The sequence below is a fragment of the Ananas comosus genome, linkage group 2 (genome assembly GCF_001540865.1).
Source record: "Ananas comosus cultivar F153 linkage group 2, ASM154086v1, whole genome shotgun sequence".
Taxonomy (NCBI): Eukaryota; Viridiplantae; Streptophyta; class Magnoliopsida; order Poales; family Bromeliaceae; genus Ananas; species Ananas comosus.
Genome location: NC_033622.1, coordinates 15,772,639 through 15,843,185, shown reverse-complemented (window position 1 = coordinate 15,843,185; position 70,547 = coordinate 15,772,639). Strand labels below are relative to the sequence as shown.

The following is a 70,547-nucleotide window of genomic DNA, read 5'->3' as shown; positions in this document are numbered from 1 at the left end:
CATTCACTTCATAAAAAGAGAGAGATAGACAGAGAAGAAAAGGAAGCCAATGCACGTATGCATTTCACTTCATAAACTGTAGTTGAGATGACGGAGTCGTAAAAAATATATCATAATCGGTTTATTGCGATATGTGAAACACGGTACTAATTAAATAAAGAAGCAAATAGAGTATGTTCTAATATTACTTTCTCCTCATGATATGTAAACGCAATCTTTTTATAATTCCAAACAAAGTCTTAATTAAGCAACATTACACAGTTCCTCCTTACAGTTAATAGTAGAAAATTCTTACTTAACTTTTAATGGGTTGAGAGTATAACATATCTATCAAAATATATTTAGCTTAAAAATTTAACATGTAGATATGACATTATAATTAGTTTAAACCAAGCCTCTCCATAACTAATTAACTTATCATTTTATGTGCATGGAATTATCTTACATGCAAATTCCTAGCACCAAACAGTAAGAACTATGGAGAGAGAGAGAGAGAGAGAGATGCATGCATGCTTGCATGCATGTAGGGGCAACTTGTCCACATGCAACGTACCCAAACTGCACTTTTAACGACCCAACGGTACAACCCAACTCCTCACTCAATTCTCTTCTCACTCATCAGTCGTAGCAGCAACTCCAACAGCGACGCCCCGAGATCGTTTTCCCTCTCTAAAGTGATAGCTGGAATAAATTTTCTCTCCCCCACGTTACAATTTTTTGTTATTTTTCTACTTAATGTTGTATCTAACAATCACCAAATATACATACACAGTGTAAGGACCTCGATTGTCTCTTTCAAGAACTTGACATACGTAGCAGTGTACAGCGTCCTCTCCCTCCCTCGTTTCTTTCATTATTTTTTGATCTATATAGCAATAATTGGTTCTTCTATTTGCTGTAACTAGGGTTCTTATAATAATTTTTCTTGAGTTATAAATTAAGTAGGGTTTCCTCCATTTAGTTCAGCAAAATGCTCTGTTAGGGTTGTAGTTCTTACCCTTTTGCGCCAATGTATATGTAATGCTGTTTAATATTTTCCAGCTTTGGGACACGACCTGTGTACTGCAGATAATCTCCTTAAGAAAGGATGGACTGGAAACACGACCTGTGTACTGTGCGGGATGGCAGAAGACACCGTGGATCACCTTTTTACTCAATGTGTGTTTACTGTTTACTAGATTTCTGCAGATAATCTCCTTAAGAGATGATGGACTTGAAACACGATCTGTGTACTGTGCGGAATGGCAGAAGACACCGTGGATCGCCTTTTTACTCAATGTGTGTTTACTGTTTACTAAATTTCTAATGGCTTTGGCCTTGGAGAATTTACAGCCAACAGATTTGGGACATATGTGATTTCGGTTTGGGATAAATGGGCGAGTAGAAAAAGCTCACTTCCCTCAAGCTCTGGGATAGTAGGCTTAATTGCCTGCTGGGTCACTTGGGAAATTGGAAATGATGTGATTTTCAGAATAACTAAGCCTGACCCTTTTCTTGGAATCTGATAAGATTAATCAGCTATTGTTTCAATGGGTGGAATTTCTCTCTGGACATCATCGGAAAGACTAATCAGCCTACGATGAGTCCTTTTTTTTTGTTTTTTTTGTTTTTTTTTTTCGCCCCTTTAGAGGCCTATGTTAACTCACCCATATAACTTAGTTCACTTTTCCAATGAATGAAGCGGGTAGCATGCTACCTTTTCCTCAAAAAAAAAAAAAAAAATTTTTCCAGCTTTGAACATTCCCGATTGAGTAGAACTAATTAATCCAAATGCTACGTTCAGTTTGTATTTCTTAAACTTAGGGACGAACACGTGACCTACATGATCGTGCATGTTTTGTCGGAGATAGCATGCAGTAACGGCTCTGAGAAGATCTTTGTACCTCGACAGTAGGATGCTCCCATCGTCTCTCTATCGGATCGTGCTGTCGTTCAGCTGCTTGCCATTCCACTAAGTCAGCAGCGTGCATGTCGTTCCATTCATCAATCCCATGCTGAACGACGTATGGTTTGTGTGGTTAACATAATCCAGCACATTAAAATCATCACTGGTTCTCAATGACATTCTAAGGTTCACTTGAAACCTTATTCTGGGCTTGCTATGCTCCAAACCAAATTTCGGTCAGTCTTATTAGAGCCTCACAAGGGGCCTAATATCCAAAGGAGTATATTGTACATTAAAATATGAAAACCCCAAGTCACAACTTTGTTTATTACCAGTATCAGAGAACTATATATTATCACAGGGCATAAAATTCAGAAGAATACCATCTAACCAAAAACCAACTAAATCTTATTAATAGGCACTAAAATTCCGCGGCATTCAGACTGTTCAATTGAAAAACAAACGTTTTATAAGATATATACATGCAGGTCTAATGACAAACAACTGAATCATTTTTCGTCTCGTCAGCGAGCTCACCACCTGACACGTTAAACATATCAGCAGTAAGTCGAATTACAAGCTCGGCAAGAATTACTCCGCAATCTTGAAAGAAAGGTAGCAAAAATTATGTAATATATATATATATAAATCTATGCATGACAAACTAAACAGCAATGTTCCCAAAATAAATTTCCATGTAAGAAGTAAAAGATCTTATAATGATTTAGCTTTGTTCTTCTTTACGCAACGAGATAATTAACTCGACCATTATAGTACGAACCTACGAGCGTCACGTTAATTAACAGAGCCTCCTTAAAATGTATTTCATCAGTTAAGATGAAGGATCAATGAAGAGTTAGACACGCGTTGGTTTACTGAATAATTCCAAATAAAATCCTCCCAGCAAAGATGAACTTAAACTCATCTACTTAGCTAAGGAAGCGACTCCACGTGCTTAATTACTGGTGTTACGAAGGAACATACAAGCACAACAAAGGATAAAAATCTGACAAGTTAAAAAAACCTACCTTCTCAATAAAGGGTTTGACCTGATTCTCCCACTCAGCATGCCATCTCACAGAGGATGCCTTCGCCAGGGCTCCCATTCGCATCAACTTCAAAGCATTACAGTTGTAGGGAAAGCCTCTAAAAAGAGTCTGAACACGATAAAATGCACTTGTTAGTTACATCAGCATAGATGAAATTTGAACAATCTTGCATCGTGAGGAAAGCCCACTTAGTAATAGAGCTTCGCCTTATGGATGAAACTGTGTAGACTAGAAGATAGATAGCCTCTTAAGCATACAAATAGGCTGGAATTACACAAAGGCGCAATAGCATTCAGCTAAGAAACTTGCTGATGGAGCCCAAATTTCACCTAACTTTGCATTAAAAAAGAAGCCACTACTTGACATAATCCAGCACATCAAATTCTTAAAAACCAATCAAAAGAATCCGAGACTCCAAACACACTAATGGTGAGAAATGAAGAAATCTTTACTGTATCTGCTTGGACAACCTGAAAATTTTCTATTTTGGCTCTTACTTTGACGTAATTGTTTTAATTTATGGATTCCTTCTGGCGTTACGTGGGTCGTCCACCAGCCCAACTAGTTTGAATTGTTCTTTAATGGATTGCCTGGTCTTTGCGCTTGCTTCTACAGTCGAAAAAAAAGGATTATACGCTCAATGCTAGAGTAATTCATGCGCGGATTAGAAGCATCGATCCTACATGAGCGTCAACAGGCCACAGTAAAAAATATATATATCAACTAAGTACCCTAAGAAGACCCACTGGACTGTCGGCTTTTCATTTTAAGGCTTGAAGGGCTAATATAAGATAAATAAAAGGTGTATATGATTGTTTCCTCGTTGTGTAAAGTCTTTTAGAAATATTGTATTAAATAAGAATCAAATAATACTATTCTTAGTTGTGGAGATCTCCACAGCAGCTTATATTTATTGACGCAGTTCATGATTATTATTTTACTCTCACTACCACTCATTAGTCCACCTGCATATTCTCATTCAAGGAAAAAAGTGTATCACGCTTGGCCAATTTTGAAGGTACACTATCAGAACAAAATAGAAAGCACTTGCTTCACAGAGTTAGATGCAAGACAAAGACAAACATACCAAGAATGAGTTAGCCAGATCAGAAGATGTCGAAAAGACGAGACCATCTCTCCAGTCATCTATGAGCTCCTCGATGCTTTCAATAATAAAAAGAGAGTATTAGCACCAGGATACAGCTTTTCTGTTTATATATATATATATATATATATATATATATATATATATATATATATATATATATAGATATATATATATGCACTTCATATATTTAAAGAAAAGAATATATCCTGCATGAAAGACTACCCAGGAAAAGAAGCACCACAAACAGGCAATCCACATCCAAACATATCTGCTACCTGAAGCCAGAGATTTTCAAGAGTATCATGACCATTAATTAGAAATTAAAAAAAAACTTGAGAACCAAAATGTTACTAACCGTAAAAGGAAGGTCCAAGCCAGAGGAAGAAGTATTCAGGCAAACGCCTAAGTCTGCTGATCCTACGAATAACGAGTTGCAGTAGAAGACATCGCATCAACAAGAGATAATGCCAACAAGATACAAAGTTAATCTCAAATTTTACCTAGCAATATTTGGTAGTCCACACTTGCCAAAGATAACGTGAAGAAGGCAACATGTTTCAGAAGCGACTTCCCAAAAATGTTTTCATACTTTTGTTGTTCCCCCTCTTTAGCTTCAGGTCAAAAGCGTAAATCAATCAACCACGTCGTCAACAAATTAACTTCAGAATATTCTTAGAAATCAAAGCAGGATAAAGCTCACCGATAATTATGAACAGAATTTTTGGATATAAGTGCTTCTTGTCGGTGCTAGTGTCTGCGCCAAGAGAAATCTGCTCAGCTCTCTCCACATTGAGCGTTGAATCAAGATGCTTGTCATATATGGCTGCTGCTTCTAGAAGCATGCTTATATTTTTTTCTCGATTCCTGGAAAAGGAAACAAAAGGACATTGTTTCAGTTAAGTATATCCAAAATCCAATCGGTTTTTCTTTTCTTCCTCACTAGGACGGCAATAAATAACTTTCATCTTCACCAAACATTTCAGATTTTTGCTTTGTTGATTGGAAACCTTTTGTTGGTCTCATCTCATAAAGATTTGACAAGAAGAAAAAAAATGCACGAATAAAAATTGAAGCCACGGTAACCACCTAAACACGACAGTGAAAGAAATAAGAATTATGAAGTTTTACCCAAACATTACTTATATTTCTAATCTCAAAAATTTCACTCGAAATTCATTGACTAGTTAGATCACTGCCGGAATCAAGTTGATCAGATATTGTATAATTGAGAACCCAGCTTCAGAAAAGGTAAGTCATGCATGTATTAAGCAGCAAGACTTACAGACGGAGAAAAAAAGGGGTGCTATGTATGACGCAGAGACTGGTATAAAGTGCAGACAACATTTAGAACTTATACAATAAGTTAGTTGGCACTAATAGAAACTTAAGTAACAATTATCTGGAGATGCAATCTGGAATGATTATTGTCAGGGGAGCAAATGTAAAGTTCAGCAAATAATCCTAATACATGAAGAAATGATATTCATGAGTTGAAGAGAACTACATAGAACAGCCTATTCTACAGCTAGATCTTTCATGTGCTTTGAAACACTCACCAGTTCATACAGGTTGCAATAACGGCAGGTCTATCTGATTTATCTCTGAACCCATCGTCGATCTGAGCTGTAAGAAGAGTATCTGTTGCATCATATTCCTTGCAGTTTTCAGCAGCACTAGTAATTCTTCTCACAGTTCCTGAAGAGAGCCTGGAAATTTCAGCTCCTCTAAAACAGCAGACAAGGAAAAGACTGGAACTATTTGCCTACCAGCATCACGATTGTTAACCCAACTTTCAATATCATACAAATAACTAAAGTCTTCCCTTAATCTGCAAAAGAGCTACACAAACCTAATCATGGTTAGCAGAATCCTCTTAAGCAATTGCCTCAGAAAAAAAAAGAAAAAAGAAAAAAAGAAAAATGTTAGGTGAAGAACCTCACCTCATGCTTCTCTTTAATTGTAGCTGGTTGAAAAGAATCATAGGTTTGATCATAAAAAACCTTAGCTCTAAGCATACAAAGATGAAAAAGATAAAAGTATATAAACTGTACTAGTTCAGAAGAAGGACCTCCAAGTTGCCAAGAAAAGAAGTTGCATTATAACTCTTAAACTTACTCAATTCCGTATTTCTGAGATAGATCATGCTGTATAGCCTGCGTAACGCACAAGGCCCCATCGGCCATCCTACCAAGAAACCTTTCGAACCTACAGCAGGATTTTGTTAATTGGTAACAGTAGATTATACACCGATCAAATACTCTATTTAGAGGGGAGAAAATATACTGCATACCAATGGTAAATCCTCACCGCCGTGGGAAATCTGTTGCTGGATAACCCAAACGGCGTATGCATATAATCGTGCCAATCAATTATCAAACTAGTCAGTCTAAACCAGCTGGTCAACTTGATGACGAGCAACGCAGGTAAGGAAGGAGGATGCTTGAACAAAAAAAGACGAGAATGCCGGAATTAATTCTAATACAGTGATTGTGTTTGAGATGCACTACTTGTTTGTAAGACACCGTGTTTCACCTGGACAATAAACACATCTGGAATCTGTATCTTGAACCAGATAAACCATATCAGAACAAAGAACTGGAAAATTGCTTTAACTAGAAGCCTCAAAACAAGCGGAATTCTTCGCGAATCCTGGTACGGCGCTTGTCTCTGTAAGAAGAGCAATACTATTTTTATACAACCCGCGTATCGTCGCAAACTAGGCGCGAAAATGCACAGCACAAGCACAAAACTGTTACCATTTTATGTATATAGATAGATGGATTCTCCATAAGAGCCACAGGAGGTTCCGCGCCTGCATATAATCGCCATTTAATACAGCAATTTTTGAGCAAGCAAAAAGGAATGCTCGCTACGACCGAGAGCATAATATACTTACTTGTTTATGTAGACCATCACTAGAAATAAGAAAAATTAGAAGTGTAAACAGAGTGAAAAGAAGATGTTAAAAGTAAATTTGAATTCAAATATATCATTCAAAAAGATAAAACTGTAAGCAGTTAAATTCGCTCCGAGAGATTCAGAAGGTTGATTCCTTGTGAAATACCCTGAGGAATGAAATACACATCGGCTATGATCCTATTGTTTTAAAGTCTAAAATTGCATATAAGTGAATCTTGCAAATTAATATATATATATATATATGTACAAAAGTTTAGGCACTGAAATGCATTCATAATATCACCATAGAAAAGAGACAATCCATATATTTTACCGTAAACATATTGAATATAAGAGCGTTGTTATATATACCTCCGTAACATATCACATCGACCTTCATATCGTCCTGTCCCAAAAGAATAGGAAAAGGTAGAAACATTATCATCGCTGAACATAAATATTTTTTTTTTTAAGTGACAGCCATGTACGAAGTGATAGAAATTAAAGTTGACATGACACTTGATTTTTTGTTTTTGATTATTATTAGAATATATTTAAATTTTCAGAGAAAATAGTTATTCCATGGACCTGACGAGAGAGGGAGAGGGCATGATACTGCATGCGAGGGGAAAGCACGATGTCGTCGAGGACGACGACGACAGCGCGGCGCTTCTGCCAACAGTTGCTGCTGCTGCTGCTGTTCTGATTCATGGAGAACCGGAACGAGAAAACGCCCCCCACGGCTACGATTTTGCCACGCTCCCTGGAAAAGTGGGGAAGGTATTTATAGCTGTGTCTTAGGCCCGACCGGGCTCCGTGGGTTTCGATTTATGATTTGGGCCCGAGCCAGTTAACCCACTGGGTCAAAAATAGGCTCGGTAGTTTTTTCTTTGCTTTTTGTGCTTTTTTTTTTTTTTTTGAGAGAGAGAGAGAGAGAGATAGATAGCACGCTATCCACTTCGTTTATTTCATTTAGAAATAAACTTAGTTGAAAATGTGAATCAACTAAGATTCGAACTTAGGTCTTGAGTACCAATCACCAAACCCTTTGCCACTTGTTTTAGAGACGGTCGATTGTGCTGTTGTTTTGTTGAGTGAAAGAAAAAGTAGGGAAAATTGTTATTCTTTCCTTTTCTATCCACGTTTAGAATAAAGTAAGAATAATAATAAAGTTCTCTGTATTTTTGGAAAGAAACGAGATTAATGGGAGATTTTTTTCTTCTTATATCTCTCTTTCCTTTTACTTTTTTCCTTTTCTTTCTCATGTTACTCTATTGGTTGGATAGAAAAATTTTCTCTCTTAACTTTTTTTTTTTCACACTCCTTCCAAACAAAGTGTCCTCGTGTCGTATTTCTTGCATTTTTAATCTAATATATTTTTTTAAAAAGAATGTAGTATGCCCCGCCTCAAAATACCCTCGTATTTCTTGCATTTTTAATCTAATATATTTTTTAAAAAAGAATGTAGTATGCCCTCCCCCCCCCCNTCCAAAAATAAAAATAAAATCTATAGGTTGTGAATTGTAATATATCAACTACCTTCAACTACTTTCAATTGACTTTATTTACAGTGATCTTTTCAAAGCTGTTTTAATTTACAGATTTCGCTTAGGGTGCGATAACTATATTGTTTTTCAATCTGAAACATTCTGTTATTTCTCGCCAACCATAAGAGCCATCGGACCACTGCGAGCGTCACAAGACTTTTCCTTTTATTTGAATTATCCATCTGCATTCGACGTACAGTTTAATCTAATATTTTGGTCGGTAAACTTGTAAGTGAAAATTCCGCATATAGTTTAATAAATGTGATCTACAGAAACTTAATAATTTGTACAAAATTATAATAATAACAATAATAATAATAATAATAATAATAATAATAAGAGGCAAACATGCAAAGAAAATGATCTCATTAATCAGGTGACCCCATCCAAATTACAGATCAAATCAAAAGATGTCTCAATCCAAACAAAGGAAAACGCGGCCGCGTCCCTCCCGTGGATGGAAAATTAATTTTTGATTCACCAAATGATTCACAATTTCAAGCCAAGCGCCGTTGGATTTAAAAAGCGGCGACGGCCACCAAAGCCGCGGCCACGACGCCACCGAAGGCGGCCCCGACTCTCGTCGCCGCGCCCTTGTCGCTCGCGTCCGGGCCGGGGGACACCGCGGGAGCGTCGGCCGTCAACCCCTCAGTTGGGCTGGGGGGGCTGGCCAGCTCCGGTCCGTCGGCGGCGGGCCCGTCGCTGGGGATGTCGCTCGACTCGGACCCGGGAGCAGGAGACACCGCAGGCGAGGAGGAGGCGGCGTCGGAGGGAGCGGCGGCGGGCGCCTTTTCGGATGCAGGAGCCTCCGCCGAGGCGGGGGCCGTGGCAGGGGCTGTGGCAGGGGCCGTGGCAGGCGCGTGCTTAGCCGGAGCCGCTGCGGCGGGGGCTTTGGCGGGGGCGGGGGTGGCGGCGGCGGCGGGCGCCTTGGCGGGCGATTTGGACGGCGCGTGGGACGGCTTCGGGGAGGCCGCGGGGGATTGGGCGGAGACGGCGGCGGCGAGGAGGAGGAAGACGAGGGCGACGGCGCGATGCATCTTCCTCGATTGGTAGGAATAAAAAGGGTGGGAGGAGATGAAGCAGAGGATGGTAACGATAATGGGGTTTGGTTTTATTTTTATTTGATTGATTTATTTTTGGTTGGGGCGATTGAAAGAAGGGCGAGGAGTGGAGTCTATATAGTCGGAAATGGCGCGAATGTTGCGGGGTTTGAAAGGCGGGAAAAGCGAGGGTGTGTTTGTGGTTCGTGGCGCACCGCACCGAGCGGCGCCAACGGTCGGTGCGGTTTGTTTACATGACTATGGGCCGTTGGATGGACAATTTGATATTATATTCAAGTCACTTCATAAACCTCTTTGTTTTGAACTTTATTATCTCCTCATTTTGCTAATTTCAAAAGCTAGTGTATTTTATTTTCACAATTGGGCCATAATTGAAGCCCAGATCGAGCCCAAATTGATCCAGAGTCAAATGGACACTGCGAAACAATATTATACAACATAAGCAATCAATGATCCTCTTCACAATTTTACTTCGCATTATTTTATTCGACCGAATAAATGCACTCGCGGACCCGCGGACTAATAAATGAGTAAATATATAAATGCGGTACATGTAATGCGAGTACGAATGTGAGTGAGATATCATTTCTGGGAGTGTGTGCTCGATTAATGATTTTCATATCCTTAGAACTGGTTGAATGCACAGTACCCATCATACGGAAAAAAGAAAAGAGCCTATCACATGTGCATTGAACATGTTGGTTCACAAGAATTCTACATCTTGTGTTATTATTATTGTTGTACCAGTGAAGGACCCGCGCGTTGCGACGGGCTGATTCCGTAAAAATAAATATATAAATAAAATAAATAATAATAAAAAAAGAGTGAAAAAATTATATAAAAAAATAACTAAAAAATAAACAACTATTGCTGTAATAAAAATATAAAAATAAATTATAAGAAAGATTAAAAAAAATAAAGGTAAAAATCATACAAATAAGAAATTATATATAATTATATTTATAATTATATATATTATAATTATTAGTATAATTATATATAATTTTTAGAAAAAATAATTTATTGTTCTTACATTTTTGCCTCTATTCTTCTTTTATCTATGCTATGCCTTTTATTTTTATTTCTTTTATTTTTTTAGTGTTTCAATTTTTAAATTTCCTTCGCTTTTTTTATATATTTTAATAATCTTCTTTTTATTCAGCTTAAAATATTTATATTTAATACAAATAATTTAACTAATTTAAAAATTATTTTATATATTTATATTTTTATAAAAATGAAATAAAAATTTTGATTGAATTAAAATTTTATAACATTTTTATTTAAATCAATATATTAAGACAACAAAATATATAAAAAATTAAAGACAAAAAATTAATAAAGAGACAAAAAAGAAGAGACAAAAAAAAAAAAAAATCCCTCGCTATCCCTTCCTGTCCGCGTCGGCTGGGCCCCACCCTCTCCTCCTCGCCGCTCCTCTCACTCGCGCACGCGGCGTCCTCCCCTGCGCGCCGCTGCCCGGTGCTCGCCGCCCGCACCAACTCGGCACCGCCACGCGCGCCCCGCCTCTTCGTTTCCTATCCTCTACCGCGCCAACGCGGCGCCCCGCGGCGCGCCCGCTCGCCCACCGCGCCCGCTGCTCAAGTCGCTCGACCGACACGGCGCCCGCTGGCCCGCCCAGAAACGGCGCCTGCCCGCGCCCCGCGCTCGTTCCCGCTTGTCCCCACCGCCGCCCGCTCGCCGCTACCTGTCGCCAAACTGAGGTCATATATACTACTAGATGATGTATATAGAGGCGGCCCTGTATACTCTGGAAGTCGGGCACTTTCGTTCTCCTAAATTATTTTTGATAAATTGGGACTTTCGAATTGACGATCAGCTCTTCAGACTTGATTTAGAGTATTCCTTATGGTATCTCAAGAAAATAAATTTTATGGAATTTTTCGATATCATTTGCCTAGTGATCGAAGTGGCTCAAAATCAACGGTTGAAAATAAAAATCTTGCAAAATATGATGATATGACATTAAAATTTTAGATAAAAAATATTGATCTTGTTTATATAGTATAAAAAGTTTTCTATCAAAATTTCACGTGATTTGAATATTTCTACACCGTTAAACTTGCAAACGGTTAACCGCGGCCATTAAAATTATTGATTTTGAGCCCCTTCGATCGCTAGGCAAATGATATCGAAAAATCATAAAATTTATTTTCTAGATACTTCAAATACTCTAGATCAAGTTTAATGGAGCCGATCGTCCATTCGAAAGTTCCAATATCGAAAACGACTTGAAAGTATAGAAGGTCCCGTGCTTTCAGAAGAATACCAGCTCACTCTATTATATATTATTATTATTTCAAAGTCTTAGCATATAGTATAGTTTCTATAAAAGAAGGTTCTTAACCTGCACCCACCTGTTTATTCGGTGGGGTGCCTATTCTCCTCACTAATTTTGTCCACCTGCTATCCGTTGTTGCTCCACCTTTTTTTTTCCTTAACCGAAAACAACATATACCGTTAAGATTAATCGATCATAATTTATTTTAGGTAAATATAGTACTAGAATTAGTTACAAGCTTTCTATACTGCATAACATAATATGATTCATCCAATATTCATCATATAAACAAGCGAAATTATTAAAAAGTCACTTGTTGTTTACGCTAATTTAATGCTACTAAGATAATATAAAATTGGAACGAAAGCATAAATAACTATAATTCAGTGTATAGAGTATTTTTTATCATATTATTTTATCGTATGTAATACAATCTTTTCGCTATCGCGAGCAGAGCCTAAAGACTAATTTAATTATAATATTTTAGATAGTATAATATTTTTGTGGGGGTCCGCAGCAATACAATTTTTTTTTGAGAAAAAGGTAGCACGCTACCTGCTTCATTCACTAAGAGCAATGAACTAAGCGTACAAGGTGGAAGCAGCTTAGGCTTCCTATAGAAAGAACAGAAGGTAGGTACATAAAAGGAAATAAGGAGACAAAACAAAGACGAGAAGAGGAGTCAGGGGGAGAGAGGGGGAAGACAGTAAACGGCAACGTTACAGGATTACAGGAGCGAGATCCAGGAGTTGGATAGGGATGAGCCTCTATCCAAGGCTCTAACAACGCTCGGAAGAGTCGAAGAGAAGGCAAAGTTGTTTCGCTCGGTCCAGACAACCCACCAGGTAGCCGCTAGCTTGGTTAATCCTTTAACTCTTGCGATGGCATCCAGAATAAGAGATAGAGAGTTCCAGCGATCTCGAATGTCCACACTCGCGACACCGCTGGATATCCCTGCAGGACGGAGTAGGAGAAAACGTGCGAAGACGCAATCGCTAAAAAGGTGATCGCAACACTCGTAGGAAAATGCACAGAAGACGCAATAGGGTTCAGCTTGGATTCCACGATTGATCAGTCTGTCAGCCGTGAGCAACCTCTTGTGAAGTAGCAACCAAACGAATATTTTGATTTTAACGGGGATTTTTAGTTTCCAAAGCTGCTGGTTGACGGGTCTGATTGGCCTGCATAAGTGATGAATTTATAGAGAGAGTTGACAGTGAACTTTTGATGTGAGGTCCATCTCCATTTAAGCGAGTCAGGTCCACTTCTTGGGTTGTGGTGGAGTAGTAGGTCCTTTAGCAGCCCCATTTGTCTTCTATTTTCGGAGGAGGCAGAAGCCACATAATCTCTACACATGAAGCGCCATCTCCATCCGTGTGGGTTCCAGCATTGGGAGTTGCGCGCCCCCTTGTTCCTGATCGAAGCAAAAATTCCTGAAAACACTGTGCTCAACGGTGTTTCCTCCACCCAGATGAGGGTTTCAGAAGGTGGCGGTGCATGAGACGTACGGATACAACAGCTACGAGTAATAATTTCACCTGCAACAACACTTTGAGCCCTTCTCTTTCTATCTCTAACTGACAAAAACCGCACGGCTGCAACATACGAGGCCGCTCTTTTAGTTATGCGCTCCACGTCATCATTTCCCTTCCTATCGTCATTATCAGAATTATTGCCTGGACCGTGGTTCATACACCATAGACCATCTATTCCTCTTTCATATATAATATATATATATATATATATATATATATAGTGTAGAGTTACTATATTATCGAAAGTATAAAATAGTTGGTGCTTCCGATTTTTTAGCTCTTGGATTAAAGATTCTACGGTTGGGATGATAGCGGTCCCCTCTAAGGTATCGTTTGGTTCGAGGATAAGCAAGGCTATTCCAGGGATAGGTATAAATTGAGGTATAAGCGGGGATTAGATCAATTTTGCGTTTGGATGAAAATTGGGTTATTCCTGGGAATAAAAAAAATAGCGTTTGGTTAGGTAAGATGGAATAAGAAAGATAGTGGGTTTTATAAATAAAAAATAATCATATTATCCTCTTATTATATTTAAATTTAAATTTTTAAATTTTTAAATATATATTTTTAAATTTAAAATTTTAACTTTGAAATTTTAAATTTTGAAATTTAAAATCTCAAATTTTAAATTCAAAATTTTAAATTTTAAATTTCAAACTTTAAATTTAAGATCAAATTTAAATTTGAAAAATATAAAATATAAAATTTTAAATTTCAAAATTAAAATATCAAAATTTAATTTTAAAATTTAAAATTTAAAATTATAAACTTTAATTTTGAGATTATAAATTATAAATTTTAAAAATTTAAATTTTTAATTTTTAAATTTTTAAAATAAGAATAGGGGTGGGAACAATTAATAAAAATAATTTATTATAATAAATTTATAAATTTTTTTAAAATTCTACTTAAACTTAAATTTAATAAAAAGAATTTATTATAATATTTAAATACAATTTACTATAAATTTTATTATAATATTTAAATATAAATAATATGTATTAATATAGTACAATTAATAATTTTATAATAAAAATAATGTATTATAATATATAACATATTATATTATATAATTTAGTTTTAATTTAATTTATAATTTTAATTAAGTTTGAAATTAAGCATTGGAATAGTGTTATTCCACCAAAATGGTGGAATAGCAAATCCCTGACTATTCCGGAATAACCGGGAATAGCAAGATTTGATCGGAATAAAATATCCCGGCTAAATTTCACCCCGTTTGGGTTATCCCCGCTATTCCGCCCAACCAAACGGGGTCTTAGGGTTGAGCGGTCCCCCTAGTGTTGAGTGGTCTCCATTGATTAATAATATCAATCCAATGATTAGAAATAATCTATGAGGTTGATCTAAGAACTAAAAATCGAAAGCACTAACTATTTTATACTTCCGATAATATAATAACTTCACTATATATATATCCATCTAAGCAGGCGATATGAATTAAGATATGAGGTGAAGTAGAGGATCAGTAAATAATATGCTAGTAATAATTTCTTTAGCTAAGAGACAGCACTTTCGAAAGAAAATCCAAACAAGTTCGAAGGCAAATTTTCTACGCGGTGGGATCCATTTAAATTCCCTCGTCGGTTCCATCTTAGACGATCAATATATCATTTATTAAAAAAATGGTAATAAAATATTTACATCTCTCTCACCCAACAATTATTTTTAAAAGATTTTTTAACGGTAATATTAGTAAGATGTAGAGAATTGCAGGAAGTTCCTTCCAGAGAAACAGCGTAAAAAAAAAAAATAAATAAAAAAAATAAATAAATAAAAACTGAATGCATGTTACAGCACGCGTGCACACGCCAGCTGGCATCGCAAGTCAAATCGAAGAGTCAGTAAAATAATAATTGTCCAAAAAAAAATAAAAAAAATCATAACCTAATAAATAAATAAATTAGTTGACTACTCATTTTGTTCGCATCATAATTATTTCTCCCACTATTCTCTCTCACAAAATAATAATAATAATAATAATAATTCCCACTCAAATAGGAGATCTCTAACTACTAGTAAACCCACTTACAATTTTTCTCCCACCATTTTAGGGGAAATAATAATAATAATAAAAGTACTAATAATTTAACTCCTAATTTTTTGTTTATTAGTTTGAGCGAGTTGTTTGGATCGGTCCGCGAATTCGGCAACGAAAAATGGAGTTGTTTTTATGTACTTTTTTTTTTTTTTTGTTTCCTGTGGTGATTCAGGATCCAAAAAAAAACATGTTTGTCCTTTTTCTTGTTTTTGTTTTTTTGTTTTTTGGTAGTGATATGATATATTATGATTTGTGCTCGGAAATGCAAGCGATCTTTTTCTACCCCCGTGATGTTTATAATTAATGATCTGATGATGATAGTGTACCATAAAATGACATTCGTAGTATCAGAGACAACGAATTGCTTTTATTGTTTAAACTAATTTTTTATTTTTTGAAAAGGATTGCTTACTCGAAAATTTTAGGTTTCAGTTTCTAATTTTTTTTAGATCACAGCGGTGTAAATTTTGGAAAATTTCTATAATTCCCCGTTTTTCAATTGGTTTTTGAATTCCCCTTGTTCCCAATTAATTTTTCCGTTCGTTTCAGGAAACAGGCCATTATTAGATCACCATCCTCTTCCCCAAAACCCTAACCCTAACCCTAACATCTCCTCCACAACCCCAAATAGCAACCTCTCTCTCTCACTGTCGCTCTGTGCGCTTGTCAAAAGGATCCGTTCACCAAATTTAAGTCTCTGTGGAGGTAATTTAATGTGTGTTTCTCTCTCTACTTTTTTTTTTTTTTTTTTCATGTTGTTGGGGAGGTGAGAGAAAGAGAGAGCCCAGCGACTTCGCGTAATGAGTATTTAATGCCCTCTCTCATTTGACTCGCTCGCTAAAAAGCCGATCTTTGTTGAGGTCATTATTTCTTTATTCCCACCACCACCACCACCACGAAAACACCACCACCGCCTCCTCTTTCTCTCTCTACACACCGTGCTTTTTAATCTATCTACTTAAACACACTCTGGCCATGAATGTATTAATTACAAACACGGGTGCCTTTTGAGCTCCATCTTTATGAGATCCAAGGTCTCGATTTTTGGGTTTTTTTTTTTAGTGTATTTTATTTGTTATTTTAGTATGTGGGTATGCTTCGGTTTGGATTCTTTGGGCACAGAACTTCGGTTTCTGATCTTGTTTCCTGCAGGAGGCAAATGGGCTTCGGGCTTTGGGGGAGATGAGAGAAGATTCGGATGCGGTATGTTGTTTCCTGTGCCCTTTTTTGGATACTTTTTTGTGGTAGTTTTTGATTATTTGCTGTATTTTTCATCTCTTTGGGTATTTGAATTGGGTTGGATATGGTGTTGGATATAAGGGGTTTTGGGGTTTGGGTGGGAGATTCCAATGGTGTTTTTTTTTTTTGNTTTATTCATTTTTGTTATCCTTTTTTTTTTCTTTAATTCTGTCATACTATAGAGGTTTGAGAAGTTGGGTCTGATCCATATGCTGAATCCTTCATACTCTTTATATTGATTAATTAAAGATAACTCTCTTTTTTTTTTCTCTGTTTTTTCTACGCAGAAAGAGTTATGCATTGTGACCGTAGACAACATGAATATCAGCTATTTTAATTTCTAATAGATATAATTTCGTTCTCAAATAGAACCATCATTTCATTCTTTTCTCGTGTTTTCTAGCTAATTATGCAAGCATTATTTTAGGCCTAATCCATTTTGTATGTTGAGATGAAAGTAGTTTAGACTTTTAAGAAGAAACAAAGAGAAAGAAGATGACAGTAGTTTAGATTAGATCATATGTGATCTGAACTTCTGCCCTTTTCCAGCCACGTGCTTCAATGCCTTTATCAGCTCAGTATTTTGAAGATGATGCTTTTTTCTTTTTTTCTTTTTTATTTTTGGTGGAAATGAGTGTAATAAATTTGACAACCAACTCTGTTTTTTCAAGCTGGAATTTCTAAAATTTCTGGTGGCAGTTCATGTGGGTAGTTGGTTTTTCATCAAGTTAGCTTCCCTTTTTCGTTCGATGTCACTTTCATTCTTGGTACTTAACAATGCTTCTCACTTAATTTATTCCAAAAGTGGGTGTGCATTTAGTTCAGCTGTTCCCTACATATGTCATGTTGTTGTAATTTATAGTGAGGGTTGGAAAAGATTTGTTGTGAGCTTGAATGGATTTCTACATGGTAACATAGCTTGTTACCGACAAAGGATAATGTAATGGCCAACAAATCACCACCCTCTGCCCTTTTTCAGAATTTTGAAATTGGTTTTCCTTGCTTTTACATTGTCTAGATTTTCGTTGTCAGAAAACAATATCTGAATATTTCATTCTATTCCATTCAAGTTATTTCACTTTGGACAAGTTATAGCTCTCAGATCATACTTTATATTATACTACTAAAAATTCTTCTTCTGTTTATCTCTTTGCTGTCTAAGTTTTGCTAAGCTAGATAGCTTAATTTGCTCCGCGGTCTAAGTTTGCTTGTTAGCCTTGTCATTTGTGGTATTTTATATTGTTATAAATGCATAGAATCAGTTGTGAGTGAACAAAACTTATTCTGTGAAGACTACATTGTTTGGCACTTTTGTTCATAGAGTACATTGCTATGAATTTGGTTAATTTTGTCTCCTTTGCAGCGAACTTTCGTTTGGAAGATTGACTTCCCATTCCTTGTTGCAGGATGCAGCTCAAATTTGTCTGCGTAGGGATTTATAGTTGACAATGCATTGACCTACGCCCTAGATACGATGAGATTAGGTACTACGAGTTTGTTTCCTGCTACTACATATTCAGTTTGTATATTTAATTCATAGTTGCAGCCGGCACCCTGTGCCGGCTGGAGGAAATTAATATGTATTCGCATATATAAGGGTATGTAACATCTTTGCATAATCATATATGTGAAACATCTTTGCATAATTTTATTTATTTTTTTGATCAGTGCATAACTTGGAAATAATATATAGCAAATATAATCATCTTAGTTCGATCATCATCTCTTTCAAGATTAACTGTTATGGCTTTTTTCATGCAGATGGAGAGCAACCCTCCAATCATAATTTTGCTGATCAGATTGCCTCAAAAGTGATCAGACCTAATGAGGAGAATTTGACTATTGATATGTTTAAAGTAGAGAAAGAAGTTGTGTGGAACGAGAAGCATGGGCATTTATCATCAGTCGAGAAAATCTTGGGCGAACACACAAATACATCACAACGTACATATCTTGCCCTCAGGAATTCAGATAACAGGATTCAGAGTGATATTGAACAACAACCAATTTGCACAGATACTAATGGACTGGTAGGCAAAAAGGACTTATCAGCTGAAAAAACTGTTACAGAGATCCATTTGCCAGATCCTCATATTGTCAAGGACATATGTGTGGATGAACTAGTACGGTCGGTTGACAAGAAATTAATAGACAATGAAGTGGAACATAAGACTTCCTCAGGAATTTATTACTCTGTAGGGACTGTAAAAGAAGGTCAGAGTGAAGAAATGGCTACAGCAATTGCACATGATTCAAAATCAAGAACAGTCTGTGAGCCCCTTATTTGTGTTATTGACAAGGATACTGAAAAGCAACCTTTTCCTGAGAGTTCATATGGTGTCAGAGACCAGATGAATATGGCAGAGCAGATTGTAGGTGATAGATTTCATGAGCCGATCAGTTCACAACAATTAATCCCTCCTAAAGATTGTATTGAGGAACCTCAGAAAGTGTTTCAAGATAGTTTTATCTCCAGCAATGATCATGAGCAATCTGTTGATGCACGAGCAATTGATCAGGTACTTATGAGTTAGCTAGTTCTAATTTCCTTTCGGAAGTAATAATTTTGGATTTTTTTTTTTTTTTTTTTTTTTTTTTGGCCTTTTGGTTGGTTGAAATCATCAGAATATATCCTTGTTTTCTACAAGGCTTAAAGTTTTCATAATATACCACCTTCTCTAAACATTATTTGAAATTAGAGAAAGAAGCTTTTTTTTTTTATCAGATGTTGTTGGCAGAGGAACACAAAACTTGTGCTGTTTTAAGTAGGGGAAATTGCATCATCTGATTAGAGTTGGTTTCACCACCTTGGTATTGTAATATTTATGGCTTTAAATGGTAAAGCGTATCTGTATTCTGTCCCTAAGCGTAGATAACAGTTCTGTCCAATGTCTGCTAAGTAAGAACTGTTGATTATTGCACTTGAAATGTTGATTGAGTGCTTGAATTGGTCAAGAGCATTGATTTTGGAAAAAATTGGTTAGGAGAGAATTTATCTATAAGCTTGTTGAACTTCCACACTTACAAGGGCATTGACAGAAGGTGCTATATATGTTGTTCCATTACAACATAAAGAAAATTTGAAGTTCTCTTATTCCATTTTTATATTTAATTCTGAATTTGGTGTTTTTGTAGTAATGGAAAAGCTGGTGTATTTTTGCTTCTCAATTCTTCTCACAGGATTTATTAGAGTGCTCTACTGTCCAAGCAGTTCCATCTGATACTAGTAAGCTCCAGGAGTGCAGTTGGATGAAAGAGAATCTAGTTAATGGTTTCTCGAAGGACATGATTGAGGACTACTCTACTATTGTAGGTGTAATATCTGAAATGAAAGAGTCCAGCGGAAATGTAGGCTGTTTAGATGTTATATCAAATAGTATGTTGGAGGAGGGCTTTAATGCAGCTGTACAATCTGGTACCCAAACGTTGAGCCAAATTGACTATGCCAAAGAAAATCCTTTTGATAGTTTGCCTAGTAATCTTTTTAACGGTTGCTCAAAGGACATGATTGCGGACTATTCTACTGTTGTAGGTGTAACATCCGAAACGAAAGAGTCCAGTCAAAGCAGCGGAAATGTGGGTGGTTTAGATGGTATATCAAATAATGTGTTAGAGGAGGGCTTTACTGCAGCTGTACATTCTGGCGCCCAAACATTGAGCCAAGCTGACTATGCCAAAGAAAACCCTTTTGATGGTTTTCCTAGTTATCCTTCTAATGGTTTCACAAAGGAGGACATGACTGTGGACTATTCTACTGTTGTAGGTGTAATATCTGAAATGAAAGAATCCAGTCAAAGCAGTGCAAATGTGGGTGGTTTAGATGTTATATCAAATAATATGTTGGAGGAGGGCTTTAATGCAGCTGTACATTCTGGCGCCCAAACATTGAGCCAAGCTGACTATGCCAAAGAAAATCCTTTTGATGGTTTGCCCAGTAATCCTTCTAACGGTTTCTCGAAGGACATGATTGTGGACTTTTCTACTGTTGTAGGTGTAATATCTGAAACGAAAGAGTCCAGTCGAAGCAGCGGAAAAGTGGGCAGTTTAGGTGTTATATCAAATAATATGTTGGAGGAGGGCTTTAATGCAGCTGTACATTATGGTGCCCAAACATTGAGCCAAGCAGACTGTGCCAAAGAAAATTCTTCTAATGGTTTGCCCAGTAATCCGTTTGCGACCAACAGTGCAGATTCGAAGATCATTGCTGGTTGTGAGATTGACGGACTTGATACATGTGATTTTAACCCAAGAGCAGGGGAGACGATTTGCACAAATGATGGTGAAAAGGCTATAGAGAGTTGGCAACCTAGGCCTGTTCCAAATGATCATTTTGTCGAAGGGGCTATAACCGATGATGGAACAAATTCAGCTAGAACTTTTGTTTACCAGAATCGTGGGGATTTCAACTCGCCTGGTCCAATGATTTCATCAGGCCCAACAGCATCTTCAGGTCATATACCATATTCCGGTAGCATTTCTCTTCGGTCAGATAGTAGCACGACCAGTACTCGTTCCTTTGCTTTTCCCATGTAAGTATAACTGTTTTCTGAATATTGTGTAAATTTTGATTTTATGCTTCTGATCTGCATTGTTACTACCTACTTTATGTTTCTGTGATATCAACTTAAACTATGAAATCTATGATTTCCTTGCCAGCTAGTATAAGTTGTGCATTGTGCTTGCATATGCTTTTCTTCTTCTTTAAATCGTGTACTGTTTTGTGTAGTAAAAGGAAGTTGTCTTTCCATAACAGTACACTGCTAGTTCATCAGAAAGTGAAAACTGAAGCTGACATTCAATAAAAACTGCTGTTATGGAAAGACAATGGGAACTAGCAGTGTACTGTCATATGCTTTTTTGAGAGATAGGTAGCACGCTATCCGCTTCGTTTATTTCATTTAGAAATAAACTTAGCTGAAAATGTGAATCAACTAGGATTCGAACTTGGGTCTCGGGTACCAAAAACTAAGCCTTTTGTCACTTGCTCTAGGGACGATCGGTTGTACTTGGTTTATGTTATTGAGTATTTGTTTTGCTGAGAGACCCACTAGAATCATGACTTTTTTTTTGGTCCCAAGCAATCTAATATCCCATTTCCATTAATGAATGTCTCCTTGTTGTTTCGTAAATGTTCAGACTACAGACCGAGTGGAACAGCAGTCCGGTGAAAATGACGAAATCAAAGCACAGGCATTCTAGGAAGTCCCGTGGCTGGGGGTGGGGACTTCTTTGCTGTAAATTCTGAATGTTCTCTCTGTCTCTCTCTCTCTCTCTCTCTCTCTCTCTCTCTCTTTTACATCTAAATTATCTATCTGATGTAAAGACCATTTCCAGTTACTCTTCTTCTTTTCTTCTTTTCTTCTTTTTTTCAGCTTTTCCTTTCTTATCCCCCCGTCCTTTCTATCTTTGTTTATTCTATTGTAGTAGCAGGTTATAGCATTTGTGTGGTTCGGTAATGGTTTTTTTTTCTTTTATTCATGTAAGCAGAGTTGTAGATATAGCATTTTCCTCCTTGCTGTAACTTTCTACCTTTAAAGGCAGTGTGGGGTTTGCAATGGAGCTTTTCGTTATCTATTTCCATGGATAATTTGTGTTCTTAATATATGTTATCCATATTTGTAGCCCGCGCAACATCAGCCTACTTATGTTGTTCTCTCAAAGATCATGTGTTTACCAGATATACCATATCTGGCCATAAATTGTCTTAGTAACACTCGTGCATCTGACTTTTGTTTTTGTCAGCTTCTTTACAACTGTGTCAATCCAATATAACTCCATCGAGTTTTACTTGTCTAAGAAGAATATGCTATTCGTTCTATAATCTTATGACAATTATTTTTCAACATGAACTCGGCCCCAAATATTAGGCGAATTTCATGGGATGTATTCTGTACAAATTTTATCTGAAAACAGTAATGTCGGCTAAATTGCACCAAATTAAGCAAGCTAAACTTGAGATTTCAGAGTCTCTGTAAACCTTCCTGCACAAAAAAGATCAAGGTTTCATCCTAACTTTTCATGTCCGAAAAAATGAAGGGCGTGGATGCTACAAGCACAGGGAACAACTTACGAGCCCCTCCAAGAGGGATCACGAGCTCTTATCGTACTGCACCAGACACACGAGGTACCAGAGCTCGGGACCGGTCGCAGCGGACCTCGACAATTTTCCTTTCATAATCTGTACACGAGATCTTGATCTTCACCGCCGGTCGTACTGAATCTCGACAATTTTCCGTCCATAATCTGCACACCAAGATCTGATCACCGCCGGCCGTACTAGACCTCGACAATCTGTTTTCTACTATAATCTGTACACACCGAAGGTACCAGGACTCAGCACCGGATCGCACTACGCCTCGACATTTATTTCTCATAATAATCTGTACACATCCAAGGTACCAGAGCTTCGCACTTCCTCTCATGATATGTGGTCTATGAACTGCAGCTGGTGGGGTGCGCGCAGCAGATCGCAGCCGAGTCCTTGGTGCTGCCCGAGTCACGGCACCCGAATTTCTCAAATCAAACTCTCGGATGAGAAAAAAAGTAATAATAATAAATCATCATACATTATTGGTGAGATACAATTAACCTGTGAGTTACGTGACACATCCGGTGTCGTACAAAGTACACGCACATAATAATAACCAACTTTAATAAGATCGCTGTTTGCGCTTGTCCTCGCAACACTATTTGAAGCGTTGTTGATGCGGCAGCGCACATGCATGACGCGCAACAAACTCTGTTCGTTGCAGCTAAAATTAACAATTCAAAGTGGAGGTTTACTTACGTCCTTGTACTAGCTAGGTGTTTATAGAAAAGAAAAAAAGATATCAAATTTATGAGCAACACATAAATCACTAAATAATAATTAACCCCACAACCACAAGCTAATTTGAAAATACTAATAATTCAAAACCAAGTTCACACACATCGTACATTTTGGTCATAAAACTATCGCATAATTTCAAAAGCCTACAGCGTACGTCGACGTTGCATAAAATAGTGGTTAGAGCCTTGAGGAGCTGTTTATACCTACGCACGCGGAATCGTATACGGCCGCCCGCATAATCCTCCGCCCAATCAAAACTCGTCACGTCGTATGAGAGTGAGACGCTGGGGTTGAAGCTGTACCGCACAAAAAAATAAACCTTTTAGGGAAGCCCCGCATGGGGCGGTGGTGTGGGGCCCGCGGACCCATCAGCTGACGTGGCCAACCGTCGTCTTCTCACGCTTGACCACCCCCGGATTAAAATATCTCACAACAATACCATCCTTAATTAATTACGTAGTTAATTAATTAAGAAACTAAATGCCGATTCACCGAACCCTACTTAATTACGGTGTCATAACAATGGCGAGGAGTCAACAATATATATATATATATAAATATTAACACGTAATTAACAACTTGCGAAGCCGAATATTGATTTAATTAAAAAAAAAGGAGAAAAAAAAAATCCCTCCATTTTCTTCCAATTTTTTCAATAATTTTGGAAGACGCTGAATAAGAAGGTCAGTACCACGCAAAAGGGAGGATGAAAATGGAAAATAAAAATAAATATGAAAAAAAGTTTCGATGATGATTATTGTAACTAAGAGATAGGAGAGATAATAATTAATTAAGGGAGATAGAGAGAAGGGTCGGTGTCTCCCCAGTGGCTCGGATTCCAATGATCGACGGCTCCGGAGAGATCAAAGAGGGTCGGATCCACCGTAGCAGGCCAATCGAGACCGTTGAGGGTGAGGCCGCCGCCGCCGCCGCCGCCGCCGTTGGATCGGCCCTGGAAGGGCGGCGTCAGATCCATGCCGACCGTCTGATCCGCGAACCCCTGCTGCGCCCCGATCGCGTCGTCGGCGGCCGACTTCGGCTGCTGCGACTGGAGCGGAGCCGGCGCCGGGTGGGAGAAGCCGAGATCTAGAACCCCCGATCCCGGCGTCATCATGTTCGCGAAGGTTCCGGAGGGTTCGGGGAAGATCCTGGGGACTTGGGGGAGGGTTTCGAAGGGATTAGGGCTAGGGTTTGGGCCGGAGGGGTGGTCCGCGGCGGCAGTGAGGGTGGAGCTGTCGCTGCTGGATCTGGAGGAGGAGGAGGGGAGTCGGAGGTCCTTGTCGCTCGCCGCAGCCGTGGAGGCGGCGGCGGAGGGAGAGGACGACGAGGGTTTGGAGGGAGCGCGTTTGGATTTGCGGCAGCCGCCGCCGACGGGGACGTTGCGGAGGACGCCGCCCTTGGTCCAGTAGCGGCGGCAGGATTTGCAGAAGTGGCGGGGCTGGGAGAGGTTGTAGTTGTTGTAGTAGCAGAACTTGGTGTTCGTCGACTCGCACCGCGGGCACTTTATCTGCGGCGGCGGCGGCGGCGGTGGCGCCGCCCCCGCGAGGTACCCCATCGGCCTCTGCAGCTCCGCCGCGCCGAAGACGCGCCCCACGCCCCCCTCGGATCCGAACTCCTGCATCCGCATGCACGGAACCTTCTACAACCTTCCGGAAGCTTCGGAAGCTTTCTCTCTTCTTCTTCTTCTTCTTCCTCTTCCTCTTTCTCTTTCTCTTTCTCCGACGGGAAGCGAGAGGTATGTTTCTTCCTCTTCCTCTTTCTCTTTCTCTCACAGCAACTGATCCTCCTCTCCTCCTCACACACAAGCCATAGAGCAAATATCTTCTAGGGAGGTTCGTTTTACAAAAATACCCTCGTTTCGCCACTGTATCTACACAACCAGCCAACGGTAAAATACTAGCTAAACAAACAGTGTGGAGTGGAAACAGAGAAGAAGAATACGACGGAGAGCAACTTTGCTTAATACAACGCCCCAGGGGTGGGGTACTTTCGTAATTTCACTTCTTCACCGGGTGTGGTGGGGACTGGGGACCACACGTCCGCGATCTGCGGTAACAAAGGACGAGTGGGAACTGGGAAATTGACTCCCGCCTTATCTCTCCCCCCGTCGTAAGTTCTAACAAATGGTCGGGGCCTAGGAAGGGCGGAAGCCGTACGTCTGCGGCGGAGGGGCGGCGAGATGGCGACACGTGGACGGTCGATCTTCGGCGGGGCGGGCCACCCCTGTCGGCCCATCCGCTGCGCCTCGCGTCTCCCGAGGCGGGTGGTTCTGGACGCGCCACGTCGCGCGCTCCCATTTGTCGGTCGCCCAATGATTGCTCGCAGTGGGAGGTTCCGTCCCGTACGGACCTACTGCCACGTCTCGTCCCCCCCATTCCCCAAATTAACCTCTCACCGCTTTAAAACGCTTTTTATTGCCTGAACCTGGTCCACAAAGTCCGCAACAAAAAAACCACGGGGACACATATTTTTTTTTTAGAGGTGTCTCTACATTTCCTTTCTATTCTCACGATTAATCAGAGAGAAAACGACTGATGTTGATCAGCCTGAGATAGTGTGATCCGGTGGAATCAACAAACCGGAACGCCGCACATAGATTGTTTAAGTTGAAAACTACCGGTCTTCGCCGTGCTTACTCGGGTAACTTACACAGAGACTTGGGTAGTGACGCGACGACGACGAGAGATGTAAGCCACACAATATGCATCTCGCAATGTTGCTTCGGCTGCGAATAGTGCAATACATTATTTCCGTGTAACGATATTCTGCGGAACTATACATGCGCGACCAATTTACTAAGGCATTTATTCCTTCTCGATAAGAATAACAAAGGATTGTAGTTGTAGATCAAGGATAAGGGACCTGCATAGTGCGAAGCACTATTCTATGGATAAGACCACATCAATAAAGAATTTTTTTCTAAATTTTATTTGTTTTCAATTCCGAGTGTTTGATTACTCTATTGTTTGGCATCGATCGATCTTGTCTTTATAACATCACTTTGGTGCTGTTTGTGTGCATAGTTAAAAATACGTATTGATATATAAGTTTGCTATATTTTGGTACCAATTGTCTTTATACTGCCGTTATGTAGATCTCATCTTAAATAATATCTATTCTTTTTTTTTTTTTTATATCGGTAGTGCATGCGTAGAATTTATCTTTTCTTTTCTCTTCTCTTCTTTTCTTTTGTCGAACAATTTATGTTTTGACATCCGAGGAAACTCGCCCTGCTTTAACTTCAACATGAAGGCCAGCATTATTTTTCTATAATCTGGTGCGCAGAAAATTTCTGCATCAAATGTGAACAGCTATGTTGCACAGTACCAAAATTATGTATTTTTGTGAGAAATTCATTACACACGTGGCAGCACCTAATCTGCTATGGAGGAAAGTTTATTTGATTTGATTTTCTTCTCCATACCTTGCCCATGGATAGATGAGTAATAGGTTAGCATGCATTAATTAGCCTAATTATTTGTGGCCTCGCTTTCTTTGAGTCAATTTAGCATTAGTGGTTGCTGTAATGATGCTAATTAATTGGCATAAATTTTACTTTGTACTACTCGAAACTGACAATATTACTCTACAAAATATCTGCTGATTAATTTGTATGCAAAAACTAGCCCTAACAATCATGCAGTTTTTCATGTTGACATCATTTTGGACACAATTCTAGGCTTCTAGCTCGCTCATTCAAATATATATTTGTTACCATTTTTAGAAACCCCATCCAAGTCTTAAGCCACCGTTTGGTTCGGGGTTAAGAAAAAGTAGCTATTCCAGGGATAGGGTTAAGTTCAGGGTTAAAATGGTGTTAAAATTTTTTTGTGTTTGGTTGGAGGCTGGAGTTAGTCTAGGATAGTGAAAAAAAGTGTTTGGTTGGAGTAGGTGGGATAAGAAGATAATGATTGATAAAGAAGAAAAATGTGAGGGCTCGAGATGCGTGCGGGTTAAAGTTGGGAGGGGGAGTGGGGTTAATGATAAATAAAGAAGAAAAATGTGAGGGCTCGGGATGCGTGCGGGGTTAAAGTTGGGAGGGGCAGTGGGGTTAGTAAACCCCACTAATCCGATTTGGGGTGGGGTTAGTAAACCCCACCCCTTAAGAGTGGTGTTTGAGTATAAATTGGGGGTTAAGGGGTTATTCCACCCCTTAACCCCCAACCAAACGGTGGCTAAGAATTCAATTCTTTGGCCTTTTTAAATTGAGAATCAGCTTATCTACTGATGCGGATTTTCCTTTGTTACAATGATATATATGTTCGGTGAAATTATTACCTCGTTCTATTTTCTTTTCAAATTATAGGAAACAAAATGTGTAAGAAACCGCAATTGAGCTCATCGTCTTTAATTTCCCCACATTTTTTATCCCGAATTCATGGAAATTATTATATGCATTAGATTAGATACCTTTTTTATTTCCCCTTTTTGCCTTGCAATAATTTAAGTACATAAATAGCTAGGCTTTACAAGCAATAGTTTCCATATATTTTTTAATGACCCTGAATTGAGAAGGCTAGTAAGGTGGCTATTAATTGCGATTCAAATAAGTTTTAATGTTCGGCTATATCATACATGCGTGCATGATGTCATGCATGATGCATCTAATGTACCTACAAAAATAATGACCATGTTGCGTGACATTGAGGTTTCTGACCTATTGCTATTATATTTTTAAAACTGTGTTGTTTGTACACTTTAGATTATGTGTATATTTTACAATTTACTCACCCGACAATTCATGTTTTTTATTTGTGCTATCAAAATTTTTTTATACTAAAAATATACAAAATTTTAGAAATTTTAGTATATAAATATGGGGTGTAAGATTTATAATGTCTAAATAGGTGTGTACATGCAGTATTTTTCTATAACTCATTATAAAAATTTAGATGAGTTTGACTTAGTGTTAGATTGTTTGTGAAAATAAAAAGCCATAAATTTTATGCGGTAGAATCAATGTTGAGTCCCCATCAAGGATACTATTAACTAAACACAATATTTTATTATTTTATGATCACATCGAGGATCAGCTCAAGTAGCTAGTAAGCTAACTGCTGCTAAGTATAAATTAAATTGTCGAATATCAAGGATGACCCGTTAATTAGATGTTAAATTGATAAACAAACTATGATGTGTATAAACTGATTCATTAGCACACTTAGTCTAGTATTGAAGCCTATGTGACGCTATTAGATAAAATAGAGTTGGTGTAAAAGTATATAGGGATATATTTCTGCGTTTTCCGGTAGAACTGTAGAAAATATACCCTAACCGACTCATCGCGATATGCAGAACGCGATATTATGTACGGAAACAAACAATATACTTTTCTAACGTACTTTCTGATCGTACGTAACGCAATCTCCCCACAATCTCAAACGAAGTCTAAGTTACATTTTATAATACCGTTATGATTACGCATTTTTTGTTTATGTGTTAAAGGTGTATATATATTCTAATACGATGAGAACTTCAATTTGGTGACTGCAGATTTAAGACTTTCAGCAAGTGCCTAGTACGATCGGCTTTGCATTTCTCTTACTGAGAATTCACATGTATTTAATTTGTAACTATGTTTGCAATTTGTAATTAACCAAGGCTCAAAATTAAAATTAAATCGATCACCAACTCCCAAATGCATGCAATGTTGATTTCTCAAGAACATTTTTAGAGATTAATCAAACATGACTTTAGCCAGTTAGCGCCCTAAACATCATAGTGTACATATTTTGAATTCTCACGTATAGTACTCCTATCCACGCCCTCACCCACCTATCTCATGCTTTTTTCTTTTCTTTTTTTTTTTTAGAGAGAGGTAGCACGATCCACGCTTCGTTTATTTCATTTAGAGATAAACTTAACTAGAAACGTGAATCAACTAGGATTCGAATTTGGGTCTCGGATACCAACCACCAAGCCCTTTGTCATTTGCTTTAGGAACGGTCGGTGTATCTCATGCTTTACAACTAAAAATTCCAGTAGTTTGGCGTTACAGTGTATAATTTTTTTCTTCTCATTACGATCCGTCAGATCAAGTACAAATAACTATCGGCATTTATCGAGGGATTGAGAGGGAGAGGACATGGAGGGAGAGAGAGAGAGACTGGAGCTATCTTTGAAGAAGGACAAAGAATTGCTATTTGAAAGGCACGGGGGAATGAACATGGCCCATGGCCCATGGTGGATGCACATGGGATGGTGGAGTTTGGTGGTGGGTTCCCATAATACTATTTCCCAAACTAGCCCTTCTAAGTGATTTGCTATTCTCCAACTCACGCATGTTATTTATGTATAATCTCATCTCTATCTCTATAGGTGAGGAGTTGGACTTCCACCTAGTCCATTTCATAAAGAGGACCCTCCATATTCTCTCACCAATCCCTATCGCAAGGATCACCGACTATACTTAGCGCAACTGGCTAAGGATTAGATAGTTGGTACCCGATCGATGTTCCAAGTTCGAGATCTTGTTGTTTCACATATCTAGCTGAGTTCATTTTTTTTTAAAATAAATAGACGAAGCAAGTAGTTTGCTATCGTTCTCTCAAACCGTGCAACTCTACTATGTAAAGTAGTTTTTTTTTTTTTCTTTTCTTTTGATCTCGTATCTTGTACGTACGAACCTATACCTAATCTATTATCCGATATAGTAGAGATACGAGCTTTACAAAACGCACAAACAGATATCGAATCCCGATATTTTAGTCGGCATTCCGAATAACAGCGAAGAGACGAGTGAAGTTGTTGTTTAGTATGCAATATGTATACACACATATGTATGTTTGTGTTATATGTATGATGTGTTGGTGATTGCACATCGTTCCTTTCAATTCTCTCACTATCCCATCCCTGTTGAGCTGCTATTGTTGGTGGACGTCGCTATCCTCCATAACTACATATCTCTAGTCCGATTAATGGTAGCCACAGCTCTCACAATTTGAACCATACATCGAATGTGAAAATTAGTCATCAATTCATATATAATAATGGCTTACTTGTTAATTCTCTTTCTAATAGAATTAATGAGCGAAAATTACAAGTGGAAATAGGATCTTTAATTTAATGCCCCATGTGTTACATATATATATATATATATATATATATATATATATATATATATATATATATATATTATATAGGGACGGTACTTCTAAGCACGATTTGAATATAATCTTACAAAATGCGCACAAGCCTCTCTCTTGTGTAAAATTGATCAGTATGACATAGACTCGATCTGAATTCAAATTGCGGTTCTTATAAAATTGCGCCGTTATTTAAAGACACTGAATTATTAGCAATATGTTTTTCAAAAAATTAACCATTACAATATCAGGGTAGGAGATGGGCATTGTGCCAGATAATTTTGGCTATGGTATGCGGCCAGAGTATTTTCAGTGACAGGTAAGGCTAGAGAGGCAGGCACTTTTGGCATTAATTGGGCAATTGGGCTGGTGGGCCCCATGCTGGATTTCGCACTAAAATTGCATCCATGCCCCTCCCACATGCATTGTGTCCTGTGTCCACCAAGTATAATCCCCAATCATAGTGTTTAAGATCACACAAAACATTCGAAGTATATAACTACAGCTTACAGAGATTACTTATAACTGTTCATTGTTAAGTTTCTCAAACGACTGCGTCGACATAATCGCTACGGCATTACGTATATGTTGCAGTTCAATTCGGTGAAAGAACTGTAGTAAAGAAACTAATTGTAAAAATTAAAGATGTTCTGAAACCACATCACATGCACATGCAGAGAGAACCAGCATGGCACTAGCTTAAGCAACATAACTGGACTAGTATAGATTAAAATAATACTTTATGCAACAACTACAAGATTAAAATAAATGTAGAAAGGAGTGAGTTGGTGAATCTCCACAGAGGAGACCACTCCACCAGTCATGCACAGTATAACCAAGACATAATCCCTTGAATTAAGGGATGTTATACCTCCAAAGTCACAGGCAGAGAATGTAGAATAGTGAGGGGAGAATGGGAAAAGCCCCACATGGTTAGATTCTGGAAGTGCTTTTGGAACTGAAGCCCAGCACATGGTGCCCAGAACCCTCCTGCAAACACAACAAGGCCCCAAAGCTATTGCTTTCTTTGGCCTGGGATCCCCATAACAAGATGTTCCCCCTCCCCTCCCCTGTCATTTTTCAGAACCCTGTGCTCAGTTCATTCCTCAACAACCCTTCCATAACTGCAGCTGAACAAGAAGCCTTCAGAGTCATTTTCTTAACAGTGAAGAGGGCCTTCCAAAACATCTACTGCCAAACCACCCATGGTTCATGAAAGTGACACAAGAAAATGGCTTGGCATGTTCTGTCTCTTCTTTTTTTTTTTTTTNGAATTAGGGTCCCAGCTGTAAAAATTCTTAAGTATGCCTGTAAAGGCAAAGGTAGCAAATGTAAGGAGAGAGTTTTTTTTTTTTTTTTTTTTTTTAATCTTTCTCCGCGACCCGTATGTAGTCATGAGTATAGACTTATAGTGCAGCGGTTTTCGGTACGAACTCGTAAGACCGATTCAGCTGATGCTACAACTGTTTAGCCGGTCGATCAATCTAGATTGGAAAAATAAAAAGATCTGAGTCGAGTCGAAATCAAGGTCGCGATCATTGGTTGCTTCTTGTTTATCTTGCGTTAATTAGTCGTCGTCGTCGTCGCGGGACAGCCATTTTTCCCCATGTTAACGGCACGGGGGAGCCCGCAATTATGTCTCTATGGACTGATCCAGAAAACAGCTAGTCAACAATAATGATAATGCACAACTCCTATATATATATATAGATAATAAAACTAGTAAGAGTTTAGCCAAATACCATGAATTCCTCTCATATCTTATGAGAGACTATGGACTCAAACACCGACGATAATACAGTTTGTTTTCTGAGTGTAATGGTTAAATTATTACATGTATGAGATGGAACGAAGGGCGTATGTATAGACGAGCCTAATCACACTAGTGGTACTGGTAGACATGACTCGTGATGCCACACCCAGGCTCTCGATTTCTTTTGTTGGCCCAGTCCGGCCCAGCCGACTCGATCTGGCCCCGCTTGATCGATTTAGATTGGGTGTGAATATGAGAAACTGCTGTGTCTATCTTGGGATTGGTTGGGCTTGGATGGGCGTGCATATCATGGCCCAGAACCAGGCCCGGCCCTATATGGCCCAATTAAGGTTCTCCTTAATATAGTTTTCATTTAAGCATATTTTAAAATAGAATAAACTTTAAATATCCTATGTAGTTTCGTTCTTTCTCATTTTAGTATCCTACGGCTTTAAATGTATCAAGTTAGTACCTGTGATTTCATTTTTATCTTTTCGTGTTAAATTATATAAAAAAGCTTAAGATATTCCATCTAGATTTATAAAATATTTACTTTAATACTCTTTAGTTTTAACTTTATCATTAATTTAATAAAAAAAATTACTAAAATAAATAATAAAAAAATAAAAATAAAATTACAGGATATTAAATTGATATACTTTATAACACATAATATTTAAATGAGAAAATATAAAATTACAAGAGTGGTATTTAAATTTTTCCTCTTTTCCATGCTTTCTTTCCTTTATAATCAAGAGTCCGACTTTTAATACAATATATATATATACAATTTTTTTCCGTATTAAAATTTAACTTATCGATAAAAAGTTTATTTTATGAGAAAATTGAATAAAATTTAAAAATATTTTGCAAGAAAATCAACAAAAGTAGTTGTAACAAAATTTATTTACGATGCGGTTTTGGAGGGTCGGCCGAGCGAGCCAACCCTAGGGATGCCCACAAATTATGTCGGCCATATGTCTTGATAGCCATACAGCACCCATCATCAAAGGATGGGAGTGGCATACATAGCCAACCGACCCTTTTAAATTTCGAATTAAGCACCCTCCTCTCCTTTTATACAACGTCCGCCCTTTGCTATTCATTTCCTTTTCCGATGTGGGACTTTTCTTCTCGTAACCTCCTATAAAGTTCTAAAACCCTCCTTGTACCTCTCCCGGGCCCGGCCCGTGGCCCTGCCTCTTTTCTCTCTTCTTCAACTTTTTCTTCTTCTTCAACAGCGCCATCGCCATGCTTAGGACCAAAACCCTAGTCTCCCCCAGTCTGCGAACGCTCTCTCCTCTCGTCCTCCTCTCCTCCTCCTCCACCTACTCTTCTTCTTCGTGTAATAAGGCGAGGGCACTTTTGTCTCCTTCCCTGAGATCACCGCCGACTCCCAAGAAGATCCCTTTCACCGTCGCCACCCATGGGAGGACGTGGGACGATCCCTACCACTGGATGCGCAACACCGACGACCCCGATCTCCGCGACCACCTCGACCGCGAGAACGCCTACGCGGACGCCTTCATGGCCGAGGCCTGCGGACTCCGGAGGCAGCTTGCCGCCGAGATGAGGGCTCGGGTCCCCGCCACGGTCGCCACTCCACCCGAGCGATGGGGCCCTTGGTATCGATCGAACCCTAATCCAAATCCTTCTATTTTATTTTCAATTCTTCCTCTTTTGGCTCTGGAAACCATGAAGGCGCCTGCTAAGTACCAAGTTTAGAAATTTTTGTAAAAAAAAAAAAAAAACGAATCTTGGGCGTCCTAATGCATTAGTTCTTGCATAAGTTTGCAAGGAAAGAAGAGTTTGAATCAGAAGCGAGTACAGAACTATATGCATTGTTCTTTTTGGGTAACTCGATATTAATTTGCTACTCTTTTGATTGTTTATTCATTCGGCAATTTGTGCCATTCCTTTTCGGTTCTTTCTAAGATCGAGCACAATGTAGCTTGCTAGTATCTTGATAGTAAGACTCATATGAAGGGCAATGTCAATATGTCGCCACAGTAGAAAAAGGCGTTCTCTTTCCGCTACAACTATAATTCATCTTCCTTTCCTTAAAAGTATAGAAAAAATTTGTAGGTAGGAATAAATGGTGCTTGTTTACAAGCCTCTTTCTATGTTCTTCATGGCAACATTGCATGCCTTTTAAGAAGATTCTTGAAACTACAGGACTAAAGCATTAGTTGTACATCAGATAATTACATTCTTTCGTCATATGATAATAAGGTTTCTCTTTTGATTATTCCGTGATTCATCTTCACGTAAGAACGTCAGGAGAAAAAAAAGAAGAGAAGTACTTTTGAACAATGCTCATTTTTCTTTCTTCATAAAAAAAGAGATTATTTTTCTTCTGGGCACGTACCATAATTGAAGATCTTAGTTCTTACTTGCATAAAATATCTTTCTGGCATTCATCTGTTCTAATTTACATCTCCTCTATATTTACTCTTGCAAGAAAATTGGAGTATGTCAACAAACTCGAAGAATCATGTTTTACACCATCATGGTGCTCTGATATTGTTAATATGATAGCCTTTGATATTTGTTAATTGTCGGCACTTTTAGGAGTTTGACATATACAATCATAAATCATTTTGCTATAATATGAAATGCACCTTTATTTGTGGAGCCAGGCTATATTACCAGTATATTCCGGAGGGGAAGGAGTATCCAATTTTATGCAGGAAGTTCAGCCATCCTGATGGTCTAGTTAAGACTCTTCTCGGTTACATGCATCGCTTTTCAAAAGAAGAAGTTTTGTTGGATTGGAATGAAATTGCTGAACAATTTGGTTTGTGCTTTTGACTTGAGCCTTTTCTGGTGTACTTTCACATTAACTTTCTGCTGTATGGTTTGGAAGTCTGGAGTTTCTTACATGCGATGTAGGTCCTTATGGGTTCCGACCAAGATTTATGAAATGTTTTTACTTGATAGTGGTCTGCCTAAACCTTTTATCTGATGTTATAGATTGATCAAATCAGATTTCGTACATTTAAAGTCTTCCATTATGATGTTAACTGCTCTCCGTCTCGCAGACTTATCTACATGCTGATTTTTTTACATCATCTTTGGTACACATTGAATTTTTGTTTGCCCTTGTTAGTCTTCTAATTGTGATGGTGGATTGAAGATTACAAATTTTCTCTCCATATAATTCTTTTTCGCATGTACTATGACTTTTCTAATAATTGTTGTAAATTCATACAGGCTATGTTCACATAGGGACTTGTCGGATTTCTCCTGACCATAAGTTCCTTGCTTATACTTTGGATACTTCTGGTAGTGAAGTTTTTGCGCTTCAAGTGAAAGACCTCCAAACTAAACACATCATTTCAAGTTCAGAAAACCAGAATGTTGTTAGCTTAACATGGGCTGGAGATAGTGGTTCTTTACTATATACCATTTGTGATGAGACTCAGCGCCCCTACAAGTAATTCTTTTCCCTTGTCCTTAGATGCTGTTGAATATTTTATAGATAGCTTGGATATGGCCATTCCATTCTTGGATTTTTACTCCTTTCAGTTTTGCAGGGTACTCTGTAAAATACTGGGATCAGATAATGCGGATGATCCTATTTTTACCGAACATGATCTGAACTACTGTGTGGATATCACTAGCACAAAAGATTCAAAATATATTACCATTAATTCTAATTCAAGGACATCATCTGAGGAAGGTTACTCTTTCTTGTCTCTTTCCTCCTGATAGATCTTATATTGTGAGATTTCGTTTGGTTACATATATATAACATCTTGCAACCTCATGATGTTGTTGTTTTCTCATTACAGGTCTATGTACTGAATTCAACAAATATTAGAGGGGGTTTATGGCCAGTACGAAAACGCATGTCTGGAGTGCAATATTTTTTGGAACATCACTATGGTTTTTTCTATATACTTACTAACGCTCCTTCAGAGAACATGGTGTCAACTAGTGGGGGATATTATCTAGCTAGATGTAGGGCTGAAAAGTCATTACTGGACAAATGGCAGGTTAGTGTTCGCTCAACTGTTTTAGAATGCAAGTATACTTGTTTGTTATGGTCCTTGAATATCTTGGCGTGGGAGATTAATGCTTGCAGTTTAATTCATTAGTTTAAACGTATAATTTATCACTTCAGTATCTTCATAACAGTGATGACCTTAGACTCACTATGATTACAAAACTGATGTGATTATCTAGAGAAACTAAGATTTTACCTGAATTCTTCATTAGGGAAATGGATCTTCCTGGTTTTCTTATGTTCTAATTTATTCTATGCAAAACACAAACAACCTATTATATCAATTCATATTTTGCAGTTGGAAACTGAGACTCTTAAAAAGAAATGATGCTTGCTTGGTTGTTTATTCTTCTTTTTGATCATTTTGTTGTATGATCTTATTTAAAGGAGATATCTCTACTAATTTGTCATAACATCGGCACCTTTGGGCTTTATTATGGTGATGTATGAATTCCTACTCACACTCTAAGTTGTGCTTCTACTGCTTCGTGTCTTAAAGTGAGGCTTTCCCAGTATCACATCAATAGGCTCATGAGAAATGCACTCACTATTACTTACGACTGATGACATGCTGAAGGTGGGATGCATCCTTGATTTTTTTTTTTTCTCCTTTTATTTTCTGAGTGTTACATGTCATTATTTATATCGGCTTAATCGTCAATATGGCAAGAGCAAGTTGGCAAGATATTTTGAATATGGATGAGCAAATAAGAGCACCATTCACTTTGTGATACATGATGTTAAGAACATTTTTTACCATGCACGATGTAACTGTGTGCAATTTGCCATTTGGTTATGCAACTTTTCTTTAATCTTAAATGACAATTCATGTTGCTTACTCATATTTCTATGCAAGATTTATTTTTGATAGAGTTATTCACGTCTCTTCTTTCAGGCTGTTGTTCTTCCCGATCAAGATACAACCTTTCAGGATATGGACATGTTTCATGGAAATTTAGTACTTTTTCTTCAAAAAAAGGGGCTTCCGTTATTCTGCTCCATTGATATGCCGATTGTCGATAATATTGAGGTTTTGATCATCAGTAAATCTGTCCAATATTGCATATACAAGCAAGCGATTGCCATGGACTTCTGAAATTATCTAGCTTTTTCTATGGCATTTGCTTAGCTATGAATCTCTTTATGTGATGTGGTAGGAGTGAAATACTTTCAAACTCGGGCCGTAGTGTTGTAACTTGGTCAATCTAAAGAGACATCTGTTGTAGGGTATATTCTAGTCCCTCGGTTGCACTATTTTTCAGTTCAGATGTCACATGGTGCCTGTTAACACCAAGAACTTAGTATTCTGATCCCTGTCACAGGCTTCCGCTTATAACCTGTAAACATCTTTTTTGTGCAGTTGCTTTCTTGACTACATGCTTGACTTTCCTTTGGAAGCTTTTGCAAGCCATTCGTATGTCTTGATACATGGTTAAATTGTATGACTGTATCGATAGAAGTAGAGAAATTGCAATCAGATTGTTCTAGTGTTACCAGATCTTTGGGCCTAGCTGTCTGAATTCAGCTATGAATCCAACCGTAGTCATCTTAGGAATGATAATTTTCTATTGCCTTCTAAACATCCTTCTCCTATATATTTTATTTGTATTTTAGTTTACTTGTAAACCCTCTAATCTTTTCTCTGCAGGGACCTAGGAAAGTTAAGGATTTCAATGCATGGGTTTTTCCTCTACCCTCCAGCTTGTGCAATATTACTCCAGGTTCAAACAATGATTTCCTGTCATCCGTGTACCGTGTTGTGGTATCATCACCAGTGGTACAACTTTTACTTCTCTATTTCGTCTATCCGCCTACGGTGATAAAATCTGGAATTTTCTCTATTTCATCTATCTGCCTACGGTGATAAAATCTAGAATTTCTCTATTTCGTCTATTCGAGTTTGATAGTCTATTGACTTTCATCTTAGGAACCAATTTAGATGTTAATTCAGTTTGTTTTTTCATGGAGAAATTTCATTTTCATTAGGTTTGCCCTTTCATCTGTTTGACTGTTCACAATGTTGTTGTCTCTCATGTTATGTGCTTGCGAGAATATTGCTGGAAAATGTGGAGCAATATGATTTTGTTTTTCCTCATGTTCTTTGTAGTGAAACCACCTAGTGATGGACTTACACTAATCTTCTTGTATTGACTGATCTGCAAGCTCAAACTTCTTAAGATAAGACAAAAAAAGAGAAAAAAGCAAAGTACTAGTGGAGTGTAAGTTTTTGGCAGTAGGTCTTAATATTACCGGTCAGTTAGTATGATTATTTATAATTAATTTGCTCAAGGTGTTATGCCAATATAAGCCATGATGTCCTTATGTATTTTAACCTTTTCTCATCTACCAGATCCCTGATTTGACAGTTGATTACGACATGGAACAGCAAGTGTTTACTATCCTACATCAAGAAGAAGTCATGGGCTTAACTGACCAAAATAATGCGAATTCTCATAGTTTAAATTTGCAATCCAACTGTTTAAGCAGTCAATCTTATCAATTCTTGCACAATATAGAAGACTCACAAAGTTGGGGAGATCTTTCTGAGTCGTATTTCTGTGAGAGGAGGGAAGTTATATCTCATGATGGCTTTTCAGTGCCCTTAACAATCTTGTTCTCTCGGGAAGCATATTGCGATGGAGAATCACCTGGCATCTTGCATGGGTATGGAGCCTATGGAGAAGTTTTAGATAAAAGCTGGTGTTCTGATCGTATAAGCTTACTTGCTCGAGGTTGGGTTCTTGCTTATGCAGATGTCAGGTCAGATTACTTCTTAAATATTGTTAACTATATGTTTGCGCTAATGCTGTTTTCATTGGTATTCATGAAGGTGCTTTATCAACCTTGACTTATTTATTGTATTCCTGATTCTTCTTTTATAGGGATATCATAGAATGTTGCACTAAATTAGAATGTTCTTTTAGGTTTAATCATAAAAATGAACCATTTTACAATTGTGCTTGGTATATATAGTAGATGCCGATCTGTTTTCCGCGACGATGCAAGTGAAGCGATGGCTATAATCTGAATTTTTGACTAACAAATATTTGGAGCAAATACAGCATTAGTAATTAAAATTTTAAACTTTTGAGTTGTGTAGTTGTTGCTGGTATTTGGTATTGAATGAATGATGACTGACAAATCTGTGTGCATTGGGTCCCTGCTTATTCTTGACTTCCAATTTTTGAATAGATTCATGACTTCCAATCAGTACCTAATTAGGTGTTACAACTGGTTGATTGAGGTCTGATTGGTGTATCACCTAGCTAATGCCGTGGCTAGATTATAGAATGTAGATTGTATTTTTCTTCTATGGTTCCACATTACTGGTTCACCATTGTACTTGCTAAGGCCCATTTTGTTGCCCTATACTCTTCAGTCCCTTTAGTATTAGTTACTTTCAGTCTCTTTTGTTGATCAATGCTTGTGCCTTCTCTGTATTCCTTTCAGCAGGTAGCTATTCAGATGATGTTCAGCTGTATATTTTCTCTTGTTAATTATTAAGTTTTAGCATACCTTGGTATATGATTTTTCTAGGATAATTTGTATTTTACCACATGTTATCATTTTTTGAGTAATAAAATATATATCTTAATAGGGGTGGAGGAGGGGATGTGTCAGTGCACCGGGCAGGCACCAAAGAAAACAAGCTTAATTCGATCTATGATTTTGCTGCATGTGGCATGTATCTTGTTGCAGAGGGCTTTATTCGTAAAGATCGTCTGTGTGCCATTGGCTGCAGTGCAGGAGGTCTTCTTGTTGGTGCTGTTATCAATATGTATAATAATTTATTTTCTGCTGCAATTTTAAAGGTATACATCGTTTGTCTCTGCTGATACTAGTTCTGCTACTGAACATATCTTCTTTTTTTTTCCCCCCTTATTAGATCCTTATGATATCGTCAGCATATTGCTCTGATTAATGTGGTTGTATATGCCTATATATATATATATAGAGAGAGAGAGAGAGAGAGAGAGAGTGAGAGAGAGAGAGAGTGTCCGGCTGGGATACTATCGATAGCATTAAGGGTTTGGTGCTATCGAGTTTTTCACCGTTAGATTTAACCCTTTGATTATTTTTACCCATTAGATTATACTATTCAACAAATTACCCACTCAACCCTAGGAGGCCCACATCATCCTAACCGCACATTTCTCAATCCAAGGGCTAAAAAACTAATAGCACCAATGGCTTGGTGCTATTTATAGTATTCCAGCCTAGTTCTATATATATATATATAGAGTTAGGCTGGTATACTATCAGCAGCATGGAGACCTCCGTGCTACCAAGTTGTTTTCAATGATGCAGCTTCCAAATCGACGATCAGCTCTCTTAGACTTGATCTAAACTATTGAAAGTATTTGGAAACTAAATTTCATAATTTTTCGACATCATTTGGCTAGTAATCAAAAGGTCTCAAAATTGACAATTTTAAAGGTAGATGTGATGCGTTTGTGAATTTAACGGTGTAAAACAATCCAAATCCGCTGAATTTTTTATAATTTTTTTTTCACTATTTAGAGTATGATCAGTACCTCTGATCTTAAATTCAAATATTTTATTATTATTTTTTATGAGATTTTTATTTTCAGCCGTTCATTTTTAGACTACATGTTTGATAGGTAAATGATGCCGAAAAATTATGAAATTTAGTTTCCAAATACTTTCAATAGTGTAGTTCAAGTCTAACGGAGCCGATCGTCGATTTAGAAGCTGCATCAGTGAATTTCAAATAATCAGCTTCAGAACATATGATCCCTCTTGTGAAATCTATTTGAGATTTAGTTTTTGAGTTTAAGATTGGTAAAATTTTGTCTTATCTGTACTTGGAACTGGATTGCCTTTAATATTGTCTTGAACCTGGTCTATTATTGGATTCACACAATTTCTGATGTTGGTATGCATGGTTCCTTGTTTGCCAATCCTGATCTGATAAACTTGATTGGTCTGATGAAATTTAGCTGACACTAACATGATCAAGACTGATTGTTGATACATAATATTTGAGCCCGAAAAGGAATGGGCTATATTTGACCTTTGGTATATTTGAGCTTGGTACTTCCTATGCTGCAAATGAAGAATGTAAGCAGAAAGCCAAAGGTAGTGCTGCAAAAGTTTTATGTATCTGAACTCCATTGCTTAAGATCTTCATGTTTAAGGGCCATAATTAAAGATCTCCGGTAACTTCGATATAAGTTCATGCAAATCATCCTAGACTATTGATATTGGCTTATGATATATTTCATTGTTTTTTTGTACAGCCAATCTGTAAATGGGTACATGTATATTATGAGGGTTCCTTTGCTTTAGCATTTTATTCTTGAAGCAGGTTCCATTTCTTGATATTTGCAACACACTGCTGGATCCTAGTTTACCTCTCACTGTTTTGGACTATGATGAGTTTGGTGACCCTAGAAACAAATCTGAGTTTGAGGCAATTTGTGATTACTCACCATACGATAATATATCACCAAGGGCATGTTATCCTTCTATGCTGGTTACAGCATCATTTCATGACTCGAGGTATATCCAGTTCACTGTTATTCTAGTTCTGTTCCATGGTCTTGCTTACTGAATCATATTTCTGTGGATTGGCTAATTGCTGATTGTATCAACAAGCTCAATCCGTTTCAGCTGTTTTTAGGTCTAAGGATTTGGACAGTAGTATATCAGTATTTATTTCTTTTATGGGGCTTTATCTTCAAGGTTCTTTCATGTGGTCTTTCCCTGAGTTATTCAGCTGATTGACTTAAATTACAATAGATTCAGGAAGTGAAACTCCAGTTTCAGCCAGTAATGTAGGAACTGCCATCCTTAGTACATTAAAATTTAAAAATAATTTAATAGTTGGAGGGAGGAGATAGCTTTGAGTTGTCTGTTGGGGGGTGGGGAGGTGGAAGAGAGGGGATGGGGGATGGTTAGCTCTTCTGTAGTTTTGTCTGCTCCCTTAGATGGTATGTTCTCTTTTGAATCTTCCTTGCCTTGTGGAAGATGGCCAAAGCAACCTATTATGAAGTGAATATTGTTAAAAACGTGGCCATCATATCTGTCGGCCCCTGTATTCTATGATTTGCAATACTATCTGCATTCATCGTGCATGAAATGGGAGTCAGTATCCTGCTTAGACAGGGTTCTTGATCTGTGTTTTTGGAATCAATGCTGCGAAATCATGTCAGAGGAAACAAGGGGGGGTCTATGTATAACAACAAGAGAAGAGACCTAAATTATGTCAAATAAGTTGTTCAGCGGGAAGAGAAATAAAGTAGAAGAGGCTTGCATATTCTGGGGTAAAAAGCTCAAGCACTAGAATAATGATACAAAAGGAGAGGCAGGTATTATAGAGGAAGGAGAGGAAAGAAAAAAATTAGGTGAAAAAGCTTTAGATGATGTAATATTTTTTGTTTCTTCCTGTGTAGTTGTACCTTTGTTTTCTCTAGAGTAGCTAGTTGCCATTTTATGTAAGAAATATTATAATTCTGTTCAAAGAATGAATTAGTTTTGGCCATTTATGGACCGATCAGAGCTCTTTAATTGCTGAAATGATCGACGCATCTTACTGCACAGCAGTAGGATAGATAGAATGAGCTGGAATATTGGCAGTAAGTGTTGAGAAATCTCACCAGTAGACTATTTTTTTACATAATAGTAGGGAATGGTAACACTTTAGCATAAATATTCAATAGTCCCCAAAAAACTTTATTACTTTGTTTTAAATATCATGTTAACCTTATGACATAAATGCTTTCCCCTTCTATTCATGCAGGGTCGGAGTGTGGGAAGCTGCTAAATGGGTGGCAAAGGTGAGGGAGATGACATGCCCCTCCTGTTCACGGTCGGTCATTCTTAGAACTAACATGCACGGTGGCCATTTTGGCGAGGGCGGCCGATTTAGCCACTGTGATGATGCTGCTTTCGAGTATGCTTTTCTCATTAAGGTAATAGGATATCAAAGTTAATGTCTCTTAGAAAACTACGAGGCCAGTTATTAATAGCAAGTATTTTGCTTGAAGTAACTGAATTTTAAAAGCTGCTTTTGCTTATCATGTGGGAACAAGCTTCCTCTGAAAGCAAGCACTGTACGGGTACAGCTCAATCTGCTCCCTAAATGAAGCGTCAGGAAATACCCTGCATTTATACATACTTGTTAGATCTTTTACATGTGGGACTCTTCATTTCCTTTTCATGGACTAGGCTAAAGTACATTGTGCCAGCTGTTGTATTCAATAAATACCATTTCCTGCCCATTTAGCTTTTATTTGACATGTCCAATAATTTTTCTCTCAAAATGTCCCTTTCATCTATAATGAGATTAGCTCGTACACCTAATTAACTCAACCATATTTAACAAAGCTGTTTTAACTCTTGCATTGTGTTTTGAGTCTCTATGTTCCTGAATTTAATAATTTCTAGTGAAGTCCTTGGGGTGGCAAAAACTTTGTTGGGTTGGTTACCATTGCACTTTAACATTGCCTTTAGTATATAGTGCCTTATTCAAACAATAAGTTGTTTTTTTGTGACACGTGATCCCATTATGGTTTCATCTCTACTTATCAGGCATTCGCCTGATTATAATTTTTTATGATACGGCAGAGTCAATTAAATGCTAGCTGTATTATAGTTATTACTGTATACTAATCACATTCAATGGCTATAAGCTATATGATCCCTTACATCTCAGAGCACTTAAGAATTTTGTTTTATTTTATTTTTTTTAAAGAACCTGGTAATCCATGAATATAGGGACACTCAAATTACCTTTGGATATAGCAGAGAATAGGAAGATTTGTAATGTGCCATTTTGATTTGGGAAAGAGAAAGAGCATTGGAATTGTATGTTTATGTTTATTAACACATAAGTGCTACATGTGAAATTGAGTAAGGCACGCCATAAATGTGACCTCTTTATGAACAAGTATGCCAAATCGCGCTCAATTATAGCATGTGTCGAATTTGGGAATTGCTTAATCTGGCTCATCCTGTTGCTCCTTTTTTGTTACTTTTTCCCCCACACCCTTGTTCCCCGTTTTGAAGAGCCATTAAATTGCTCTTTTATTGGTGGTTCTAATCTCAAGAATAGAAGTACCCTTACATGAACATGATGAAATATTCTTATCAATTGTGTTAATGAAGTGTGAACTTTTAGGGGGAAATTTGTAATCAATCCTCCTGCGTTCATTATGTTTGTTATAGTTAAGGATGCAGGGTCAGTAAAGCTTCTTGGGATGTGAAAACTATTAAAACACCTGTGGAACCTACCGCAATTAGTCATCTGGGGCCTACATTCCATTATTTTGGCGAGTCTCGGAGACCCTTCTATGTGCATGCATTGGGATTCCATATTCAATTTTCCTCGCCTACTCGGAGCAGCAGAAGAAACAAAGGGAAGGTTGTTTCCTGTCTCCTCACTCTCTTTTACCATATTAATCTCCTCCTCATACACTTTTCAATGTGGTGGTGTGGGTCAACAATTATTGTGTTTACATGAACATGCCTTTCTCTGAGTTTCTCTGTTCGCACATCAAGAGAGCTGCTTCTGAATTGTTATCTCTTTCTTGATGATAGAACAGTCCTAGTCAAACTGGTCCCCCCTTTCCTAAATATTCATCTGTTAGTTTTCTTGGCCAAAATAGTTTTACTAGCTTCGTTCCTTCATAGTGCTCTTTTCTTTTTTTTTCCTTTTTTGAAAAAAAATGGGAATAAACAGATAAAAAGGTGATCGTAATGGCATTTGTTAGTGCGCTAACCACTGAGTCATTGAAAATACCATACAAGTTGGTCATGAGCATTTGGGGCGCACGTTTTCGGGGTCCATCTTAGCTTTATTTCATGGCTTGGCATTTGAAATAATAATTGCCTATTTATTTTGGGTTAAAGTGGGTTCCACGGGCCGAGCCTGGGTTTGGATCATTTGCCATGGAACTGTAGGAACGTAATCTGTAAAATTAGCAATGTTTCAGCAATTTGTACAAATATATGTATTCTAAACATGACATTCTAACGCTCCTGATGTATACGGGCCAACCATTTTATAAATTTAACGTATGTAAGAGTTGTAGCATATATTTGTTTTTTTTTCTATAGTGTTTGAACAAGAGTTGTTTTCAAAAGTTTTGGGTTCGACCTTTTACTACTACATCCAACATGTATGTTGATACCAACAACAATTGCAGCTTGTATAGTATTGCATGATTTTATTTAGAATAATGTGTATTTCTACATCGTAAGGAGATGATGCATCGCCATCCAAGGATTTATTATTATTTTTTTTTTACAAAACAAATTGTACTAAAACAATAAATGGAATTAGTACAAAATTAATTAACTTTCCTTACACCCAATCTCTACTATTGTACATATATATATATACCATTAAATCATAGATATTATCAAGCAGAGTACATCTTGCATGATTAAAAAAAAACAAATTTAGCGTTATCTTTGGTTGTCAAGTCACTTTTTAAGATACTTCACATGACCATATTCATGTCATGCACACCATATGTCAATATTGTACATACGCATACATGTGTCTTAGTTTGTATTGTAATTATATTTTAATTATGTCCATGGGGAAGAGTTTCGAAATAGTTGTCATAAACTTCATGGTGTATTTTGTGGCATAGCTAGTATTTGATGCATGGGAAAAAATGCTTTGAACCCCCTAAAGTTTGATCTAATAGCAACAAAAAAAAAAAATTATCCTCAGTACTAGCAATGGCACAAATACGTGCTCGTAGCGACAGCAAATAGCGTGTAGTACTCGTAGGTACTGTTTGATTCGGATATAAGCAAGAACTAGCTATTACAGGGATAGGTATAAGTATGGGGATAAAAAAAATAATGTTTGGATGACAATTGGATTGTTTTCGGGGATAAGAACAATTTTAGATAGTTTTATATAGAAAATAGAAGTGTTGGTGGGAATAATCGAGAATTATTATTCTCGGGTAAAAAATTAGCGTTTGGGTATAAAAGTAGAATAAGGGCCTATTCCTATTCCTATTTCCTAACCAAATGTTTTGTTAATAAAAAATAATGTAAAAAATTTATTTATTGTTATCTTCTGAAAACATGATCTTAATAATAAATTAAATAATATAAAAATACATCTGGGTTTGTGAGGTGCCCTTTTTTTTAAACTCGTAATCGGAGTTCTCGAGTAGCGACGTGCATGTGGGCGACATCCTCTACGCCTTGAAATTCTCAAATACAAAATTTATTACCTTATACTAATATATATATATATTAATATTAATTTCATATTTATTCCAAAGTTTGGACGAGATCTTAACACCCTCATATGCCGAGACAGAGAAAAACACGGGAACATATAAACAAATATATTATTATGAAAATAAATAAACAAACAAATAAAATATTTATTTAGTATAGTGTTTGAACAGGAGAAAGAGATACGTCAGGTTGTCAATAAATAAACACGGTGGTGGCGTGTTCCTGATTGGATACCTGTGACGCCTCACCTACAGCATTTTCCTATTGCATAGGCCCTGTCCACCACATCATTCGCGAACCATACTGAAATTCTAATTGTTAAGAGGGTTTAAAATCATGTAATGAAATTTTTATGAGGAATTTATATTTTACCTACAGCTGTCTCTCTCTAACGCAAGCGGCAAAGGGTTTGATGGTTGGTACTTGATGTCCCAAATTCGAATCCTAATTGATTCATATTTTTCAGCTAAGTTTATTTATAAAAGTTTATTTATAAAAAGAAATAAACAAAGCAGGTAATATTCTGCTACCTTTCTCTAAAAAAAAAATCCATATTTTACCTATTCAAGTATCTAAAAAACCAATGGTATGTAAGAGGTCATCAGATTTTTTAGGTTTTAATTTTAGTTCTACTTTTATTTATAGTTGTTGTCTCAAAAAATTGAGATAACACAAAAGACATTCTTATTCGAAAATTTTGATACTATCATAGCAATATATATATATATTGCTACATATATATATAGAATTGAGCTCCTATGCTTTTAAAAGTACCGAGTGATTGGTGCTTGTAAGTTTTCGACCCTTGGATTAAGGGATGTGAAGTTAGGATGATGTGGGCACCTTAGGGTTGAGTGGGTGGTTGGTTGAATAGTATAATTTAACGGATAAAAATGATCAAAAATTGAGATCTAATGGTAAAAAAATTACAAGCACCGAGTGTTTAGTGCTTTTACAAGCACCATAGTCGGACTATATATATATATATATATATATATATATATATATATAGATATAGATACTTAGAGAACATTCGAATAGCACTTTATTAAATAATATTATTTCTAAATTTTAAATATGATTGATGATGCATGTTGCAGATGAACAATATTAGATCTTTATTTTCTGGCAGCTTGAGAATTTAGATATATATATAAAATTAAATATTGTACTATAGTGTTAAAAAAAAAAAAAAAACTTTTGAGTTCAAATTGGTTAGTTATTTGATGGTATAATTATATCACAAAGTGTTGAGCCCAAACTTTTGGGAGAATCAGATCAGTTGTTTAAGTTTAGGGTTTAGCACTTGGTCTACGGTGGATCGGTCTATGCAATAAATTTCTGTCTTAGACATCGCCGGTCCACCTCACGGGCCAGCTCAGCAGTTTCCACCGTCCGATTCGTCTCGGTGTTCCCACTCAACTCTAGCAGCCGTTCGATCCCTGATGAACGGCTCAAAATAGGTATTCTGGAAGTTCCATCGGTGGGTCGAATGTCTCACTTCTCCCCATCTGGCCGATCCTTATCTAGCTCGTCAAATGGCGGCCGTCCGATCAACAAGGCACGCGTGTCGAGCTGTGGACCCCCCCATCTGGTGGCCGTCCATTTTAATCATGATTGATTGAGACGCCAAATTACTTTTACTTTTTTTATTCTTCCCACCTCCTCGCTTAAAGGAAAAAAACTAATAATAATTATTAAAGAAAGAATAATCACTTATCTGTGACAATACATTTCTAAATTGACAGTTGTTCGATAGTGTTTAGATTATGAGGATTAGATCAGGTGAATTCTTATAAGATTTATTCAATAATTCCTCTTATTAACTCTATCGGAGTCATAATAAGCTCCCCGAAAAGATCAACATAATTAAACTACTGCTTAGTAATAAATGATTAATTTGAACTAATTCGAATTATTTATACATATATTATAAATAATTATAAAAATATAAACACATCCATTTATTTCATCTGCTCTNTATGAGTATAAATGGACTTATACTCATAAAAGTATAATAGTTAGACTCTCTCTCTCTCTCTCTCTCTCTCTCTCTCTCTCTATATATATATATATATATATATATATATATATAGAAAATGGAAATTAATAATGCCAATGTTTTTTATTTTCCAGAAAATTGAGAAAGAGCAAAAAATTCGATTCGACCGTTGTGACGGCGTCAAGTAACGGCGGGGCACGACAAGGGGCGGCCGCTTCACGGGATTAACGGAGGGGGAAAACGGTGGGGATGAATCCACCCGCCGATTAATCCCAGCCGTCCGTTTCGGTGATCCCAAAAATGTAATGACGGGCTTCGTAAATTCCGTGTATCGCCTCCCCAATCATTCGTGCGTAGCTCTCGGGACCCCCGACATCAACGAGGCTATCGCGATGAGTCCACGTGGCGCGCGCATCTGGGCCCTCGCGAATTTTGATGCAGCGGCACACGCTAATCGCGTGTACCCGTAATTGCAACCGACGGTCGTGATTCGACCGTAGGTATTTGGGGCGCGTACGGACACGTCGCCTCGTATATACGCCACCGACGCGTAAGGCGACAAACACAGAGCTCCGCTCTCAAATAAATTTGGGGGATCGGGCACCTCTCCTCCGCTCTCTGGGCACCGAAGTTGCCCTCCATTTCCCCTCCAATCTCATCCTGAACCCCGAAATCCGCCTCGCGATCTCGATCTCCGGCCACGATCGAGGAGATTTTGCCCTTTTTGGGGGGGAAAAAACGACGAGATTTGGCGTTTTGAGGAAGGAGATCGTGTTGGGATCTCTTCTGATCCTTAATCACTGCGGAGTAAGTTGTTTTGGTAATTTTTTGGTGGATTTGAGCTGGTGTCGGCATTTAAGCGAGCGATCCCGTCGGTTTGGGGTAAAAAGTTCGATTTTTGGGAAGAAATTTGGGATAGCTTGCCCTTTTGCGACCTTATTTGGCCTTAATCCAGGGTTTCGATCGGCTCGGTGAAGCTACATTGAGTTAAATCGAGGATATTCCGGCTTGGATGAGCGGGGGGGGCAGGGGAAAGGGGATCGGAACTAGGGTTTTGATGCATGGAGGTGAGGACTAATTGGATGCCGAGGATGTGCCGGATCGAGAAGGCGATCGGATCCGAGTACGGGGAGCGGCCGGTGAATCTGAAGGCGGAGAAGCTGAGGGGCTCTGCAGCGGCGGCTGCGGCGGCGGCGTCGAGGTCACGGATGAAGCTGTGGATGGTACGCGCCACCACCACCGTGCTTCTCTGGACGTGCGTGGTGCAGCTCACCGCGCTGGGGGAGATTTGGGGCCCCCGGGTCCTCAAGGGGTGGCCCTCGTGCTTCACCCCTTCTGATTCTCCGCTTCCGATAAAGCCCGCGGTCGCCGCCGTGTCATCGGTGGCCGAGAAGGTTACTCTTCCGCCGAAAAGTGAGTGTTTTTTTCTCCTTTGTTTCAATCCTCCAACAACAAGAATTAGGCCCATTTTGTTATTCCCATCCTTCTCTTTTGATTTTGTTGTGTTTTTGTTTATGCTCTTTTTATGAATTTTAGATTTAGGTTGTTTATGAAGAAAACCCTTATTTTATCTTACAATAATTTGTTTTGATTAATTCGAGCTTTGTGGCCAAATTGTTTTTGGTTTTCCTTAAAAAAAAAAAAAATCTTTGGGGACGTATAGGTTTGATTAATAAAACGTCTCCTATTTGGAAGCTGCGTTGAATAAGTACTTCCTGTTCGGGGCTGAAATTGATGTTGTATTTTACCTATTAGTTAACTTGATTTTTATGGGCAACCTCTGTTTTATTGTGGGGTTTATTGTTTGACAATATAATAATGTTGTAATTGCTGCTTATTTTTTTGCCAATTTATTTAAGAAATTAAGGCTGTTTCTTTCGGTTCGTGATTAAACATGAGAGATTGCTAATTTCTTTATATCATTTGTTTTATTTTATGCTTTCCTTTTCAGGGTTGAATGAGTTCATATGATTGACCTCTTCTGCCTTAGGTTTTTTCCTGTCCATGAAATATATACCAAATTGTGGTGTCATGTACCTATCTGACTGGGATTGTCTTGACTGTGAAGGGTCGCGATTATCCGTGTTTGAACAATTCCTGCTTATATTAATTGAATATTTCTCTATAAGGCTATCGAATTCCGCTCCTTTTACCTTATGACTATGTGCCCCCTTTATTTCTCTGCCTTCTAATTAATTAAATTGGGATTTCAATTATTAGATGCTTTCAATTGGTACAGTGATCCTGTATTGTTTTGACCGAGCATTTGGATTCTTTTTTCTTCAGGAATCTACAAAAATAACGGTTATTTGATGGTTTCATGCAATGGTGGACTGAATCAGATGCGAGCCGCGGTAACCATTTAGTCAGGCTTATATTCCTTTTAATTTGTTAATTTGTCTTGGGCAAAATCAGTCTAATATTGTTCTTGTTGTTTCCTCAGATATGCGATATGGTTGCTATCGCAAGATACTTGAATGTGACTTTAGTAGTACCTGAATTAGACAAAACCTCATTTTGGGCTGATCCAAGGTGTGCTTATTTTCGTATTAACTTCGAAAAAAAATTATATCTAGGTTTGTCAGCTTGCGTGAACTCATAACTGTTGAAAATGCTATTATTCAGCGAGTTTCAGGACATATTTGATGTCGATCATTTCATTACCTCATTGAGAGATGAGGTCCGGATACTAAAAGAACTTCCACCAAGGCTTAAAAGAAGAGTGGAGCTAGGAATGGTTTATTCTATGCCACCAGTTAGTTGGTCTGATATTTCTTATTATTATAATCAGGTTGGTTCCATTTGTGTAGTTTGTTTGGGTAAACTTTCTTCGTATGTTATTATTTCATCCGAGAGGAAGCTAACTGAGATCATTGATCTGAAAACAGATTCTTCCTTTAATTCAGAAGTACAAAGTTGTGCATTTGAACAAGACCGACGCTCGGCTCGCTAATAATGGCCTACCTATTGAGATTCAGAAACTGAGGTGTCGAGTGAACTACGCCGCTCTTAGATTTACCTCTCAAATAGAAGAGTTGGGCAAACGAGTGATTAGAATACTTCGGCAGAACGGGCCGTTTTTGGTTCTTCATCTGCGATATGAAATGGACATGTTGGCTTTCTCAGGCTGCACCCAAGGTTGCTCTGATGAGGAGGCAGAAGAGTTGACAAGAATGAGGTATATATGATCATAGGTCTTTTCATTCCTTTCTCCTAATCCGAAATTTCATGTCCCCCTGCAGTTTCCTACAACCAAAAAAAAAAAAAAATGCTGATATTAAGTTGGAAGCTCATTGAATTCATGGAAGAAATTGTTTTGTATTAGAAAATATTTTCTGCATGTCTGAATATGCAGAACTTCCAGGGATGCATGTGTTAAAAGATAATTTTTGCTTAAAATTTATTTGTTAAAATCTCTTAGTTTTCAGGGATTGCAAATGAGTAAATTTCCCTTCTTTTTTTATTCTTTTTTTTTTTTTTTTGTAGATATGCATATCCCTGGTGGAAAGAGAAAGTTATCAACTCAGATATGAAAAGGAGAGATGGTCTATGTCCTTTGACACCAGAGGAAACTGCTCTCATTTTGCGGGCATTAGATATTGATCGCAGCATGCAGATTTACATTGCTGCAGGGGAAATATATGGTGGAGAAAGGAGAATGGCTGCCCTTACTGCTGCTTATCCGAATGTGGTCAGTTCCTGCAACAGTTATTCCTTTGTTATTATCTTTCACCCTTTTTTTTCTTTTTTTGCCCTACATATACCTTCCTGTTTTTTAAATTGATTGTGTTAACAATGTAATATAGGTTAGGAAGGAAACTCTATTGGAGCCTTCGGATCTTAGATTTTTCCAAAATCATTCATCCCAAATGGCGGCATTGGATTATTTGGTATCCTTAGAGAGTGATATCTTCGTGCCAACCTACGACGGCAACATGGCTAAAGTTGTTGAAGGCCACCGCAGGTACTTCTCTCTATTATACAAACGCTGTTCTGAAGTTTTGAAGTGCAATTGCTTGTCTAAATGTGCTCATAGCGCTTTTTTTTTTCCCTTCAGTTGAAACAAACAATGGTAGAAATCCAGAATAAACGGCTAATCATAGTAAATGAATATTTTGATTGGTCTTCATCAACTTACCATCATTCATTTGTTCCTTTTTTTTAATCCTTTTTCGTAAGTGGTGTTCTTTACCTGTTGCTGTTTCTGTTTGCAGATACTTGGGTTTCAGGAAAACAATCCTGTTGGATCGAAAGCTTATAGTCGAGCTTGTGGATCAATACAACAATGGCTCTTTAGGCTGGGATGAATTCTCCTTATCTGTAAAGACGGTCCATTCGAATCGAATGGGAATGCCTTCTAGGAGAATAGTAATTCCCGATCGGCCAAAGGAAGAGGACTACTTTTATGCCAATCCACAAGAATGCTTGCGACACCCCGAAGATTTATCTAGCTTGTGAAATCGCCGTCGCAACACTCTTTTTAGATTGCTATTCTTTTATAAATCAAAACCACAGTGTAATCTCGATCGCCGATCGGTCTCAATTGGACCTGACGACTTAAGTGCTGGTGGGCGTATAAGAGGAAGAAGCGGAAAGGGGGGAGAGGTTCATTTTATGCAGCTGGTGGACACGCATAATTATGATTTGTGATAGGCTTATTTATTTCCATTTAAATAAAGTTCCAAAGGTTCACATTCTTGTATAGAGGGTAAGAGAGAGAGAAAATAGATGAGAGGTGAAGATGTTGTTATTCATTGCAGGGATTTCCAGCTGCATGTACCTAAGAGATGATTTTGATGTTAAAAAAGTCGCGATTCGTGGGATGGTTTGGAAGGTTTGTGCCCATCACCATCTCTGAAATTTTTTAGGCCTCTCAAACTAAATATTCTGTTGATTCTGTCCATTTTTATAAAATTTACTCGCTTTATTTCTTTCGATTTTTATTTGAACTGATTCTCTTCTCTTTGTTTTTCTGTTTCTGTTCTAAGACATGGATTCTGAATGAAGTACAAGCACGATGCAGTCCATGAACTCGTCAAGTTAGACAATTTCGTACTTAAATTACTACTTGTTGAGAGTTAGGGATCATGAGTACATTGATTAATTGTGCTTCTCAATAGTTAATTAATAAACCGTGCACATATGGCCAAGTACAATATTATTGCAATAGTCATTATCATTATTATAAACAAGGAATCAGGATATTGGAAAAATGCTCATTTCTCAAGTTAAAAAAAAAAAAAAAAAAGGTACCTCTCACACTTTTGTCGCATATGCGTGATAAGCTAGTTTAATTTGGCCAATTGAGTTTATCTTAACACTTTGCACTTGGTCTTGACCAAAATATTATTATATTCGTTGAACCAAAGATTCATCAGCGTGACAAATTTTATTATGCTTTATAAGAGGAGGGGTAGGTGTGGTGGTATATCACAGTAGCGGCCACTTTGCTGGTGGTGCGAATTGATAATGCTAACAAAATCATGTCACGAGCTGAAAATCTCAACTTAATACTGTGAACGAGGATTCTCCAATATTTGTCTTTGGAGAGTCCTCTTTTATTCAATGGTGGCGATGGTCGTGGTCGTGGTCGTGGTTGTGGTCGTCACTTTCCCTCTCTCCGTGAAAATAAATTTATGGTTTTGAATGGAGTTATATGATGTTGGGTGACAAGTACATGTTGGGTGGTTGAGACTTGAGACCATTATGGGATTCAGTGTCAACCATTAATTATAATTTTATTCATAACCAGCAAGTTAAATAGAGGATTAGGATTCATGACTGTCAGCTCATCAAATATACTAATAATTAGCTTACCTTTCAAGCTCGTGAGTACTTCAAATGCCACAGTCTGATCAGTATTCATTAGAACGCTAATAGAATATAGTGACTATCTTCTATTTCAGTTCTCTTACGGGATATCATTGATTGGGTGAAATTAATGATGAGAATAAAAAGAGGACAAAATGAAAATTAATATATATATATATATATATGCTTTTTTCACATCGGAATATAACACCGGTTAAATTGTGAGATCAGTTTGCAAACTTTAAACAATCCATTATGACATTATCTCATTGTGTCTCAAAACCAATCAAAATCCTCATTTTGAAAAAAAAAAAAAAAAAAGTATAGTATTTTTTTAAAAAAAATCATGATCAGATGAGTAAACTACGGAAACAAATTTTATTGGTTGAAACTATAGATAATGCAATATTACTGTCACATTTTATTTTATTTTATTTTATTTGTTTTCAAGTGCTTGTATAAGAAGCTCCCTACAAAATTTCTCTCCCAAACCTGTCTGAATGGGACCAGTGAGAAAGGCCGTACGTACACACGGACCTGGAGCAACATCCCACCCGATTGTACTTGACAAAGAAAGAATCAGAACATGCCAAACTGGCGCCTTAATTGGATGTGTAGAGATGCAAATTAAAAATTTGAGACCCTCATACTATAATGATCTGTCCTCAGTTTGAACTTGGAATACACTGGAAATTATTCACTAATAAGAAGCCAAAATACATTTGACTTTTTGTTACAAGCTTGAAATAAAATAAATCTAACTTGTGTGTGTGCATTATAATATTTATAGAAACAGAAATGCTACTCATACATCCAAGAAGTGGATATAACAATCGTGCTCCTCAATATGAAGGGTCAATCTTGTACATCAGGAAATATAAGATTTACACATATTTTTAGGAATCTCATTGATTTTCCTGATCACCTATTTTTGATTGGAACCTATGAGGAGCATTGCTTCCTATGCATTCACAGGTTCTACAGAGATGATCTACTGAAGCTTTTGACTTGCACAAAAGCAACATTGTCACATGGCCTTCGATAGTTCCTCTCATTTAATCATCACCGATCATCATATATCCTAAGCCACTTTACACGTACAAATGGTTGGTGGAAAAGATGGGAATTTTCCTACACTCATATATTACGCAGTGGTGGAATCGTTTTGATTAGGCACTGCAGGAGCCTCGCTTTGTAGCGAAGGGGCTACTCGTAAGATTCTTGCTTCTTTGTTACGTGATAATCTGCGTTGTGTGTGTTTTGTGCCGAGGAGTTCTGACCAATCCAATCATAAGTTCATAACCCAGGTGGACACAATAATACAAAAACATATCTAATCAAACTCATCTAACGTACACACTCAAAATTTAAGCCTAGTATAATCCAAATACGTTAGTATATATCTACAGTTACTCCTAATATTTTGTACCTTAATTTTTTTTTTTTTTTTTTTTTGAGTTGTGACACTTCATAAGCTTAGTCATACAATTTTTAAGAAACAGTTCATCTCCTAAGAGAATCGATTTAACTCGAAATCCTTTTTTTTAACTTGTACTAATAAGGACAAACAAAAAAGGTGAAAATTTCATATTGCCAGTTAGTTTGGACACGAAAATGGGCGAAGGCACAACAGTTTAGAATGACTAAACAAATGCGCCACCAATAAATAAACCTACCTGCCATAAGAATGACTACGCAAATACACCAAGCATTGTGAATAAGTATATATACAAATTAATCTGCAACACTAAACAATGCGAAGCATGAAATAAAAAGCTTCACGTATCCACAGCGGAAGCCTCTTCCAAGAAGAAAAAGAAATAGGAAAAAAAGATAAAAAAAATTACAGAAGATTGAAAGAATATCCAACACAAGCATGCGTCGGGGCTATCAAGATCAAATATATATATATAGATATAGATATAGAATAATATACACTAGTCGACGGTGCGCAGCAACAAGAGAAAATCAGAATCGCGGACCCCAAATATACACTGATCAGCGGTGCTCAGCAACAGCCGGAAAATATGTTAAAAAATAAAAATAAAAATCCCAAAAAACTGTTTGAGGAAATTGGCGTTAGCTGTTATCGACTCTGCGCCTCTTTGGTGCTTCAGAAAACTCTTGTCCGGTGTTGCCCGCCCTTGCATGCTCACTTGCTTGATTATTTACGGCAGGAACGTGATCCTATAAACAGGGAAAAGATGTAGAGCGAAAGGGATCAGATTGATTTTGCAAAATGGTTCAAAATGATATGAGATTTTTGAAAAACAAAACTTAAAAACTTTTGCTGAAGGGAATGAATTTTTCTTAATTTTACAATCTGATCTACAGCAGATAAGAGAAAAAGCATATGCTCAGCCATATATCAGAAATCGGAGAACTAAAAAGTATATCTACGAACTATCGTATACATCCAAGATTTTTGAAAATTAGATAAATCATGCTCAGCCATATAATAGCTTTGTGCTTTTGATATCTGGCGACTTCAATATGGTGCCATCTTTATATCCTGTCTAATGGCCTAAAAAATCTTTCAAGGGCACCACCACCTTAAAATGAATTGCACAAGAAATCACCTTATGTCTTACATCACAACAATAACAAGGTATGAACCTAAACAAAGAGTATGTAATAATACCAACAAACATATCCGACAACCAAACATACCTTAGCGTTTCTCAAAATGTTGGACAAAATAATATTCACACCCTCTAGAACTAGGAGCAAGACTAAAGCAGGTGAAGGGCAATATTAAATGTCTAAACCTATCTGACAGCAGTATTCTACACTAGAAATGGTATAAAAGCGAACCAAACCGGAACTTTGAAAGAAGATTTGAACATCTATTCTTTGTGTTTAACTGTTTAAGAAGGCATACAAACAAATGGAGAAATACACCAATAGCTTATTACCTTCGGACTGGAAGTTGAGACTGCTGCACTTCTCTTATTAGCGGCACGTTTACCCAGATTGATCTGTACAGAGATGCTGGCTTGTGACAAATCTAAACCAGAGTTTTGGAGAGCCTGACTCAGTGTAGTCAACAACCTGTTAGATCAAGTAGTTCAGTTCAGCATTAGCTTCAATTCTTCACACAAAATGAAACTAAATAGTTTACCAATACACTTAATCGGCGTAATATTAAATATTTGATCACTAAATGCAGAAATGTGAAGTAAACAGTCAAAAGAATGCAAAAGAAAAAAGAAAAAGAAAAGAAAAGAGAAAAAACGAACAATTAATGACAATTGCTGAACATTCATGAGGATATCAAAACACACAAGTTCATGCATCATTGACTATAGTTGAAAGAAAGATTGAGAAAAAAAAAAATCTTTTTTTCAAATAATGCAATATATAAAAGATTTATCAAGCAGAAATCTAGCAAGTAGGATATTTAATCCCATAGTATAACAGAGAATAAGCAAAGATGGAAGCTCGTTCAGAGACCGGAAAGTAATAAAAAATGGGAAAAAGAAACCACTATTCTCAGACATAATACACAAGAATCCCCCACATTCAATAGCAAAGTAACAAGAATATGCATCAACAATTGATATTAAGATAAGTGAGCTTAACAAAATAAAAAGAAATAACCAACTAAAAGAATAAAAGCAAGAGAGTCATCAAATACATACTCTTGAGAGTAATGACAAGAGACATTAATTGTGCCGTCATCTATCGCCAGTTCCTCATGTTGATTTAACATTTCATTGCTAAATGCAGAATCGGCAACAAGAGGTGATCTTAACCATTGGTTTTGCGCCTGAAATGTGTTGTTATCTGCATCTAAAAGAAACCTCCTTTAAGACTAACATCACTGAACCATCCAACAGAGCAATAGTATATGAGCAAAAGAAGCGTGTAAATCAGCTGCCTTACCAGGACAATGTGGGGGGTTTTCAGTCGCTTTGAAAGAGACACCAGCCATTTGGTTCAGTTCTGTTGGATTGGGTGCATCTGAGGTAACCGTATGTGCAATCTGAATGTGATTGTCATTGATCTTTCCAAGCAAAGTTTGCTGAGGGTGAGCAGAACCACTTTTGTTGATTTGTGAAGAATCAGATATAAAATTTTCAGGGCTTCGGTTATTATTCTGCAAAAAAAAAGGAAAAGAAGAGAAAAAAAGAGAAAGTTCAGACAGCTGATTAAAAGAATGATGAAATATATAAGAAACTCTTAAAAGATAAACGTGCCCTACAAATTCTAGCTCTATTTTCAGTTTTTTAAGTGACAGGTACCCGTGAATTTTTCCAGAATGATCTAAAATAGACTTTTACCTGCCAAAGAAACCAAAATGAAAATCAATAAAAAAAAAGGAGGCTCTTTTTTTGTTTGTAAGTGTCACTAAGAAAAACTAAAGACCTCTGTACAATCTAAAAATTTCACTTGGTGCAACATGGACTAGTTGATACTTGTATTCTTATAAAATAGTTCCAACAGTAAAAATAAACCCAAATCTGCCGTAAATATGCATGGAGGTATGGTGGTTGAAACTAATTAATCTCAGAGAGCAACAGCATAAGCTGAAATTTATTAGTGCATAGAAGAAAGATTTCAAGACCTACTGTACTATCTGTTTGCATCTAAATATTTTTTAAGCTTCCGAATTCAAGGGCTTACTTAAATTTTGCCAGAAAATGAGAAGTGGGATGTAGATATATACATCACAAAATAATACTCCTCCGACCCAAACAAGTATGTTCCAACAATACACATGGAATGAATTAGGGATGCATCCAAACAAATATATCCAAAGTAACATTTTTATGGGATGTGTGATGTACGCATCCAAACTACTGATCATATAGCCCTAAAAATTTGTGCAACCACACACAAGCAGGTATGCCATCCCCCTCAGACCAATTGAGGCCCTTGGTGACACTAAGGCCCCGTTTGGTTGGAGGAATAAGCAGGGATAACGAAAGTTATCCCAGCTATTCCGCCAAACAGGATGAAATTTGACCGGGATATTTTATCCGGGTCAAACCTTGCTATTCCCGGTTATCCCGGAATAGCAAGGGATTTGCTATTCCACCATTTTGGTGGAATAGCACTATTCCAATGTATATATTGTATAATATAAATATATTAAATCAAAATTAAGTTAAATATAATATGTTATATATTATAATACAATATTTTTATTATAAAATTATTAATTGTACTATATTAATACATATTATTTATATTTAAATATATAAATAAATTTATAATAATATATTAAATATTATAATAAATTTTTTTATTAAATTTAAGTTTAAGTAGAATTAATAAATTTAATATTTATTATCATAAATAGTTTTATTAATTGTTCCCACCCCTATTCTTATTTTAAAAATTTAAAAATTAAAAATTTAATTTTTAAAATTATATATTATAATACATTATTTTTATTATAAAATTATTAATTGTATTATATTAATAATTATTATTTTATTTAATATTATAAAAAATTATAGTAAATTATATTTAAATATTATAATAAATTATTTTATTAAATTTAAGTTTAAGTAGAATTTTAAAAAAATTTATAAATTTATTATAATAAATTATTTTTATTAATTGTTCCCAATCCCTATTCTTATTTAAAAATTTAAAATTTAAAATTTAAATTGTTAAATTTATAATTTATAATCTCAAAATTAAAGTTATAATTAAAATTTTAAATTTAAAATTAAATTCTGATATTTTAATTTGAAATTTAAAATTTTATATTTATATTTTTCAATTTAAATTTGATCTTAAATTTAAAGTTTGAAATTTAAAGTTTAAAATTTTGAATTTAAAATTTGAGATTTTAAATTTCAAATTTTGAAATTTCAAAGTTAAAATTTTAAATTTAAAAATATATATTTAAAATTTTAAAAATTTAAATTTATATATAATAAGAGGATAATATGATTGTTTTTTATTTATAAAACCCACTATCTTTCTTATTCCATCTTACCTAACCAAACGCTATTTTTTTTATTCCCAGGAATAACCCAATTTTCATCCAAACGCAAAATTGATCTAATCCCCGCTTATACCTCAATTTATACCTATCCCTAGAATAGCCACTTTTTCCTTATTCTCGAACCAAACGATACCTAAAGGTAAGCCATCAAAGAACACCAAAAAAGAATAAAATTTCACATCAAGTATGAACCAACTCATGAATACACAGCCCTAAAAATCGCATTACCCATGGCATCATCTTCACATTATCCTCGTTCCATTCTGGGCATGAGGACTCGTACTTTTGCACTCTCTCTTGCAAGAAACGGATATATTCGATAACCTGCAAAAAGGTCATTTAAAGCTTGGCCTGTCACTTCTAATAAAACTCAACCTAACATAGTTGGGGAAAAGAGAGAATCAAATTAGGTGCAGTTACCTCTAGAAGAAATGAAGCTTTGTCTCTCTTCTGATCACTATGAGGGATGAGTTCCCTAAGTATCTGAAATCTGCAAGCAAGATTTCAAAGAATTATGGCAGCGAAACAAAATATTATTCCCATTTGTTTCAGATGCGACTTTCGAAATATCCAGAAAAGAATGTAAAAAGGCAGCTAATTGCATAGACCCATGATAGAAGTTGATGGGAAGACGAGGTTCGGCATAGTTCAAGACCAATGATGAATTATAATAAATTAAATTTGTCTCTTTTGCACTTCTCAGTAATCTTTATAGCAGTACTTAGCTCTAAGCTAACAAAAAAGGCTCTAGGTCAAAACAGATTAAAAAAACAAAAAGAGGAATTTCAAATATGGATCAAGACAATTATCTCAATCTTGGTCTTGTATTGCAAGCGACCTTACTCATAAACTACTTATCAAAGAACCCTTAATTATAGTTCAGAACGTGTTGCTTATTCACTCATCAAGGGCTATTCTACTTCCAGAATAACAAATTGAGGACTTTGACTTCAAGGATTTTGAATAGTAAAATACTTCAGCTTGAACTTGCCTGTCATTAATTTTGCTTCTTCTCCGCTGTTCCGTAGCGGAGTGCTTTGATCTTGGCGTGTTGGGTCTCTGATCATTGCCGCCCCCGCGGCCGTTCCCATCTATTTTCACACCTAACTCTGTAACAAAATTAAGGGGACTAGATTACATCTTTGGTACACCAGTAGCTCGGTCAAAAAGAAAGGAAAGGGGAAAAAAACAAAAAAAAAAAAGGGAAGGAATTTAGATATGATCGAAATTTCCAATTGAGTAGACAAGCTAAAAGGTTCATGCAACCGGAAAGGCACTAAAAAAAAAAAAAGACACCTTTTCGTCGCAAATTGTTTAGAACAGAGAAATTTTAGCCTCAAATTGATATCAGCGTACGTTAACCTATATGCAGAAGCATCCCATCCCGCACAAGATCATTCCCCATTCGAATTTACCAGGGGAAAAAGCACAGAAGTAAGAGGAAAAGAGGAAGAAAAGAATAAAGATCGAACCTTTATGCGAAGAAGAGGCCTCTCTCCTCGCAAACTTCTCCTCCTCCTCCTCCTCCTCGTCGTCCTCGAAACCCTTGCTGGACCTCGAGACCGCGTCCATGAACTGCTTCCTCTCCGGCCCCGGCTTGTTCCTGCGCCCCGAAAAAGCAAGCTTTGAGCTCCCAGAAACCTAGAAACCCCCCCGGGCGAAGCGAGAATCGGAGAGGACGATGGAGAAGAAGCGAACCTGGAGGCGGAGGAGACGGATCCGAAGCTGGCGCTGCCGCTAACGTGCGCCGCGAATGGCGATGACCACTGCCCTGCTGGGGAGGACGAAGAAGAAGCAGCCAAAAAGGAGACGGTTTTAGCTTCTGCAGAAGCGCTAAATCGCCTCTCTCTTCTTTAACAAACTATATATATAAAATATTCTACTACTATTACTATTATTATTATTATTATTATTATTATTATATAAAGAATAAACGAGACGAGGAGTAGTGCCAAGGAGCGTCGTCGTGTGGGAGGAGGTTAATGTCGGGACAAGGCCGAGGTTCACTTTCCTTTTTATTTTTTCTTTTTTATTATTAATTAATAATAATAATAATAATACTAATAATAATAATAATAATAATAATAATAATTATTATTATTATTATTATTGTTATTATTATTATTATAATTACGGGAGAGCGGTGGACCCAACCGGACTCCGCGGCGGATTTCGATTTTAGTTTTGACGGGACGGTTTGAGTTCCGGGCCGAGCCCAAAGGCGCTCCTGTGGATCGCACGCTTTTTGGATAATGACGCAGAACATGCTATTTACCATTCGTACGTACCATGTGACTTCAACGGTACCAAAAAAACATTAATAAATGCCCCAAAAGTTGCTCATTTTTCTTCGAAATTCTGATGAAATTGTCTCTTACTACTATATCAGATGACCAATCTTAATCTTAAGTATCTTAATTAAAATTATTACAAGGCAAGAGTGAAAATCTGTGCAAAAAGCCATGGTGGTGTTTTATTTTATTTTATTTTATTTTATTTTTTGTTTGGAAAACAAAATTTGACACCACTCGTTTAGAACCGTAAAAAAAATACCAAAAACACTTATTATGATAACTGAAAATTACGTTCGAAAAAGGTAACCTGGAACTTTTATCACTGAATGTAGTGTACGATCCTGAATTTACTCACCGCCCCGGTCCCCCGCACGAAGGTACGTAGGTAGAGAGGTACCTATCACGCTGATACACAAACACAAACACAAACGTTTGCGGAATGAAACAGCCCCGTGATGTCACGTGGCCATCACGTGGGCTCCGGTTGCGCGACACCTACTCGGTCCACGTACCCGAAAAGAGATACCACATCCCCTTCAACGGTGCTGATGAACTCACAATCGCACGCAAGAAGAAGAGAAAAAGAAAAGCGAAGCAATCACGACCGTCCGTTAGAGGAGGAAGGAACGACGTTTAGTTACCTCTGTGGTCCGCGCAGGCGCCCCAGAGCGCGAAGGGCACGGACTCGGGTTTGGACTCGGGCCCGAACCCGGGAGCGGGGGCGCACGTGCCGCGCTCGGACTTAACCGCCGCCCTCGCGCGGGGGTCGGACACGTGGCTGATGCTGAACGTGCCGATGCCCCCCGGGAGCACGTGCTCGGCGGGGCCCACCGCCGCTGACTCATCGCCGCGCTTCTTCTTCCTCGCCTCCTCCGCTCGCTCCAGCGGCTGTAAGAAGTCGTGCGTCTTTAGATAAAACCCTGCGGTCGAATTTTCTTTTTAAATAAAATATTAATTAAAAACACCGCCCCCGCATAAAACATCACGGTGCGGGTGGGGGCAAATGATCTTAAATAATAATAATAATAATAATAATAATAATAATAATTAAGGTGAAAAATGTAAATAATGCAAAACATTGGATATTATTATTATTATTATTATTGGATACAAGAGAGTACATGAACTGCTCAAATAAATATGCGGACCTTCGCTCGCTGAATTTGACAGCTCTTTTGAGTTCGGGAATTGAAGTTTCAGTTGTAGTGCGCATAAAATTATTGCTAAATTAAGATGATGATAAAAAATTAAAAAAAATAATCGAGCTCCACGTATTTATTTTGGCGATGCATTTATAAATTTAGCGTAAAATAATTTTTTTTGAAAAAAAGTTAATATATACCTTGAGGGGGAGGTTTTGGATCCGAATCCTTGGTGTAAAGGGAGAGGAAATCGTGAGTTGCTTTTTTTCCTGAGATTTTTTTTATACAAATTGTACAAAATATCATAATTAAATTTAGCAAACGAGATCAACAGAAACTACAAAGAAATAATTTATATATATATATATATATATATATATATATATATATATATATATATATATATATATATATATAGAGTCCGGCTGCTATGCTATATATAAAATCCTTCGTGGCCTACCTTGGAGTTCCATCGATCGTCACACACTACGCAGCTTCTTCACTGAATCCAGAAGTTTAATTCCTGAGCCAAAAATTGACCATAATTCGCATCAAAAGACCGCTAAAATCCATCCATCATTGAATTACGAATCAATCAAAGCAAATAGAACATGAATTATCTTTCGAATCCATACCTCAGGATAAAAACAAGATCGCGATCTCCACTGCGCGGCATGCGAAAGTGAACTCTTTATCTCTCGATCTGGCCACGGAGTTTAAAATCCACTCCGAAATTTCAAACTCTAATCAATAAACAGAAAACCAAAAAAAACAATACATATATATATATATATATATCCAAGAACCCTAGAGCTTAAGAGATCTGGATGAGTCTAGATAATTCGAGGTGGAGAAAAATGGAGAGAATTAATATACTGGAAAAGAGAGAGAGAGAGAGAGAGAGAGAGAGAGAGAGAGAGATCAAAAACTCTATCGGAAGAGACGGGTCACGATGCCTTCCTCACAGATCCTTTATACGGCGCCTCCTTTTCCGTTCCCATCTTTTTTTATTTATTATTATTATTATTAATTATTATATTATGTTTTTGATCCACCTCCTTCTTTTCCGTTCCCCTCTAAACGCCGTTTCGGTAACGCCGTGATCAACACTTAACGGCCGTTAGCCTTCTTGATGGGATTAAGGGGTATAATTTAGGGTTTAGAGAGGCTGTTAATTAGTGGGTTAATTAATGAGGAGGGAGGAGGTGGATGGAGGGTCCGCATCAGGGATCTGTAGGAATAGAACTTGAGCGAGCATCTCATTAGAGTCTCAGATGTAATTTGACATGTTAATTTTTATCTTCATCTAATCACTACTTTAGTATTAAAATTTTTAAAAATAATATTTTTAAAATAGAAATAAAAATGATACGATAAAGCGCGGCTCAAGATGTGTCTTTGGGGAGCTCCCCACTCAAATTTTTCTCGGTATAGGATGGGGCCTACTCTCTCTCCATAACCCTAACACCACGTAGGCACATGACCGTGAATTGCGGGGATCATGTAGAGCGCCTCGATGCATGTGAATGAGATTCCCTTTCCTATTTTTTCAATTTTTTTCAAACGAATTATTATTATTGGCGAAGATATAAAATAAGAATTAGATGTATATATAAATAGACTCTTATTAGGTAACAGGATCAAGTTACCATGAGTGTTTGAATATAATTTGTTTAAGATCAAATGCGGGAACAATTTACATATGGTGTAACTTCCAAGAAACGTGACAAATATAATAAATAAGCCCTAATTCTATAACTTAGGTTTTCAGATAGAGAGAACGGTAATAACCCGATGCATGTATGCACTAAGGAAGAGTACACTTGGTCGTGGAACATGTATTTTTTTTTATCCTGTTTAGGAAGCTTAAACGCACGAAATTTAATGAAACCGTTACTCAATAACGGTAAAAACAGGGGTTTATATGTACCGTAGCCTAATAGGGCAATAGCATGTGCATGCTATGCTCAACCCCATGGTTTTAATGATAAAAATTAATTAATGCGCTGTGTGAGTTTTAATGCACGCTACGTACACCTGCTACACAAATATGAGAGCACTTGGGCACGTGCGGGTTCAACATGCATGGTCTAATTAGCCCTATTAATCTACCTTTTAAAGATCCTTTTAATTAACCAATTTCCAATTAATTATTAATTGAATATGATGAAGGATTATTTTTTCTATTCTTTTTAATAGTTTCTTGGGCTATAGAGGGAGCAGAGTCTTTGTAAAACTCAAAATAATCCCGAAAAAAAAATATAATTACGATTTTACTAATTACATTGTAAGCAACGTTCAAAACGAAGAAGTGATTCAATTCAATATATACACTTGCGTCCTCTCGCACGCGTCACGCGAAACATGCAGGTGCATGCTCAACGCGTTTGCCGTGTATGAGTGTCACACTCCAATTTTTTTGGCTTATCCCCAATATCATCGTAACTTTAATTTCTAGAATATATATATATAGAGAGTGAGGCTACTATGCTATCGGAAGCACGGAGCCTCCCGTGCTTCTAGCTCGTTTTCGATGTTGCGACTTTCGAATCGTCGATCGGCTCCGTTAAACTTGATCTAGAGTATTTGAAGTGCCTAGAAAATAAATTTTATTACTTTTCGATATCATTTGCCTAATAATCGAATGGGCTCAAAATCAACAAATTTCAATGGCCGTAGTGTGCCGTTTGCAAGTTTAACGGTGTAGAAATATCCAAATCACGTGAAATTTTGATAGAAAATTCTTTATACTATATAAAACAAGATCAATATCTTTGATTTAAAATTTTAATGTTATATTATTACATTTTGTAAGATTTTTATTTTCAGCCGTTGATTTTGAGCCCNGTGAGAAGGAGATGCTCTATGCAAGTCAATAGGGAAAAAAAAAAGTAACAATATATATATATATATATATATATATATATTTTGCCGTTAAGAATAAAAATATAACGAATTATGAGGGGATGGGGATTAAAATGTGAATGAAAAAAATAATAATAAAAATATTTTTAGGTACGTCCATCAAAGGAGAATAGGCGCCCACACGTGGTGAGAATGACTCGATCGGCTCAGACTCGGACTCGGACTCGGACTCGGACTCGACCCAAAGAGGCTCACGCACGTACACGGCACGCCTCCGGAGGCGAGAGAGAGAGAGAGAGTCACGTGTGCTTCGATACACCCGTCACGTGCAAACAGGCGCAAGACCCATCCGGGACGGTTAAAAGTTTACAAAATTTTAATTTTTCTTTGAAAAATTTTCAAAAAACTAATATAGAATTTTTTTGTAAAACAAATGTAAATTTTAAATTAAAAAATTCTGTATTATAGCTCATAAAAAAAAGTGTTAACAAATAATAAAATACTGCACATAAAAGCGACATACGTACCTGTAAATAAATTAAAGTCGTATATTAATAGAGTGTAGCATGTTCCCCACTAACCCCTTTGGATTCGTTACACTACTTTAATTTTCTATAGCCACGTACTAATAACATGTTTGTGGCCGACACTGTGTGCGAAGTGAGGGGAGATTGTGAATTGTATGATATTCACAACTCGTAAACAAAATAAAGTTTGAATTACAATATATATATATATATATATAGTAACAAAATAATAATTATGATAGTAAAAAAAAACTAAAAATTACTATAAACTTTTAGATAATTATAAACTAAAAATTACTATAATAATTATGCTATCGGAAGCACGGAGCCTTCCTTGCTTCCAGCTCGTTTTGGATGTTGCGACTTTCGAATCGTCAATCGACTCTGTTGAACTTGATGTAGAGTATTTGAAGTACCTAGAAAATAAATTATGCGATTTTTTGATATTATTTACCTAGTGAACGAAAAGGTTCAAAATCAACAGCTGAAAATAAAAATCTTACAAAACGTGATAATATGACATTAAAATTTTAGATCAAAGATATTTATCTTGTTTTATATAGTATAAAGAATTTTTTATCAAAATTTTACGTGATTTGGATATTTCTACACCGTTAAACTTGCAAACAGCTCACTACGACTATTAAAATTATTGATTTTGAGCCCCTTCGATTACTAGGCATATGATATCGAAAAAACATAAAATTTATTTTCTAGGTACTTCAAATAATCTAGATCAAGTTTAATGGAACCGATCGACGATTCGAAAGTCGCAACATCGAAAACGAGCTGGAAGCATGGAAGGCTCCGTGCTTCCGATAGTATAGTATAGTAGCCTCACACTATATATATATATATATATGTATAGAGTAAGTCTTATGTACTTTCGAAAGTACGGAGACCTCCGTACTTGTAAGTTGTTTTCGATGATAGGACATCCGATTCGACGATCGGCTCCGTTNATATATATATATATATATATATATATATATATATATCTTTTTAATATTACTAGTTATTGCTAGTGATTTTGTTGACTAGCTTGTTTATAATGGCGTAAGTTGAATTGCACGAACATTGAATTAAAAGGTTTGACGTCAAATCGGAAAAATGAAAACTAATTACATTGCATTCCACTGCTAAACTTTGCGACCGTATTAAATGATAGATTCAGAATAATACATTGTCTCGCATCTCTACCAGCCACTTATGTACCTAGCACAAATTTTTTTTTTTTTTTTTTTTTGCGCGTTAAGGATAAAAATATAACGAATTATGAGGGGATCGAGATTAAAATGTGAATGAAAAAAATAATAATAAAAATATTTATTGGGTACGTCCATCAAAGGAGAATAGGCGCCCACACGTGGTGAGAATGACTCGATCGGCTCAGACTCGGACTCGGACTCGGACCCAAAGAGGCTCACGCACGTGCACGGCACGCCTCCGGAGGAGTGAGAGAGAGAGTCACGTGTGCTTCGACACACCCGTCACGTGCAAACAGGCGCAAGACCCATCCGGGACGGTTAAAAGTTTACAAAATTTTAATTTTTCTTAATTTTTTGAAAAATTTTCAAAAAACTAATATAGAATTTTTTTTTGTAAAACAAATGTAAATTTTAAATTAAAAAATTCTGTATTATAGTTCATAAAAAAAAGTGTTAACAAATAATAAAATATTGCACATAAAAGCGACATACGTACCTGTAAATAAATTAAAGTCGTATATTAATAGAGTGTAGCATGTTCCCCACTAACCCCTTTGGATTCGTTACACTACTTTAATTTTCTATAGCCACGTACTAATAACATGTTTGTGGCCGACACTGTGTGCGAAGTGAGGGGAGATTGTGAATTGTATGATATTCCGTGCTCCTGAGCCGTTTTCGATGATGGAGTTTTCGAATCGACGATCGGCTCCGTTAAACTTGATCTAGCGTATTTAAAGTTTCTAGAAAATAATTTTTGCGATTTTTCGATATCATTTACCTAGCAATCGAAAGGATTCAAAATCAATAATTTTTAAAGGCTAAAAATAAAAATACTATAAAAAGTGGTGATATAGCACTAAAATTTTCGATCAGAAATATAGATCTTGTTGTAGATAGTATAAAGAATTTTCTATCAAAATTTCATCTGATTTGAATACTTCTACACCGTTAAACTTGAAAACGGCAAATATCAACCATTAAAAATTATGGATTTTGAATCCTTTCGATCACTAGGTAAATGATATCGAAAAATCGCAAAAATTATTTTCTAGAAACTTCAAATGCGCTAGATCAAGTCTAACGGAGCCGATCGTCGATTCGAAAATTCTATCATCGAAAACGGCTCAGAAGCACGAAGGCCTCCGTGCTCCTGAGAGCACAGCAGTCCTGCTCATATATATATATATATATTTGTAAGATTTTTATTTTCAGCTATTGATTTTGAACCCCTTCGATCACTAGGCAAATGATATCGAAAAATCATAAAATTTATTTTCTTGGTACGTCAAATAATCCAGATCAAGTTTAACGGAACCGATCGACAATTCAAAAGTCGCAACATCAAAAACGAGCTGAAAGCATGAAAGGCTCAGTGCTTCCGATAGTATAGTAGGCTCTATATATATATATATATATATATATATATATATATATATATATATATATATATATATATAGTATTCTTTCACGGGTTATGCTAATTATTAATTATTAAAGTGAACCTTTTTATTTTAAAATGCTAATAAATTAATTATGTTGAGTCGTGTAGAAGCATGGGCGGTGGGTTTTTAATTCAATTCACGTGAAGAAACAGCGTAGCACTTTCCTGTGTATAAGATAACACTGTCCCATGCATGTTTCTATACATTTTAAGAAAAAAACAGGGTATATTTAATTCTGGTATATTATTGTTCCCTTCATAGGTAAAATTTATCCTTTTTGAATTGTATAAGAAATTCAAATTAGAGAAGATTTTAATGAGATTTATTATCTAAATTAATGACTCCAACTTCCTCATATTTTGTATCATACCACATAAAAGAACAATGTTCTCTAAAAATTTTAAAATCGAAAAAATTATATTTAAATTAATATTTTATATTCAATAAATTGGTTTTTTTTTTTGTCTAAATATGTAATGGCCAAACATCTCTTTAATTTAATTTACAGGAATTCAGCTATAAATGTAAAATAAATAACATTAAGAAATTAGTGCATGATAAGGTGCTTTTAGTGCAGCTTTGTACTAATTAATTTCTTCAGCTAAAATTAAGAGTTGGAAAGAGTTTATTTTGAAATAAAAATCTTAACTCAAATAAGGTATACTTACACATATCCCTTTGTCTCTTCCACTTATTTGC

At 36.9% G+C, this 70,547-nt stretch overlaps 7 protein-coding genes across 16 annotated transcripts; 3 read left to right on the top strand and 4 right to left on the bottom strand.

The window, feature by feature from the left end:
- On the bottom strand, positions 2,681-6,882 carry LOC109728180 (UDP-glycosyltransferase TURAN-like). Its single transcript, XM_020258532.1, has 13 exons — positions 6,799-6,882; positions 6,575-6,709; positions 6,333-6,481; positions 6,158-6,247; positions 5,983-6,049; positions 5,809-5,881; positions 5,599-5,737; positions 4,743-4,906; positions 4,543-4,653; positions 4,398-4,459; positions 4,265-4,317; positions 4,022-4,097; positions 2,681-3,042 (listed from the first exon to the last, which is right to left on the bottom strand). Exons 1-13 carry the CDS (start codon positions 6,829-6,831, stop codon positions 2,854-2,856), a joined length of 1,341 nt encoding a protein of 446 aa, XP_020114121.1. The 5' UTR covers positions 6,832-6,882; the 3' UTR covers positions 2,681-2,853.
- On the bottom strand, positions 8,824-9,633 carry LOC109706794 (skin secretory protein xP2-like). The gene has a single exon (XM_020227790.1). It carries the CDS (start codon positions 9,522-9,524, stop codon positions 9,006-9,008), a length of 519 nt encoding a protein of 172 aa, XP_020083379.1. The 5' UTR covers positions 9,525-9,633; the 3' UTR covers positions 8,824-9,005.
- Positions 15,635-22,310, top strand: LOC109724970. 2 transcript variants are annotated; one of them, XM_020253998.1, is made up of 6 exons: positions 15,635-16,149; positions 16,597-16,647; positions 18,090-18,167; positions 18,445-19,202; positions 19,864-21,212; positions 21,820-22,310. In XM_020253998.1, the coding sequence occupies exons 3-6, from the start codon at positions 18,158-18,160 to the stop codon at positions 21,926-21,928; spliced, it is 2,226 nt and encodes a 741-aa protein (XP_020109587.1). In that variant the 5' UTR covers positions 15,635-16,149; positions 16,597-16,647; positions 18,090-18,157; the 3' UTR covers positions 21,929-22,310. The 2 variants fall into 2 exon arrangements, with proteins under 2 accessions (XP_020109587.1, XP_020109580.1); XM_020253991.1 differs by lacking the exon at positions 15,635-16,149 and adding an exon at positions 16,260-16,478.
- LOC109724981 (dof zinc finger protein DOF5.4-like) lies at positions 22,621-25,826 on the bottom strand. Its single transcript, XM_020254007.1, has 2 exons — positions 23,716-25,826; positions 22,621-23,170 (listed from the first exon to the last, which is right to left on the bottom strand). The coding sequence occupies exon 1, from the start codon at positions 25,137-25,139 to the stop codon at positions 24,303-24,305; it is 837 nt and encodes a 278-aa protein (XP_020109596.1). The 5' UTR covers positions 25,140-25,826; the 3' UTR covers positions 22,621-23,170; positions 23,716-24,302.
- LOC109724948 (protease 2) lies at positions 33,412-45,392 on the top strand. 4 transcript variants are annotated; one of them, XM_020253963.1, is made up of 12 exons: positions 33,419-33,975; positions 34,990-35,147; positions 35,564-35,786; positions 35,887-36,028; positions 36,145-36,348; positions 37,255-37,389; positions 38,008-38,136; positions 38,710-39,119; positions 39,958-40,171; positions 41,689-41,882; positions 43,123-43,294; positions 44,562-45,392. In XM_020253963.1, exons 1-12 carry the CDS (start codon positions 33,602-33,604, stop codon positions 44,568-44,570), a joined length of 2,364 nt encoding a protein of 787 aa, XP_020109552.1. In that variant the 5' UTR covers positions 33,419-33,601; the 3' UTR covers positions 44,571-45,392. The 4 variants fall into 4 exon arrangements, with proteins under 4 accessions (XP_020109558.1, XP_020109552.1, XP_020109543.1 ...); XM_020253954.1 differs by having other exon boundaries at positions 44,550-45,392; XM_020253947.1 differs by lacking the exon at positions 44,562-45,392 and having other exon boundaries at positions 33,423-33,975; positions 43,123-43,614.
- LOC109724965 (uncharacterized protein At1g04910-like) lies at positions 49,166-53,529 on the top strand. Its single transcript, XM_020253979.1, has 8 exons — positions 49,166-50,007; positions 50,881-50,948; positions 51,038-51,126; positions 51,220-51,385; positions 51,483-51,772; positions 52,081-52,285; positions 52,401-52,558; positions 52,809-53,529. The coding sequence occupies exons 1-8, from the start codon at positions 49,656-49,658 to the stop codon at positions 53,050-53,052; spliced, it is 1,572 nt and encodes a 523-aa protein (XP_020109568.1). The 5' UTR covers positions 49,166-49,655; the 3' UTR covers positions 53,053-53,529.
- Positions 56,275-64,767, bottom strand: LOC109706645 (transcription factor BIM2-like). 6 transcript variants are annotated; one of them, XM_020227587.1, is made up of 15 exons: positions 64,733-64,767; positions 64,439-64,506; positions 64,264-64,326; positions 64,004-64,072; positions 63,303-63,581; positions 62,066-62,141; positions 61,840-61,970; positions 61,359-61,476; positions 60,788-60,857; positions 60,596-60,691; positions 58,650-58,688; positions 58,291-58,504; positions 58,047-58,197; positions 57,321-57,456; positions 56,278-56,592 (listed from the first exon to the last, which is right to left on the bottom strand). In XM_020227587.1, exons 3-15 carry the CDS (start codon positions 64,274-64,276, stop codon positions 56,485-56,487), a joined length of 1,500 nt encoding a protein of 499 aa, XP_020083176.1. In that variant the 5' UTR covers positions 64,277-64,326; positions 64,439-64,506; positions 64,733-64,767; the 3' UTR covers positions 56,278-56,484. The 6 variants fall into 6 exon arrangements, with proteins under 6 accessions (XP_020083178.1, XP_020083177.1, XP_020083176.1 ...); XM_020227586.1 differs by having other exon boundaries at positions 64,439-64,529; positions 64,733-64,751; XM_020227589.1 differs by lacking the exon at positions 64,733-64,767 and having other exon boundaries at positions 56,275-56,592; positions 58,047-58,191; positions 64,439-64,720.

Bases quoted from the DNA above. Each gene is read 5' to 3' on its own strand.
- LOC109728180 (XM_020258532.1), bottom strand. From the start codon at position 6,831: ATGGAGAATCCATCTATCTATATACATAAAATG. The intron at 5,738-5,808 runs GTAGGCAAATAG...GGCTCTCTTCAG, and splicing joins GGTTAACAATCGTGATGCTG to GAACTGTGAGAAGAATTACT. The intron at 4,907-5,598 runs GTGAGTGTTTCA...TTCCTTTTCCAG, and splicing joins ATTGCAACCTGTATGAACTG to GAATCGAGAAAAAAATATAA.
- LOC109706794 (XM_020227790.1), bottom strand. From the start codon at position 9,524: ATGCATCGCGCCGTCGCCCTCGTCTTCCTCCTCCTCGCCGCCGCCGTC.
- LOC109724970 (XM_020253998.1), top strand. The intron at 19,203-19,863 runs GTACTTATGAGT...TTCTTCTCACAG, and splicing joins ATGCACGAGCAATTGATCAG to GATTTATTAGAGTGCTCTAC. The intron at 21,213-21,819 runs GTAAGTATAACT...GTAAATGTTCAG, and splicing joins CGTTCCTTTGCTTTTCCCAT to ACTACAGACCGAGTGGAACA.
- LOC109724981 (XM_020254007.1), bottom strand. From the start codon at position 25,139: ATGCGGATGCAGGAGTTCGGATCCGAGGGGGGCGTGGGGCGCGTCTTC.
- LOC109724948 (XM_020253954.1), top strand. From the start codon at position 33,602: ATGCTTAGGACCAAAACCCTAGTCTCCCCCAGTCTGCGAACGCTCTCT. The intron at 36,349-37,254 runs GTTAGTGTTCGC...CTCTTCTTTCAG, and splicing joins CATTACTGGACAAATGGCAG to GCTGTTGTTCTTCCCGATCA. The intron at 40,172-41,688 runs GTATACATCGTT...TTCTTGAAGCAG, and splicing joins TTTCTGCTGCAATTTTAAAG to GTTCCATTTCTTGATATTTG.
- LOC109724965 (XM_020253979.1), top strand. From the start codon at position 49,656: ATGGAGGTGAGGACTAATTGGATGCCGAGGATGTGCCGGATCGAGAAG. The intron at 50,949-51,037 runs GTAACCATTTAG...TTGTTTCCTCAG, and splicing joins TGAATCAGATGCGAGCCGCG to ATATGCGATATGGTTGCTAT. The intron at 51,127-51,219 runs GTGTGCTTATTT...GCTATTATTCAG, and splicing joins TCATTTTGGGCTGATCCAAG to CGAGTTTCAGGACATATTTG.
- LOC109706645 (XM_020227587.1), bottom strand. The intron at 58,505-58,649 runs GTACCTGTCACT...TTTTTTTTGCAG, and splicing joins CATTCTGGAAAAATTCACGG to AATAATAACCGAAGCCCTGA. The intron at 56,593-57,320 runs GTAATAAGCTAT...CCCTGTTTATAG, and splicing joins TCTCAACTTCCAGTCCGAAG to GATCACGTTCCTGCCGTAAA.